At 47.4% G+C, this 72,089-nt stretch overlaps 1 pseudogene; it reads left to right on the top strand.

Annotated features, from left to right (window-relative positions):
* The first annotated feature begins 32,584 nt into the window (after positions 1 to 32,584).
* Positions 32,585 to 33,432, top strand: LOC141962655 (uncharacterized; annotated as a pseudogene).
* The last annotated feature ends 38,657 nt before the right edge of the window (positions 33,433 to 72,089 follow it).

The raw sequence follows: 72,089 nt of genomic DNA, 5'->3' as shown, positions 1-72,089 counted from the left end.
CTAGTTTAGAGAGCAGAGGGTGATCTATTCCACGTGTTCAAAGCGCAACTGGCCTGAGACTTTTATTCACCAGGAAAATGCAGGCGGGCTCGTCAGTATCTTTTCCTTAAGTTTTATGCCAGCGGTGGGATTAAACTTCAGTATCCAAAAAGCTGTAACACAAAAGAGGGCATCTACAAAATAACTATAGGCAATAAGTAATTTAATATTTTTTTTTGTCTCTTTGGAGTGACATCGGCATCAGCCTTCTCAGCTACAGGAGGCAGCTTCCTTTTCCGCCGTTTCAAGGGCGAGAAAAAAGGATGTTTCAGTGCTTCCTCCAGAGTAATGCGCTTGGCTGGGTCATACTCCAACATCTTCTGAAGGAGGTCGAAGAGGTTTCTGTGGTCTGAATTCTGACAGGTCATGAGTTCCTTCAGGAAGAAAACAACACAACACAGCATGGCGGTTTTTTAATATTGGAATAGTACTTAAAGCTCCTCTCCCTAAGTGCCTTTTCCCTCTGCCATCTTACCTTTAGGGGCTTACACCAACTTGGAACACATCTTCCAGCAAATCTGTGCTCATCCGAGTCCAGCCGGGCACGATGGAAATACTTGCGTTTCCTTAAACAGACAGACCGGAGCTTGTTATTCAAAGACTCGCTAGAAGTTTATCGGCACGTTTGTTCTCGGGAACTGATCTGGGACTGTTCCACAAAGGTGGCCAGCTTGTTAAGTACAGCCCAAGGTGCATCCGAGTTTATTAACCTTTTTAAAACATGTGCTATTAAGCCAAATCTGAAAATATTTAAGCTATAGCAGTCCAGGTGCAGAAGATGTAACTACCTGGTTTTCTCTATCATGTGCCTTGGCAAAGGTCCCAGTACTCGCTCCGCCAGTTGTTGTGTGTCGCTATTGGTCTGGAAGGAAAGCGAGAGAGACATTTTTGTATGTCGTGAAGAGGAAATTATCAAGAACCACACTTCATTCTTGACTGTACCCTGCAACTCATTTCAGATTAAGGAAAAAAGAGAGGCTCTAGTCATCTGTTCCCTGAAGGAAGTTACAGTGCACTGAAGTTTCTTTTCCCTTATTTGTCCCTCCCTTATCCTTTCTCCTCTTTGTTTGTAAGTTTCGGCCATACTGTCAAGATGACAGAATTCAGGTATTTGAGTAGTATTTGCCGATGGTGATAGAGGAAGGTCATCTGTTACTTGTGTGGCTTGTGCGTTACAAATGTTCACAGGGTGGACTTTCCGATCAAGCTGCTGCCACAATGTTTACTGGAAGCAACTTGTAGCACTCTTCTGCTGAGGAAGTTAGTTCCTTTGTGCCTGCAGCTTCTGTTCTCTTCACCTTGGCATTCCAGAGAAATGCAGCTTCGTTTCTGGCACAGACCATTCCCCTTAGTCCCCACCTCCCTGGAGCATAGCTGATGACCAAGCTGAGGAGCATTGCACATGCTGCATCCTTTGGAGTTTCAGTTACCTACCCGAAATACCGCGTATCCAAGGTAGTATTCTATGAGGATACATCCTATGCTCCAAACATCGCATGGCTGTGACCACCCCAGCGCTGTGAAAAGATGCAGAAGGTTCACACGTGTATCAGACTGCAAACACTTCCACAGCTCAAGCGCTCGAGACAGGCGACACAGCTGTGGCAGTTCCGTAGCAGGCAGAAAGTCCTACGCTCAAGAGCAGCCGAACAGATGTCTACTGACCTAGGATCACTTCAGGAGCTCTGTAAGGTCTTGTAGACACCAAATGGCTATGATCCTCGTCATCATACATTGCGTTCCCAAAGTCCGCAACTTTGATGTCCGTATTCTTGAGTCTCCGTTTGTCGCATTCCTGAAATGACACACAAGGGAGTGCAAGTGAGCAAGTAAACCCAGAGCAGAGCTGAGGGGGAGGTGGGGAAGAGGACAGCAACTTACCAGTTTGGGGTTATACTCTTCTGTGTAGTCAGAATTCACAAGTAAAATATTTTCTGGCTTCAGATCTGTATGTGTCAACTTGTTCAGGTGCAAAACTGCAAGGTAACACACACAGTTAGCAAATTCTGTGGAGAAAATGTGACAAATAAAGCAAAAAGGAAACCTACTTACAGTTCACAGATTTGCAGATCTGATAAGCCATCTGTCTGATGTGCTCCAGCGTAAATGGCAAGAAGCGATTCCCTTTAATAAAGTCATAGGTGCTGAGCCCCAGCAGCTCAAAAACAATGCAGACATGCCCTTGGTACTCAAACCATTCCAACATCTGGACACAGTGGCTGCAAGAGCAGGAAAATCCATCAATTGCAACAGAAGTGGTAGAGCGCCGAGATACATACGTCATACGGTGCAGAAAGCGGCGTCACAGAAATCTTAAAAGCCAAACCAAAGTACAGCCGCCCTTGTCTACTCACTGTGTGTTGTTGGGATCCCACTTTTTTAAGTCTTGTAGCACCTGTATTTCGAAATAAGCTGCTTCAGAGTACCGAGGATCTTTTTAATATTTTCACAGCTACGTGTCTGTCTGCCCTGAAAACACAAGGTTTTAACAGTGATTAGAACAAGGAGTGGTTTTAACCAAGACTATTGAGTAATTGTCACCATATACATTGTTGATAACAATGGCAACCTCATCAGAAAAGGGATTTTTAAAGTACATACAGACTGAATAGAATCAAGGTTCATCCCTGCCCAAAACCAACTAAACCTTTACCATTTGAAAACACACTCGATACCTTATATATCGGTATTATTCTTAAAGGCCCCGTTCACCTCCCCTTTGTATTTATGTACGCCGGGCTAATCCTGGAGGAGCTTCCACATCCCATGGCCTAACCCGACTGTTAGTCAAAAATGACAAGCCACCCTCAGTCATTTCAGTAGTGAAAATGTAACTGAGGTGTCAAATGCCTTCTAGAGCGACTGGAGCGACAATCCAGTTTCATACTATCTTGCACAGAGCAAAACCGCCATCAAGCACAAAATCCATCTGTGACCTGTAAGGTGCTCACTGCTGGAACCCAATGGCCCTGCATCGTCACAGATGATCCCTGAAGGTGAGCAAGATGACGGCCGAGACCTTACTCATTATACAGGCCTGGGGTGGTCCAGGCCCCAGGGCTGCCCCCTGGGGGGGTGCAGCTTCGCCCACATTCTCTAGGCCCCTCCCCACAACAGCCCCCGACCTCTACCAGGCTGGGGGGCACCTGCAGAGGACACACCCATCGCCTCGCCCACCACAGTCCTGCACACCCCTCACCTCCCGGTGCTGTACGAGCAGCAACCCAGGTTTGGGAACCGCGGCAGCCTTTCAGAAATACACAGAGCAGCAGATGAGGAAGTAAAGGTAAAACCTGACACAATCCGAAGGCGCCCACTTCGGGACCCACTCGGTGACAGTATCAGTAGGAAAAATTACACGTATTTAAGTCAAGACTTACGCTCTGCGATCAATGCATTCCACTACTCTTCCAAAACTACCTTCACCCAAAATGGCAATGACCTCATCTATAAAGAAAAAGAACTCAGTCACAAAAGTTGCATGTTCCTCAGCTATTAAGAAAACCAGGCAAACAAAAATAAAACCCACAAAAACACTAAGTACTATCACTGAAGCTCTTCTAGACTGTGCTGCTTCAAACTGTAAATATCTAGTTTGAGAGATGTTATTGGACAGCTCTCGAGGCACATTTACAGGGATCCCATTCTACTATGTTCATTAACTTCATTTAATATTGTTGGGGGGGGGGGGGGAAGGGAAAAAGAAAAATTTAAGTTCTACAGAAAAGAAAAACAATTCCCACCCCCAAACACAAAAGGTCAGGACAGAAAGAAAAGCCTTGCAAAGCCCCCTCACATCTTACACTAAAAGAACTTATCTATCTGAAAAGTTAATAAATTTTGAAGAATGTTCTATACATCTTCCATTTAGTATGTCTCCATGCTGACAGACCACGTGACCCCTCTCATCCTCCTTTAGGATCCTGGATCTTTTCCTTTGAGGACTCTTCTGGAACGGCAGCAAGATTGTCCAGCCAATCAATAAAACCAAGTGAATTCAGGTCAGAAAACAAAATTCATTCAGCGGGGAGATATTCAGGCATTCAGATACATGCCAGGCCACAATCAGCTGGCAGGCGCAATTTCAAATTCAGTCCCTGGAAATTCACAGGGCACATGCTTTATGTTACAGGAGGAAAACATGGCAAGGAACAGGTTTTCAGGTGAGATACGCAAAGCGGCAAGGCAACAAAAAATTACAATTGTTTTTCTTTTTAAAGATTGGTTCACTGAATCTTACTTCAGGATTTCAGTGACCGTATTTTTTTTGAAAGTGAAGGATTTAATCTCTCTCTCTCTCTCTCTCTCTCTATCTATCAATCAATCGTAAATAAAACCCCAACCTTGTGGCCAAACTAAAACACCCATCTTAAGAACTGGAGATTAAATCACTTTGTGGTATTATTGGGTAAGAACTGATGTTTTAAAAATCATAAATAGCATATACATCACCTCTAGGCTGTCTCTGCTGAAGATTAGAAATCCTATCTTCAGCTTTTTTAAGAGTTACATATATAACACAGATCAGAAAACCTGCCCTGCTAGGGGGCAGACATCACGCATACCTGACTCTACAGATTTTTCAGTGACACTTAAAACATCTTACTAGATAAATTTTTTAAAAAGTAAAAATCTGATATAAGCTCCTTGCTATAGCAGCGATACTGAGTCAAAAGCAAGTTTAAAAGCTTGTGCTTGGATTTTTGAGCAGGGCTGAAATAAATGCTGGTCGTAAGAAGAGCTTAGAAGGCATGAAAGCGATGCCTGTATTGCAAGTACTCCAACTGATGGTTATTATGCATTCATCTGCTCAACTATACCCAGTGAACAAATAGCAGAAGTACGTTCTGTGGTATCACAAGCATACCTACAAACTATACGTTCTCACTGACGGAAATAAAATCCTAGCAAAAATAACCATCTACTAATATTCACCGAAGGAATAAACTGTTAATGTCATTGACAGAATTCCCCAAACTCCCACACTCAATTACTACTGCCCAGATGAGCATCTATCTTCTTAAAAGAGAATAAACCGAGATTAAAATGGGTCACGCCACCTGTGGATGACGACGACAGGTAGGGTAAGGTGTCTCATATCTCCTTTTGTGACGACCCGTCCCGCTAAAACCTGATGATTTGCTACCGTCAGGCCCAGTACCACATCCTTGATCCTGCTTGTTCCTGGATGCTTCAACACAGCGTCGTTTAGGAGGATGGTCTCTTTCATTTACAGGTTTGGTTTCTGAACAGGTACTACAAAGAAAGGATCAAATAAACAATTACAATTCTAGCACCCCTACCGAGACAGCTTTTTGTGCTAAGCTGTAACACATCTCTCTCAAAATATCTCCAACGCAAAAGCGAATACATTGTCAGATGACCCTATGAGAACAATTAAATCTTGAAAGATATGCTTAGTGATATCAGAAGCCAAGAAGTTATTTACCTGTCAGGAAGCTGGGAAAGATCCTGTTTGCCGTGCTCGTTCTGCACACTACCTAAGGCTCTCTTACGAGCTCTGCCACGTCTGCGAGCTGGAGTCCCGAAGAACTCCGGAAGATGGTCAACATCAACTTTGAAAATAAAAATTTCTAACCCTCGTTCAAGAATGCCTGCCAAAAGATGGCGCTTTTTTTGTGAGACTCTGGATTGCTAAATCATTTTTTGCCCTTGGTGATGTAGCCTGTTAATTGTCTCTGTACTTGCCCGGACAAATTGTTAGAGGCTCTCGAAACACGTACCCAGTCAGCTTTAAATCAACAGAGGTTTCAAGGACCGCAGACGACTGACAAAGACACCTTTGGAAACCACCGGCATGAAGAACGTTTCCAACGAGATGAATGCCTTTTTTATTTTTGGATGTTTCGCAGTACCGTCTGCTAGCTCGTAGTCGTGCTTTAAAGTCTGGACAGAACATAAATGCCCACTGTAAAAGAAACAAACTAAACACAGCTCTTCCAGTAAGCGTACAGATCAGCCTTCTGTACCCACAGAACAAAGAAAAAAAAACCAAACAAAACCCTCCCTTGCAACCCTTGCTTCCTTCCTCTGCTGCTCACTGCTACCTCACGCACGGCAGTTTCAAGTCGTGGCCACCCCTCTTGGCGCCCGGTGCCTGGCACAGCCCTTCAGCCACCACCTCAGAAGGAGCTTTCATGTTCAATTTTCAGTCCCTCGTGGAGTGCCGCCATTTTCTTCACCACACAGGCAGTCCCTCGTGGAGTAGAGCTCACCGAGCCGAGCAGTCCTGAGCTGAGCTGAGCTGAGCCGCCCATGTCAGTTTGGCTTTTAGGTGTTGAATGTCCCACAGCTGCGCAGGGCTGACACTCCCCCAGGGTTGGGGCAAAAAACACCCTTTCCTAGGATGAAGGTCTATAGTAAGCGATCTCAGCTTTTCCAAAGCATATTTTTTTATAAATGACCGAGATTAACAGAGAAAAGCCACATGCCAGTACCTAAATGGAGGTGTGATTTGAAGCCACTTTCTGACAGCTGCCAGTACCTGCAACAGACAGCTACCTGCATTCAAGCACAGGATCAAACTTTATTTACCGTAGTAGTAGTTTCAAATAACAGCCTTTGGAAGGCTGACGATAAACCGCAGTTCTGTGGAAATCAACAGCTTTAGAGGCCACTCTGTTCTGCGTGTGCTGCCCTCCCTGGGCAGCCCCCAGGTTTGGCGAGGCCTCAGGCAGGCGCCGGCGGACCCGCCCGCCGCCAGCCGCGGCCCGGCCCCTCACCCCGGCTACTGCCTGCCGAGGCGGCGGGGCACCAGGACGAGCACCGGGGCGCCAGGAGGAGCACCGGGGCGCTGTGCACCCGCCGGTTAAGCCTCCCAAGGGACGGGCGTGCTCTCCGCAACCCAGCGGCCCTCGGCTCCCACCTGACCAGCGATGGCTCGGAGCTACCGCTCCTTTTCTGCCGATGTGAGGTACTTGCTCCGACAGCCTACGCGCACGGCACGCCGGCTCCGCTCGCTCGCCCTGTTGCTGCAGGGTGCGGCCCGGCTCCTCCACCGGCGAGGGACCCACCCAGGACGCCCGCCATCCCCGCGGCCGCCAACTCGGCCTTCCCGCGCCTCCCAGAGGCAGGAGGGAGAGTCTGCGGCCGGCACGACTCCGACTGCGGCGGCTGCTGGGAGTAAACCGTACCGCGCAGCCCTCTGTCAGCGGGGCGGCATTCGCCTCTGGAATATTCTTCACTCTGCTCTTCCAGCCAGCGAATTCCCGGGTCTTATTCCTTCGTGGTTTTGCCCCCTCTACAGATAGCTGCATGCTGCTGCCCGGCACACAGCTGGTTCGCCGGCCTCTCCGCTGCCTCCGTGCTTTGGGCCACCTGCCCTCACGCTCCCTCATGAACCTCAGGGAGCTCGTTTCTGCCCTCAGTGACTTTGCATCCCCCTCTCTGGCTGAAAGCTGGGACAATGTGGGGCTGCTGGTGGAACCAAGCCCTCCCCACACTGTGAACACTCTCCTCCTCACTAACGGTCTCACCGAGGAGGTGATGGAAGAGGCAGTGCACAAGGCGGCAGACCTTATTCTTCCTTACCACCCTCCTGCATTCACACCACTCAAGCGAGTAACGTGGAAGACCTGGAAGGAACGGCTGGTGCTCCGAGCCCTGGAGCACAGAATCAGAATTTTCTCTCCGCATACGGCACATGATGCCATGCCTCCTGGAGCCAGTAACTGGCTAACAAAGGGACTTGTTGAGATTCCGTTTAAAAAAAGTTAAAATGGTTCATCGTTATATGCTATTTTATGTGGGGACCTTCCCTCATTTTCCTTTCTTCCAGCTTTTACAAGTATGAATTGAGGACTTCTTTTTCTTTTTCCTTTTTTGCCCCCAATATGATTCTCTTAATTACCCTAAATGTATTTTAGGGAATTTATCTTGGTGAGGAATACCAGGTACGAACGCTAGAGGACATTTCCAGATGCATGACTGTGGTACTGGATGTAGTCGGAACCGGTGCAGCATTGGTTACAAAGTTTAGACCACTGACTTTAAATCGCCACCATTGATTTATAAAGTGCAAGATCTCACTGTTTGCAAAGGACTTAAGGTATCTGAAATTCTTTTAGACTTTTGTCCTGTGTTGTGCCTAATAGAGACAAGTCAGGGAGAATGGATTCAAGTGCAAAATTTGCATCTTTGTGTTGCACCTCTTTAGGATATGCGCTGAATCAGTATTAGAATACTTACCCGGCCTTATAAAACAGCAATCTTATAAAACCCGTTAAAAACCCTTATAAACCCCATGAGTCTTTCAGGCTGACAGATGTGTGTCTTCCTCCAACAAATTTACACTGGCCCTAGAATGGAGGTGGTAGTTACTGTGAAACGATAGCAATACTGACGTGAGGCCTGAACAGAGGGAAAGAAAGGACTTTTAACTGTGGCCCCTTGTGTCCTGCAGAATCGCCAGTGACGAAGCTGCTCTCTGTGCTGGGTCTGGCAGCAGCATCCTGAAGGGAGTGGAAGCTGACCTCTATCTCACAGATAAAAGATCATGTTGCTGTTGACTGGCTCTTGAAAGATTTGGCCAGAAAGATTTACCCGTTATAACTGAGGAACAGTTGGTTATTGGAAGGACAGAATAACAACATTAGAGATCACGTGGATCAGAGGGCTGTGTGGCACAGCCACACAGGTGATTGGAATGAAAACATCGCTATACGTGCATTATTTCAACACAAAATCAGTTGTCGCAACCTGCTGTGTGTTTCTCCTTTGGCAAGACACACGGTATTTCCTCAGTTTCCTACAGGATTCCCTAATGGAAAATGGAATATAGCGTAGTCTACAGAATCTTCCAAAGGAGCCCCACAGCGTATCTGACCAAAGGGACACTTAGTGCGTTATCCTCTTTCCCGACAGCGCGACAGCTACTCCCTACAGGTTGCTCAACAGGCGCAGCCGGCCTTGCGTTCTCTAGGACTTCATTCGAGCAAGTTCTTTGGTGAGGCATGTCCTGTCTCCCCCTTCCAGGCAGCCCTGCAGAGCTGACCCTAGACAAGCCCTGCCAAGGCTTCCCAGTGGCCATCCCCCATTACAGCAGCCCACGTGACAGCCAGACGGCCCACTTCCAAACCACTCTGCGCGCTCTTAGTTACTGCCCGATGTGGCAGAATCTACCACGACTCGGAGAGGGCGAGGAATTTCTGTGGTTTTATCTCACTTGATAACGGGGGGTATCAGCTCAAAGTCCTTCAGGGGGCACTGGAGTAGGACTGTTCCATGTTCTCCTACTGAGCAGAGGGTGTTGCATTCCCCTAGTACTAGGGGAAGGTAGGTACTAGGTCTTTTGGTATTCTGATGACAGCTGAAGACAACAACTAAATTGTTGTCCTTTCTTGCTCTTAGGAGGCCTAGTTTAGAGAGCAGAGGGTGATCTATTCCACGTGTTCAAAGCGCAACTGGCCTGAGACTTTTATTCACCAGGAAAATGCAGGCGGGCTCGTCAGTATCTTTTCCTTAAGTTTTATGCCAGCGGTGGGATTAAACTTCAGTATCCAAAAAGCTGTAACACAAAAGAGGGCATCTACAAAATAACTATAGGCAATAAGTAATTTAATATTTTTTTTGTCTCTTTGGAGTGACATCGGCATCAGCCTTCTCAGCTACAGGAGGCAGCTTCCTTTTCTGCCGTTTCAAGGGCGAGAAAAAAGGATGTTTCAGTGCTTCCTCCAGAGTAATGCGCTTGGCTGGGTCATACTCCAACATCTTCTGAAGGAGGTCGAAGAGGTTTCTGTGGTCCGAATTCTGACAGGTCATGAGTTCCTTCAGGAAGAAAACAACACAACACAGCATGGCGGTTTTTTAATATTGGAATAGTACTTAAAGCTCCTCTCCCTAAGTGCCTTTTCCCTCTGCCATCTTACCTTTAGGGGCTTACACCAACTTGGAACACATCTTCCAGCAAATCTGTGCTCATCCGAGTCCAGCCGGGCACGATGGAAATACTTGCGTTTCCTTAAACAGACAGACCGGGGCTTGTTATTCAAAGACTCGCTAGAAGTTTATCGGCACGTTTGTTCTCGGGAACTGATCTGGGACTGTTCCACAAAGGTGGCCAGCTTGTTAAGTACAGCCCAAGGTGCATCCGAGTTTATTAACCTTTTTAAAACATGTGCTATTAAGCCAAATCTGAAAATATTTAAACTATAGCAGTCCAGGTGCAGAAGATGTAACTACCTGGTTTTCTCTATCATGTGCCTTGGCAAAGGCCCCAGTACTCGCTCCATCATCGCCAGTTGTTGTGTGTCGCTATTGGTCTGGAAGGAAAGCGAGAGAGACATTTTTGTATGTCGTGAAGAGGAAATTATCAAGAACCACACTTCATTCTTGACTGTACCCTGCAACTCATTTCAGATTAAGGAAAAAAGAGAGGCTCTAGTCATCTGTTCCCTGAAGGAAGTTACAGTGCAATGAAGTTTCTTTTCCCTTATTTGTCCCTCCCTTATCCTTTCTCCTCTTTGTTTGTAAGTTTCGGCCATACTGTCAAGATGACAGAATTCAGGTATTTGAGTAGTATTTGCCGATGGTGATAGAGGAAGCTCATCTGTTACTGGTGTGGCTTGTGCGTTACAAATGTTCACAGGGTGGACTTTCCGATCAAGCTGCTGCCACAATGTTTACTGGAAGCAACTTGTAGCACTCTTCTGCTGAGGAAGTTAGTTCCTTTGTGCCTGCAGCTTCTGTTCTCTTCACCTTGGCATTCCAGAGAAATGCAGCTTCGTTTCTGGCACAGACCATTCCCCTTAGTCCCCACCTCCCTGGAGCATAGCTGATGACCAAGCTGAGGAGCATTGTACATGCTGCATCCTTTGGAGTTTCACAGTTACCTACCTGAAATACCGCGTATCCAAGGTAGTATTCTATGACGATACATCCTATGCTCCAAACATCGCATGGCTGTGACCACCCCAGCGCTGTGAAAAGATGCAGAAGTTTCACACGTGTATCAGACTGCAAACACTTCCACAGCTCAAGCGCTCGAGACAGGCGACACAGCTGTGGCAGTTCCGTAGCAGGCAGAAAGTCCTACGCTCAAGAGCAGCCGAACAGATGTCTACTGACCTAGGATCACTTCAGGAGCTCTGTAAGGTCTTGTAGACACCAAACGGCTATGATCCTCGTCATCATACATTGCGTTCCCAAAGTCCGCAACTCTGATGTCCGTATTCTTTAGTGTCCGTTCGTCGCATTCCTGAAACGACACACAAGGGAGTGCAAGTGAGCAAGTAAACCCAGAGCAGAGCTGAGGGGGAGGTGGGGAAGAGGACAGCAACTTACCAGTTTGGGGTTATACTCTTCTGTGTAGTCAGAATTCACAAGTAAAATATTTTCTGGCTTCAGATCTGTATGTGTCAACTTGTTCAGGTGCAAAACTGCAAGGTAACACACACAGTTAGCAAATTCTGTGGAGAAAATGTGACAAATAAAGCAAAAAGGAAACCTACTTACAGTTCACAGATTTGCAGATCTGATAAGCCATCTGTCTGATGTGCTCCAGCGTAAATGGCAAGAAGCGATTCCCTTTAATAAAGTCATAGGTGCTGAGCCCCAGCAGCTCAAAAACAATGCAGACATGCCCTTGGTACTCAAACCATTCCAACATCTGGACACAGTGGCTGCAAGAGCAGGAAAATCCATCAATTGCAACAGAAGTGGTAGAGCGCCGAGATACATACGTCATACGGTGCAGAAAGCGGCGTCACAGAAATCTTAAAAGCCAAAACAAAGTACAGCCGCCCTTGTCTACTCACTGTGTGTTGTTGGGATCCCACTTTTTTAAGTCTTGTAGCACCTGTATTTCGTCATAAACTGCTTCACAGTACCGACGATCGTTTTTTAGTATTTTCACAGCTACGTGTCTGTCTGCCCTGAAAACACAAGGTTTTAACAGTGATTAGAACAAGGAGTGGTTTTAACCAAGACTATTCCGTAATTGTCACCATATACATTGTTGATAACAATGGCAACCTCATCAGAAAAGGGATTTTTAAAGTACATACAGACTGAATAGAGTCAAGGTTCATCCCTGCCCAAAACCAACTAAACCTTTACAATTTGAAAACACACTCAATACCTTATATATCGGTACTATTCTTAAAGGCCCCGTTCACCTCCCCTTTGTATTTATGTACGCCGGGCTAATCCTGGAGGAGCTTCCACATCCCATGGCCTAACCCGACTGTTAGTCAAAAATGACAAGCCACCCTCAGTCATTTCGGTAGTGAAAATGTAACTGAGGTGTCAAATGCCTTCTAGAGCGACTGGAGCGACAATCCAGTTTCATACTATCTTGCACAGAGCAAAACCGCCATCAAGCACAAAATCCATCTGTGACCTGTAAGGTGCTCACTGCTGGAACCCAATGGCCCTGCATCGTCACAGATGATCCCTGAAGGTGAGCAAGATGACGGCCGAGACCTTACTCATTATACAGGCCTGGGGTGGTCCAGGCCCCAGGGCTGCCCCCTGGGGGGGTGCAGCTTCGCCCACATTCTCTAGGCCCCTCCCCACAACAGCCCCCGACCTCTACCAGGCTGGGGGGCACCTGCAGAGGACACACCCATCGCCTCGCCCACCACAGTCCTGCACACCCCTCACCTCCCGGTGCTGTACGAGCAGCAACCCAGGTTTGGGAACCGCGGCAGCCTTTCAGAAATACACAGAGCAGCAGATGAGGAAGTAAAGGTAAAACCTGACACAATCCGAAGGCGCCCACTTCGGGACCCACTCGGTGACAGTATCAGTAGGAAAAATTACACGTATTTAAGTCAAGACTTACGCTCTGCGATCAATGCATTCCACTTCTCTTCCAAAACTACCTTCACCCAAAATGGCAATGACCTCATCTATAAAGAAAAAGAACTCAGTCACAAAAGTTGCATGTTCCTCAGCTATTAAGAAAACCAGGCAAACAAAAATAAAACCCACAAAAACACTAAGTACTATCACTGAAGCTCTTCTAGACTGTGCTGCTTCAAACTGTAAATATCTAGTTTGAGAGATGTTATTGGACAGCTCTCGAGGCACATTTACAGGGATCCCCTTCTACTATGTTCATTAACTTCATTTAATATTGTTGGGGGGGGGGGAAGGGAAAAAGAAAAATTTAAGTTCTATAGAAAAGAAAAACAATTCCCACCCCCAAACACAAAAGGTCAGGACAGAAAGAAAAGCCTTGCAAAGCCCCCTCACATCTTACACTAAAAGAACTTATCTATCTGAAAAGTTAATAAATTTTGAAGAATGTTCTATACATCTTCCATTTAGTATGTCTCCACTCCGACAGACCACGTGACCCTCCTCATCCTCCTCTAGGATCCTGGATCTTTTCCTTCGAGGACTCTTCTGGAACGGCAGCAAGATTGTCCAGCCAATCAATAAACCCAAGTGAATTCAGGTCAGAAAACAAAATTCATTCAGCGGGGAGATATTCAGGCATTCAGATACATGCCAGGCCACAATCAGCTGGCAGGCGCAATTTCAAATGCAGTCCCTGGAAATTCACAGGGCACATACTTTATGTTACAGGAGGAAAACATGGCAAGGAACAGATTTTCAGGTGAGATACGCAAAGCGGCAAGGCAACAAAAAATTACAATTGTTTTTCTTTTTAAAGATTGGTTCACTGAATCTTACTTCAGGATTTCAGTGACCGTATTTTTTTTGAAAGTGAAGGATTTAATCTCTCTCTCTCTCTCTCTCTCTCTCTCTCTATCTATCAATCAATCGTAAATAAAACCCCAACCTTGTGGCCAAACTAAAACACCCATCTTAAGAACTGGAGATTAAATCACTTGTGTGATTATTGGGTAAGAACTGATGTTTTAAAAATCATAAATAGCATATACATCACCTCTAGGCTGTCTCTGCTGAAGATTAGAAATCCTATCTTCAGCTTTTTTAAGAGTTACATATATAACACAGATCAGAAAACCTGCCCTGCTAGGGGGCAGACATCACGCATACCTGACTCTACAGATTTTTCAGTGACACTTAAAACATCTTACTAGATAAATTTTTTAAAAAGTAAAAATCTGATATAAGCTCCTTGCTATAGCAGCGATACTGAGTCAAAAGCAAGTTTAAAAGCTTGTGCTTGGATTTTTGAGCAGGGCTGAAATAAATGCTGGTCGTAAGAAGAGCTTAGAAGGCATGAAAGCGATGCCTGTATTGCAAGTACTCCAACTGATGGTTATTATGCATTCATCTGCTCAACTATACCCAGTGAACAAATAGCAGAAGTACGTTCTGTGGTATCACAAGCATACCTACAAACTATACGTTCTCACTGACGGAAATAAAATCCTAGCAAAAATAACCATCTACTAATATTCACCAAAGGAATAAACTGTTAATGTCATTGACAGAATTCCCCAAACTCCCACACTCAATTACTACTGCCCAGATGAGCATCTATCTTCTTAAAAGAGAATAAACCGAGATTAAAATGGGTCACACCACCTGTGGATGACGACGACAGGTAGGGTAAGGTGTCTCATATCTCCTTTTGTGACGACCCGTCCCGCTAAAACCTGATGATTTGCTACCGTCAGGCCCAGTACCACATCCTTGATCCTGCTTGTTCCTGGATGCTTCAACACAGCGTCGTTTAGGAGGATGGTCTCTTTCATTTACAGGTTTGGTTTCTGAACAGGTACTACAAAGAAAGGATCAAATAAACAATTACAATTCTAGCACCCCTACCGAGACAGCTTTTTGTGCTAAGCTGTAACACATCTCTCTCAAAATATCTCCAACGCAAAAGCGAATACATTGTCAGATGACCCTATGAGAACAATTAAATCTTGAAAGATATGCTTAGTGATATCAGAAGCCAAGAAGTTATTTACCTGTCAGGAAGCTGGGAAAGATCCTGTTTGCCGTGCTCGTTCTGCACACTACCTAAGGCTCTCTTACGAGCTCTGCCACGTCTGCGAGCTGGAGTCCCGAAGAACTCCGGAAGACGGTCAACATCAACTTTGAAAATAAAAATTTCTAACCCTCGTTCAAGAATGCCTGCCAGAAGATGGTGCTTTTTTTGTGAGACTCTGGATTGCTAAATCATTTTTTGCCCTTGGTGATGTAGCCTGTTAATTGTCTCTGTACTTGCCTGGACAAATTGTTAGAGGCTCTCGAAACACGTACCCAGTCAGCTTTAAATCAACAGAGGTTTCAAGGACCGCAGACGACTGACAAAGACACCTTTGGAAACCACCGGCATGAAGAACGTTTCCAACGAGATGAATGCCTTTTTTATTTTTGGATGTTTCGCAGTACCGTCTGCTAGCTCGTAGTCGTGCTTTAAAGTCTGGACAGAACATAAATGCCCACTGTAAAAGAAACAAACTAAACACAGCTCTTCCAGTAAGCGTACAGATCAGCCTTCTGTACCCACAGAACAAAGAAAAAAAAACCAAACAAAACCCTCCCTTGCAACCCTTGCTTCCTTCCTCTGCTGCTCACTGCTACCTCACGCACAGCAGTTTCAAGTCGTGGCCACCCCTCTTGGCGCCCGGTGCCTGGCACAGCCCTTCAGCCACCACCTCAGAAGGAGCTTTCATGTTCAATTTTCAGTCCCTCGTGGAGTGCTGCAATTTTCTTCACCACACAGGCAGCCCCTCGTGGAGTGCCGCCATTTTCTTCACCACACAGGCAGCCCCTCGTGGAGTGCGGCCATTTTCTTCACCACACAGGCAGCCCCTCGTGGAGTGCCGCCATTTTCTTCACCACACAGGCAGCCCCTCGTGGAGTGCCGCCATTTTCTTCACCACACAGGCAGTCCCTCGTGGAGTAGAGCTCACCGAGCCGAGCAGTCCTGAGCTGAGCTGAGCTGAGCCGCCCATGTCAGTTTGGCTTTTAGGTGTTGAATGTCCCACAGCTGCGCAGGGCTGACACTCCCCCAGGGTTGGGGCAAAAAACACCCTTTCCTAGGATGAAGGTCTATAGTAAGCGATCTCAGCTTTTCCAAAGCATATATTTTATAAATGACCGAGATTAACAGAGAAAAGCCACATGCCAGTACCTAAATGGAGGTGTGATTTGGAGCCACCTTCTGACAGCTGCCAGTACCTGCAACAGACAGCTACCTGCATTCAAGCACAGGATCAAACTTCCTTTATCGTAGTAGTAGTTTCAAATAACAGCCTTTGGAAGGCTGACGATAAACCGCAGTTCTGTGGAAATCAACAGCTTTAGAGGCCACTCTGTTCTGCGTGTGCTGCCCTCCCTGGGCAGCCCCCTGGTTTGGCGAGGCCTCAGGCAGGCGCCGGCGGACCCGCCCGCCGCCAGCCGCGGCCCGGCCCCTCACCCCGGCTACTGCCTGCCGAGGCGGCGGGGCGCCAGGACGAGCACCGGGGCGCCAGGAGGAGCACCGGGGCGCTGTGCACCCGCCGGTTAAGCCTCCCAAGGGACGGGCGTGCTCTCCGCAACCCAGCGGCCCTCGGCTCCCACCTGACCAGCGATGGCTCGGAGCTACCGCTCCTTTTCTGCCGATGTGAGGTACTTGCTCCGACAGCCTACGCGCACGGCACGCCGGCTCCGCTCGCTCGCCCCGTTGCTGCAGGGTGCGGCCCGGCTCCTCCACCGGCGAGCGACCCACCCAGGACGCCCGCCATCCCCGCGGCCGCCAGCTCGGCCTTCCCGCGCCTCCCAGAGACAGGAGGGAGACTCTGCGGCCGGCACGACTCCGACTGCGGCGGCTGCTGGGAGTAAACCGTACCGTGCAGCCCTCTGTCAGCAGGGCGGCATTCGCCTCTGGAATATGAGGTCATGAGTTCCTTCAGGAAGAAAACAACACAACACAGCATGGCGGTTATTTAAAAATTGGAATAGTACTTAAAGCTCCTCTCCCTAAGTGCCTTTTCCCTCTGCCATCTTACCTTTAGGGGCTTACACCAACTTGGGACACTTAGTCCAACATATCTGTGTTTATCTGAGTTCAGCCGGGCACGATGGAAATACTTGCGTTTCCTTAAACAGACAGACCGGGGCTTGTTATTCAAAGACTCGCTAGAAGTTTATCGGCACGTTTGTTCTCGGCAACTGATCTGGGACTGTTCCACAAAGGTGGCCAGCTTGTTAAGTACAGCCCAAGGTGCATCCGAGTTTATTAACCTTTTTAAAACATGTGCTATTAAGCCAAATCTGAAAATATTTAAACTATAGCAGTCCAGGTGCAGAAGATGTAACTACCTGGTTTTCTCTATCATGTGCCTTGGCAAAGGCCCCAGTACTCGCTCCATCATCGCCAGTTGTTGTGTGTCGCTATTGGTCTGGAAGGAAAGCGAGAGAGACATTTTTGTATGTCGTGAAGAGGAAATTATCAAGAACCACACTTCATTCTTGACTGTACCCTGCAACTCATTTCAGATTAAGGAAAAAAGAGAGGCTCTAGTCATCTGTTCCCTGAAGGAAGTTACAGTGCAATGAAGTTTCTTTTCCCTTATTTGTCCCTCCCTTATCCTTTCTCCTCTTTGTTTGTAAGTTTCGGCCATACTGTCAAGATGACAGAATTCAGGTATTTGAGTAGTATTTGCCGATGGTGATAGAGGAAGCTCATCTGTTACTGGTGTGGCTTGTGCGTTACAAATGTTCACAGGGTGGACTTTCCGATCAAGCTGCTGCCACAATGTTTACTGGAAGCAACTTGTAGCACTCTTCTGCTGAGGAAGTTAGTTCCTTTGTGCCTGCAGCTTCTGTTCTCTTCACCTTGGCATTCCAGAGAAATGCAGCTTCGTTTCTGGCACAGACCATTCCCCTTAGTCCCCATCTCCCTGGAGCATAGCTGATGACCAAGCTGAGGAGCATTGTACATGCTGCATCCTTTGGAGTTTCACAGTTACCTACCTGAAATACCGCGTATCCAAGGTAGTATTCTATGACGATACATCCTATGCTCCAAACATCGCATGGCTGTGACCACCCCAGCGCTGTGAAAAGATGCAGAAGTTTCACACGTGTATCAGACTGCAAACACTTCCACAGCTCAAGCGCTCGAGACAGGCGACACAGCTGTGGCAATTCCGTAGCAGGCAGAAAGTCCTACGCTCAAGAGCAGCCGAACAGATGTCTACTGACCTAGGATCACTTCAGGAGCTCTGTAAGGTCTTGTAGACACCAAACGGCTATGATCCTCGTCATCATACATTGCGTTCCCAAAGTCCGCAACTCTGATGTCCGTATTCTTTAGTGTCCGTTCGTCGCATTCCTGAAACGACACACAAGGGAGTGCAAGTGAGCAAGTAAACCCAGAGCAGAGCTGAGGGGGAGGTGGGGAAGAGGACAGCAACTTACCAGTTTGGGGTTATACTCTTCTGTGTAGTCAGAATTCACAAGTAAAATATTTTCTGGCTTCAGATCTGTATGTGTCAACTTGTTCAGGTGCAAAACTGCAAGGTAACACACACAGTTAGCAAATTCTGTGGAGAAAATGTGACAAATAAAGCAAAAAGGAAACCTACTTACAGTTCACAGATTTGCAGATCTGATAAGCCATCTGTCTGATGTGCTCCAGCGTAAATGGCAAGAAGCGATTCCCTTTAATAAAGTCATAGGTGCTGAGCCCCAGCAGCTCAAAAACAATGCAGACATGCCCTTGGTACTCAAACCATTCCAACATCTGGACACAGTGGCTGCAAGAGCAGGAAAATCCATCAATTGCAACAGAAGTGGTAGAGCGCCGAGATACATACGTCATACGGTGCAGAAAGCGGCGTCACAGAAATCTTAAAAGCCAAAACAAAGTACAGCCGCCCTTGTCTACTCACTGTGTGTTGTTGGGATCCCACTTTTTTAAGTCTTGTAGCACCTGTATTTCGTCATAAACTGCTTCACAGTACCGACGATCGTTTTTTAGTATTTTCACAGCTACGTGTCTGTCTGCCCTGAAAACACAAGGTTTTAACAGTGATTAGAACAAGGAGTGGTTTTAACCAAGACTATTCCGTAATTGTCACCATATACATTGTTGATAACAATGGCAACCTCATCAGAAAAGGGATTTTTAAAGTACATACAGACTGAATAGAGTCAAGGTTCATCCCTGCCCAAAACCAACTAAACCTTTACAATTTGAAAACACACTCAATACCTTATATATCGGTACTATTCTTAAAGGCCCCGTTCACCTCCCCTTTGTATTTATGTACGCCGGGCTAATCCTGGAGGAGCTTCCACATCCCATGGCCTAACCCGACTGTTAGTCAAAAATGACAAGCCACCCTCAGTCATTTCGGTAGTGAAAATGTAACTGAGGTGTCAAATGCCTTCTAGAGCGACTGGAGCGACAATCCAGTTTCATACTATCTTGCACAGAGCAAAACCGCCATCAAGCACAAAATCCATCTGTGACCTGTAAGGTGCTCACTGCTGGAACCCAATGGCCCTGCATCGTCACAGATGATCCCTGAAGGTGAGCAAGATGACGGCCGAGACCTTACTCATTATACAGGCCTGGGGTGGTCCAGGCCCCAGGGCTGCCCCCTGGGGGGGTGCAGCTTCGCCCACATTCTCTAGGCCCCTCCCCACAACAGCCCCCGACCTCTACCAGGCTGGGGGGCACCTGCAGAGGACACACCCATCGCCTCGCCCACCACAGTCCTGCACACCCCTCACCTCCCGGTGCTGTACGAGCAGCAACCCAGGTTTGGGAACCGCGGCAGCCTTTCAGAAATACACAGAGCAGCAGATGAGGAAGTAAAGGTAAAACCTGACACAATCCGAAGGCGCCCACTTCGGGACCCACTCGGTGACAGTATCAGTAGGAAAAATTACACGTATTTAAGTCAAGACTTACGCTCTGCGATCAATGCATTCCACTTCTCTTCCAAAACTACCTTCACCCAAAATGGCAATGACCTCATCTATAAAGAAAAAGAACTCAGTCACAAAAGTTGCATGTTCCTCAGCTATTAAGAAAACCAGGCAAACAAAAATAAAACCCACAAAAACACTAAGTACTATCACTGAAGCTCTTCTAGACTGTGCTGCTTCAAACTGTAAATATCTAGTTTGAGAGATGTTATTGGACAGCTCTCGAGGCACATTTACAGGGATCCCCTTCTACTATGTTCATTAACTTCATTTAATATTGTTGGGGGGGGGGGAAGGGAAAAAGAAAAATTTAAGTTCTATAGAAAAGAAAAACAATTCCCACCCCCAAACACAAAAGGTCAGGACAGAAAGAAAAGCCTTGCAAAGCCCCCTCACATCTTACACTAAAAGAACTTATCTATCTGAAAAGTTAATAAATTTTGAAGAATGTTCTATACATCTTCCATTTAGTATGTCTCCACTCCGACAGACCACGTGACCCTCCTCATCCTCCTCTAGGATCCTGGATCTTTTCCTTCGAGGACTCTTCTGGAACGGCAGCAAGATTGTCCAGCCAATCAATAAACCCAAGTGAATTCAGGTCAGAAAACAAAATTCATTCAGCGGGGAGATATTCAGGCATTCAGATACATGCCAGGCCACAATCAGCTGGCAGGCGCAATTTCAAATGCAGTCCCTGGAAATTCACAGGGCACATACTTTATGTTACAGGAGGAAAACATGGCAAGGAACAGATTTTCAGGTGAGATACGCAAAGCGGCAAGGCAACAAAAAATTACAATTGTTTTTCTTTTTAAAGATTGGTTCACTGAATCTTACTTCAGGATTTCAGTGACCGTATTTTTTTTGAAAGTGAAGGATTTAATCTCTCTCTCTCTCTCTCTCTCTCTATCTATCAATCAATCGTAAATAAAACCCCAACCTTGTGGCCAAACTAAAACACCCATCTTAAGAACTGGAGATTAAATCACTTGTGTGATTATTGGGTAAGAACTGATGTTTTAAAAATCATAAATAGCATATACATCACCTCTAGGCTGTCTCTGCTGAAGATTAGAAATCCTATCTTCAGCTTTTTTAAGAGTTACATATATAACACAGATCAGAAAACCTGCCCTGCTAGGGGGCAGACATCACGCATACCTGACTCTACAGATTTTTCAGTGACACTTAAAACATCTTACTAGATAAATTTTTTAAAAAGTAAAAATCTGATATAAGCTCCTTGCTATAGCAGCGATACTGAGTCAAAAGCAAGTTTAAAAGCTTGTGCTTGGATTTTTGAGCAGGGCTGAAATAAATGCTGGTCGTAAGAAGAGCTTAGAAGGCATGAAAGCGATGCCTGTATTGCAAGTACTCCAACTGATGGTTATTATGCATTCATCTGCTCAACTATACCCAGTGAACAAATAGCAGAAGTACGTTCTGTGGTATCACAAGCATACCTACAAACTATACGTTCTCACTGACGGAAATAAAATCCTAGCAAAAATAACCATCTACTAATATTCACCGAAGGAATAAACTGTTAATGTCATTGACAGAATTCCCCAAACTCCCACACTCAATTACTACTGCCCAGATGAGCATCTATCTTCTTAAAAGAGAATAAACCGAGATTAAAATGGGTCACACCACCTGTGGATGACGACGACAGGTAGGGTAAGGTGTCTCATATCTCCTTTTGTGACGACCCGTCCCGCTAAAACCTGATGATTTGCTACCGTCAGGCCCAGTACCACATCCTTGATCCTGCTTGTTCCTGGATGCTTCAACACAGCGTCGTTTAGGAGGATGGTCTCTTTCATTTACAGGTTTGGTTTCTGAACAGGTACTACAGACAAAGGATCAAATAAACAATTACAATTCTAGCACCCCTACCGAGACAGCTTTTTGTGCTAAGCTGTAACACATCTCTCTCAAAATATCTCCAACGCAAAAGCGAATACATTGTCAGATGACCCTATGAGAACAATTAAATCTTGAAAGATATGCTTAGTGATATCAGAAGCCAAGAAGTTATTTACCTGTCAGGAAGCTGGGAAAGATCCTGTTTGCCGTGCTCGTTCTGCACACTACCTAAGGCTCTCTTACGAGCTCTGCCACGTCTGCGAGCTGGAGTCCCGAAGAACTCCGGAAGACGGTCAACATCAACTTTGAAAATAAAAATTTCTAACCCTCGTTCAAGAATGCCTGCCAGAAGATGGCGCTTTTTTTGTGAGACTCTGGATTGCTAAATCATTTTTTGCCCTTGGTGATGTAGCCTGTTAATTGTCTCTGTACTTGCCTGGACAAATTGTTAGAGGCTCTCGAAACACGTACCCAGTCAGCTTTAAATCAACAGAGGTTTCAAGGACCGCAGACGACTGACAAAGACACCTTTGGAAACCACCGGCATGAAGAACGTTTCCAACGAGATGAATGCCTTTTTTATTTTTGGATGTTTCGCAGTACCGTCTGCTAGCTCGTAGTCGTGCTTTAAAGTCTGGACAGAACATAAATGCCCACTGTAAAAGAAACAAACTAAACACAGCTCTTCCAGTAAGCGTACAGATCAGCCTTCTGTACCCACAGAACAAAGAAAAAAAAACCAAACAAAACCCTCCCTTGCAACCCTTGCTTCCTTCCTCTGCTGCTCACTGCTACCTCACGCACAGCAGTTTCAAGTCGTGGCCACCCCTCTTGGCGCCCGGTGCCTGGCACAGCCCTTCAGCCACCACCTCAGAAGGAGCTTTCATGTTCAATTTTCAGTCCCTCGTGGAGTGCTGCAATTTTCTTCACCACACAGGCAGCCCCTCGTGGAGTGCCGCCATTTTCTTCACCACACAGGCAGCCCCTCGTGGAGTGCGGCCATTTTCTTCACCACACAGGCAGCCCCTCGTGGAGTGCCGCCATTTTCTTCACCACACAGGCAGCCCCTCGTGGAGTGCCGCCATTTTCTTCACCACACAGGCAGTCCCTCGTGGAGTAGAGCTCACCGAGCCGAGCAGTCCTGAGCTGAGCTGAGCTGAGCCGCCCATGTCAGTTTGGCTTTTAGGTGTTGAATGTCCCACAGCTGCGCAGGGCTGACACTCCCCCAGGGTTGGGGCAAAAAACACCCTTTCCTAGGATGAAGGTCTATAGTAAGCGATCTCAGCTTTTCCAAAGCATATATTTTATAAATGACCGAGATTAACAGAGAAAAGCCACATGCCAGTACCTAAATGGAGGTGTGATTTGGAGCCACCTTCTGACAGCTGCCAGTACCTGCAACAGACAGCTACCTGCATTCAAGCACAGGATCAAACTTCCTTTATCGTAGTAGTAGTTTCAAATAACAGCCTTTGGAAGGCTGACGATAAACCGCAGTTCTGTGGAAATCAACAGCTTTAGAGGCCACTCTGTTCTGCGTGTGCTGCCCTCCCTGGGCAGCCCCCTGGTTTGGCGAGGCCTCAGGCAGGCGCCGGCGGACCCGCCCGCCGCCAGCCGCGGCCCGGCCCCTCACCCCGGCTACTGCCTGCCGAGGCGTCGGGGCGCCAGGACGAGCACCGGGGCGCCAGGAGGAGCACCGGGGCGCTGTGCACCCGCCGGTTAAGCCTCCCAAGGGACGGGCGTGCTCTCCGCAACCCAGCGGCCCTCGGCTCCCACCTGACCAGCGATGGCTCGGAGCTACCGCTCCTTTTCTGCCGATGTGAGGTACTTGCTCCGACAGCCTACGCGCACGGCACGCCGGCTCCGCTCGCTCGCCCCGTTGCTGCAGGGTGCGGCCCGGCTCCTCCACCGGCGAGCGACCCACCCAGGACGCCCGCCATCCCCGCAGCCGCCAGCTCGGCCTTCCCGCGCCTCCCAGAGACAGGAGGGAGACTCTGCGGCCGGCACGACTCCGACTGCGGCGGCTGCTGGGAGTAAACCGTACCGTGCAGCCCTCTGTCAGCAGGGCGGCATTCGCCTCTGGAATATGAGGTCATGAGTTCCTTCAGGAAGAAAACAACACAACACAGCATGGCGGTTATTTAAAAATTGGAATAGTACTTAAAGCTCCTCTCCCTAAGTGCCTTTTCCCTCTGCCATCTTACCTTTAGGGGCTTACACCAACTTGCGACACTTAGTCCAACATATCTGTGTTTATCTGAGTTCAGCCGGGCACGATGGAAATACTTGCGTTTCCTTAAACAGACAGACCGGGGCTTGTTATTCAAAGACTCGCTAGAAGTTTATCGGCACGTTTGTTCTCGGGAACTGATCTGGGACTGTTCCACAAAGGTGGCCAGCTTGTTAAGTACAGCCCAAGGTGCATCCGAGTTTATTAACCTTTTTAAAACATGTGCTATTAAGCCAAATCTGAAAATATTTAAACTATAGCAGTCCAGGTGCAGAAGATGTAACTACCTGGTTTTCTCTATCATGTGCCTTGGCAAAGGCCCTAGTACTCGCTCCATCATCGCCAGTTGTTGTGTGTCGCTATTGGTCTGGAAGGAAAGCGAGAGAGACATTTTTGTATGTCGTGAAGAGGAAATTATCAAGAACCACACTTCATTCTTGACTGTACCCTGCAACTCATTTCAGATTAAGGAAAAAAGAGAGGCTCTAGTCATCTGTTCCCTGAAGGAAGTTACAGTGCAATGAAGTTTCTTTTCCCTTATTTGTCCCTCCCTTATCCTTTCTCCTCTTTGTTTGTAAGTTTCGGCCATACTGTCAAGATGACAGAATTCAGGTATTTGAGTAGTATTTGCCGATGGTGATAGAGGAAGCTCATCTGTTACTGGTGTGGCTTGTGCGTTACAAATGTTCACAGGGTGGACTTTCCGATCAAGCTGCTGCCACAATGTTTACTGGAAGCAACTTGTAGCACTCTTCTGCTGAGGAAGTTAGTTCCTTTGTGCCTGCAGCTTCTGTTCTCTTCACCTTGGCATTCCAGAGAAATGCAGCTTCGTTTCTGGCACAGACCATTCCCCTTAGTCCCCACCTCCCTGGAGCATAGCTGATGACCAAGCTGAGGAGCATTGCACATGCTGCATCCTTTGGAGTTTCAGTTACCTACCCGAAATACCGCGTATCCAAGGTAGTATTCTATGAGGATACATCCTATGCTCCAAACATCGCATGGCTGTGACCACCCCAGCGCTGTGAAAAGATGCAGAAGGTTCACACGTGTATCAGACTGCAAACACTTCCACAGCTCAAGCGCTCGAGACAGGCGACACAGCTGTGGCAGTTCCGTAGCAGGCAGAAAGTCCTACGCTCAAGAGCAGCCGAACAGATGTCTACTGACCTAGGATCACTTCAGGAGCTCTGTAAGGTCTTGTAGACACCAAACGGCTATGATCCTCGTCATCATACATTGCGTTCCCAAAGTCCGCAACTTTGATGTCCGTATTCTTGAGTCTCCGTTCGTCGCATTCCTGAAACGACACACAAGGGAGTGCAAGTGAGCAAGTAAACCCAGAGCAGAGCTGAGGGGGAGGTGGGGAAGAGGACAGCAACTTACCAGTTTGGGGTTATACTCTTCTGTGTAGTCAGAATTCACAAGTAAAATATTTTCTGGCTTCAGATCTGTATGTGTCAACTTGTTCAGGTGCAAAACTGCAAGGTAACACACACAGTTAGCAAATTCTGTGGAGAAAATGTGACAAATAAAGCAAAAAGGAAACCTACTTACAGTTCACAGATTTGCAGATCTGATAAGCCATCTGTCTGATGTGCTCCAGCGTAAATGGCAAGAAGCGATTCCCTTTAATAAAGTCATAGGTGCTGAGCCCCAGCAGCTCAAAAACAATGCAGACATGCCCTTGGTACTCAAACCATTCCAACATCTGGACACAGTGGCTGCAAGAGCAGGAAAATCCATCAATTGCAACAGAAGTGGTAGAGCGCCGAGATACATACATACGGTGCAGAAAGCGGCGTCACAGAAATCTTAAAAGCCAAAACAAAGTACAGCCGCCCTTGTCTACTCACTGTGTGTTGTTTGGATCCCACTTTTTTAAGTCTTGTAGCACCTGTATTTCGAAATAAGCTGCTTCAGAGTACCGAGGATCATTTTTTAATATTTTCACAGCTACGTGTCTGTCTGCCCTGAAAAGACAAGGTTTTAACAGTGATTAGAACAAGGAGTGGTTTTAACCAAGACTATTCCGTAATTGTCACCATATACATTGTTGATAACAATGGCAACCTCATCAGAAAAGGGATTTTTAAAGTACATACAGACTGAATAGAATCAAGGTTCATCCCTGCCCAAAACCAACTAAACCTTTACCATTTGAAAACCCACTCGATACCTTATATATCGGTATTATTCTTAAAGGCCCCGTTCACCTCCCCTTTGTATTTATGTACGCCGGGCTAATCCTGGAGGAGCTTCCACATCCCATGGCCTAACCCGACTGTTAGTCAAAAATGACAAGCCACCCTCAGTCATTTCGGTAGTGAAAATGTAACTGAGGTGTCAAATGCCTTCTAGAGCGACTGGAGCGACAATCCAGTTTCATACTATCTTGCACAGAGCAAAACCGCCATCAAGCACAAAATCCATCTGTGACCTGTAAGGTGCTCACTGCTGGAACCCAATGGCCCTGCATCGTCACAGATGATCCCTGAAGGTGAGCAAGATGACGGCCGAGACCTTACTCATTATACAGGCCTGGGGTGGTCCAGGCCCCAGGGCTGCCCCCTGGGGGGGTGCAGCTTCGCCCACATTCTCTAGGCCCCTCCCCACAACAGCCCCCGACCTCTACCAGGCTGGGGGGCACCTGCAGAGGACACACCCATCGCCTCGCCCACCACAGTCCTGCACACCCCTCACCTCCCGGTGCTGTACGAGCAGCAACCCAGGTTTGGGAACCGCGGCAGCCTTTCAGAAATACACAGAGCAGCAGATGAGGAAGTAAAGGTAAAACCTGACACAATCCGAAGGCGCCCACTTCGGGACCCACTCGGTGACAGTATCAGTAAGAAAAATTACACGTATTTAAGTCAAGACTTACGCTCTGCGATCAATGCATTCCACTTCTCTTCCAAAACTACCTTCACCCAAAATGGCAATGACCTCATCTATAAAGAAAAAGAACTCAGTCACAAAAGTTGCATGTTCCTCAGCTATTAAGAAAACCAGGCAAACAAAAATAAAACCCACAAAAACACTAAGTACTATCACTGAAGCTCTTCTAGACTGTGCTGCTTCAAACTGTAAATATCTAGTTTGAGAGATGTTATTGGACAGCTCTCGAGGCACATTTACAGGGATCCCCTTCTACTATGTTCATTAACTTCATTTACTATTGTTGGGGGGGGAAGGGGGGGGGGAAGGGAAAAAGAAAAGAAAAATTTAAGTTCTACAGAAAAGAAAAACAATTCCCACCCCCGAACTCAAAAGGTCAGGACAGAAAGAAAAGCCTTGCAAAGCCCCCTCACATCTTACACTAAAAGAACTTATCTATCTGAAAAGTTAATAAATTTTGAAGAATGTTCTATACATCTTCCACTTAGTACGTCTCCACGCCGACAGACCACGTGACCCTCCTCATCCTCCTCTAGGATCCTGGATCTTTTCCTTCGAGGACTCTTCTGGAACGGCAGCAAGATTGTCCAGCCAATCAATAAAACCAAGTGAATTCAGGTCAGAAAACAAAATTCATTCAGTGGGGAGATATTCAGGCATTCAGATACATGCCAGGCCACAATCAGCTGGCAGGCGCAATTTCAAATGCAGTCCCTGGAAATTCACAGGGCACATGCTTTATGTTACAGGAGGAAAACATGGCAAGGAACAGATTTTCAGGTGAGATACGCAAAGCGGCAAGGCAACAAAAAATTACAATTGTTTTTCTTTTTAAAGATTGGTTCACTGAATCTTACTTCAGGATTTCAGTGACCGTATTTTTTTTGAAAGTGAAGGATTTAATCTCTCTCTCTCTCTCTCTCTCTCTCTCTCTCTCAATCAATCGTAAATAAAACCCCAACCTTGTGGCCAAACTAAAACACCCATCTTAAGAACTGGAGATTAAATCACTTTGTGGTATTATTGGGTAAGAACTGATGTTTTAAAAATCATAAATAGCATATACATCACCTCTAGGCTGTCTCTGCTGAAGATTAGAAATCCTATCTTCAGCTTTTTTAAGAGTTACATATATAACACAGATCAGAAAACCTGCCCTGCTAGGGGGCAGACATCACGCATACCTGACTCTACAGATTTTTCAGTGACACTTAAAACATCTTACTAGATAAATTTTTTAAAAAGTAAAAATCTGATATAAGCTCCTTGCTATAGCAGCGATACTGAGTCAAAAGCAAGTTTAAAAGCTTGTGCTTGGATTTTTGAGCAGGGCTGAAATAAATGCTGGTCGTAAGAAGAGCTTAGAAGGCATGAAAGCGATGCCTGTATTGCAAGTACTCCAACTGATGGTTATTATGCATTCATCTGCTCAACTATACCCAGTGAACAAATAGCAGAAGTACGTTCTGTGGTATCACAAGCATACCTACAAACTATACGTTCTCACTGACGGAAATAAAATCCTAGCAAAAATAACCATCTACTAATATTCACCGAAGGAATAAACTGTTAATGTCATTGACAGAATTCCCCAAACTCCCACACTCAATTACTACTGCCCAGATGAGCATCTATCTTCTTAAAAGAGAATAAACCGAGATTAAAATGGGTCACGCCACCTGTGGATGACGACGACAGGTAGGGTAAGGTGTCTCATATCTCCTTTTGTGACGACCCGTCCCGCTAAAACCTGATGATTTGCTACCGTCAGGCCCAGTACCACATCCTTGATCCTGCTTGTTCCTGGATGCTTCAACACAGCGTCGTTTAGGAGGATGGTCTCTTTCATTTACAGGTTTGGTTTCTGGACAGGTACTACAAACAAAGGATCAAATAAACAATTACAATTCTAGCACCCCTACCGAGACAGCTTTTTGTGCTAAGCTGTAACACATCTCTCTCAAAATATCTCCAACGCAAAAGCGAATACATTGTCAGATGACCCAATGAGAACAATTAAATCTTGAAAGATATGCTTAGTGATATCAGAAGCCAAGAAGTTATTTATCTGTCAGGAAGCTGGGAAAGATCCTGTTTGCCGTGCTCGTTCTGCACACTACCTAAGGCTCTCTTACGAGCTCTGCCACGTCTGCGAGCTGGAGTCCCGAATAACTCCGGAAGGACGGTCAACATCAACTTTGAAAATAAAAATTTCTAACCCTCGTTCAAGAATGCCTGCCAGAAGATGGCGCTTTTTTTGTGAGACTCTGGATTGCTAAATCATTTTTTGCCCTTGGTGATGTAGCCTGTTAATTGTCTCTGTACTTGCCTGGAAAAATTGTTAGAGGCTCTCGAAACACGTACCCAGTCAGCTTTAAATCAACAGAGGTTTCAAGGACCGCAGACGACTGACAAAGACACCTTTGGAAACCACCGGCATGAAGAACGTTTCCAACGAGATGAATGCCTTTTTTATTTTTGGATGTTTCGCAGTACCGTCTGCTAGCTCGTAGTCGTGCTTTAAAGTCTGGACAGAACATAAATGCCCGCTGTAAAAGAAACAAACTAAACACAGCTCTTCCAGTAAGCGTACAGATCAGCCTTCTGTACCCACAGAACAAAGAAAAAAAACCCAAACAAAACCCTCCCTTGCAACCCTTGCTTCCTTCCTCTGCTGCTCACTGCTACCTCACGCACGGCAGTTTCAAGTCGTGGCCACCCCTCTTGGCGCCCGGTGCCTGGCACAGCCCTTCAGCCACCACCTCAGAAGGAGCTTTCATGTTCAATTTTCAGTCCCTCGTGGAGTGCGGCCATTTTCTTCACCACACAGGCAGCCCCTCGTGGAGTGCCGCCATTTTCTTCACCACACAGGCAGTCCCTCGTGGAGTGCCGCCATTTTCTTCACCACACAGGCAGCCCCTCGTGGAGTGCCGCCATTTTCTTCACCACACAGGCAGCCCCTCGTGGAGTGCCGCCATTTTCTGCACCACACAGGCAGCCCCTCGTGGAGTGCCGCCATTTTCTTCACCACACAGGCAGCCCCTCGTGGAGTGCCGCCATTTTCTTCACCACACAGGCAGCCCCTCGTGGAGTGCCGCCATTTTCTTCACCACACAGGCAGTCCCTCGTGGAGTAGAGCTCACCGAGCCGAGCAGTCCTGAGCTGAGCTGAGCTGAGCCGCCCATGTCAGTTTGGCTTTTAGGTGTTGAATGTCCCACAGCTGCGCAGGGCTGACACTCCCCCAGGGTTGGGGCAAAAAACACCCTTTCCTAGGATGAAGGTCTATAGTAAGCGATCTCAGCTTTTCCAAAGCATATTTTTTAATAAATGACCGAGATTAACAGAGAAAAGCCACATGCCAGTACCTAAATGGAGGTGTGATTTGGAGCCACCTTCTGACAGCTGCCAGTACCTGCAACAGACAGCTACCTGCATTCAAGCACAGGATCAAACTTCCTTTATCGTAGTAGTAGTTTCAAATAACAGCCTTTGGAAGGCTGACGATAAACCGCAGTTCTGTGGAAATCAACAGCTTTAGAGGCCACTCTGTTCTGCGTGTGCTGCCCTCCCTGGGCAGCCCCCTGGTTTGGCGAGGCCTCAGGCAGGCGCCGGCGGACCCGCCCGCCGCCAGCCGCGGCCCGGCCCCTCACCCCGGCTACTGCCTGCCGAGGCGGCGGGGCACCAGGACGAGCACCGGGGCGCCAGGAGGAGCACCGGGGCGCTGTGCACCCGCCGGTTAAGCCTCCCAAGGGACGGGCGTGCTCTCCGCAACCCAGCGGCCCTCGGCTCCCACCTGACCAGCGATGGCTCGGAGCTACCGCTCCTTTTCTGCCGATGTGAGGTACTTGCTCCGACAGCCTCTTCACTTGTCACTCCGGCTCCGCTCGCTTTCTGGTCAATTCCTGATGCTAAGGCAAACTGACGACACAACTTCCAGATGATCATCTCCTAGATATTTAGCTCAAAGAAGAAAAGATAAATAACTCTAACTCTAAATTTCTAACCCTCATTCAAGAATGTCTGACTGAAGATAGCGTTTTTTTGTGAGACTCTGGATTTTTAAGGGACTGTTTTGAGTCTAGTCTGTCTCACATTGCTGCTTTGCAACTACCATATCCTGGCCTCAGCATCCTGTTTCTGTGAAGTAGTACGCCTTGAAGGAGACAAATAGTCCCGGACAAAACCACGACATCCGCCCAAGGCTGGAACAGCAGCAGCCTTGGTAGTGCCCACCAAGCTACGCTTGTGTGCGAGCAGGGTAGGTGGTGCGAGAGAGCAGGTGGCAAGAAGAGGCTGAAGGCATCGTAGGTTAACTCCTGCCAGCATGACCACCGTAAATACTTGGGCATGCCCGCACGGAGGACCACAGGGCGGCACATATTGCAACAAGCCCCATGGAAATGGGCGGACTAAATCATGGGGACCGGGACTATAAAAGAATGGACTGTATACTCCTCTCAAAAGATTATTGTTGCCTGTTGCTCGATGCTTGATAACGTATGCCTGAGACTTTGGCGGAGCAAGGAGGACGGACCATCATCATCGGCACCGAGACCAAGCTGACAGAACATCGCTGGATCCCCGGTCATGGTGGTGGTAATTAGCTGCATTGCTATTGTTCTCTTCCATAGGGATTCTGACTTTTTCCTTTCTTTTCCTCTCTGTCCTATCGTTCTTATCAGTTGTTATAGAAGATACAGTTCATAAGGTTGTACAGCATCTGACCTCTTTTGTGTCTTAATCTCGCTCTTGGGATCGTTTAAGAACCCTCCCCGATATCAGATCAGAACATTTTAAATTGGCGTCACAGACAGCATCCCTTGAGATGAGAGTGCTGTACTACCTTGCTGTGTTGGATGCAAACCTCTCAGGACGAAATAGCCCCCTTTGTGTTACATTAAGGTGTGACCTCCTGAGAGTGAATGGTGGAGACTGGACAGTGATATTGCATTTGTGCTTGGGTAAGGTGTGGCCTCCTGAGAGTGAAAAGGGGAAGCTTGTGTACCAAGGTGTGGCCCTCTCAGGACAAAAACCCCTTTGAGTTGCTTCTGTGTGAGATTCAGATCTGGTCTCCTGGTAGAGAATAGGGGAAATTTGACATTAAGGTGTGACCGTCTCAGGACAATAAACCCCTTTGAACTAGGAAAAGGAAAAAGAATGACCACCCAGAAGGCAACCAATGCTTGAGATGATGTGCCCTCAGGGGCTGAAGGAATAGATAAATTATATGATCTTCTGGAGGCGCACTGATCCCATCCCTCAGTCCAGCAGCGAGACTGGGTGAAAAACCACTGGTTTCAACCACAGATGTTGTGGATCAGATAAGGGTATTGCTGAAGGAAGCTAAGGTTAAGAAGGGAAAAGAAAAAGCTATAATTTGTGCTAGGAGCGAGCCTGGCAGCTGCGGTGGAAGAGAGAAAGAAGTCTAGTCAAGCTGATGCTGTAATAGACTCTCTGCAGATAGTCATACAGACCCTGCAGAACCAGTGGCGAGACACCAAATAATTGCTAGAAGAAGAAAGGAATCAAAATATAATATTGAAAAATGAGTTGTGAGAACACCTTTTGGTGGAGATAGATACACTGGCAGAGGCAGAAGTGAAGCTTTTGGAGAAGGGGATACGGCAAATCTATCCCCAAGGAGATTTGCAGAAGGCAAAAGAAACTGTATAGAGTCTCCCCCATATGTATCCACTGATTAAAACAGAGTAGATGTACAAGGACGATAGTGATAACCGTCCTCATGTCATTACCAACGAAGTCCCGTTTACAGCAATCGAACTGGCAAAACGGAAAAAAGATTTTGCAAGGACTGCAAAAGAATCAGAGACAGAGTATGTGTGGAGAGTGTCTCTGTCACGAGGGGACAGAATTTTGTTGTCAGAGAAAGAAGCAGAAGGATATTGGGGTCCAGGTGTGTTTCTAACTACTGTCGAATGCTGAGCCCCGTGGTCATTGACTCAGAGAGTTGCATACTGGGCCGGAGGGCTGAACCCCTTAGAGAGGGGAGAGCCCCTTGCCATAACGGACACAGTGGATCAGTTAGTGGGAAGTGTGCAGAAGGCAGCCTGTCTCCAGATGATGTATGATCAGGAGCTCAAGCCCAACCAAGGCTCCCCGATGATGATGCCTGTGGACCCAGAGAGGATGACTCCCCTGATACAAGGACTCCCTGACTACCTGAAACCCACTGGCATTCAATTGCAAGGGAAGATTCAAAACACTCCTAATGGAGAAAGAACAATGGCCGCTCTGGAGGGGATAGTGACCCCTGACCATCGACTGCCAGGAGGAAAGTATGAACATAGGGAGACGTAGCCCAGGAATTGATTAACTTTAGGAGAAAATATGATGGATCGTCCCAAAGAACTGAAACCAGGGTCATACGGGCTGCAGAGCAAATTAGTGGACAACAATCATCCATGAGGAAGGGACAAGACTTGGAATCTCCTCGCGGTCAGAGTTCTGGGAGAGAGGCACCTAACTCGACAAGGCCTGTGCTTCAGAAAGGCATTCCCCAGGACCTGATGGACGGACTCCTGACCCAAAAATTAGAATGACTTGTGCAGAACTGGCGAATGTCGCTGTACAAGGTCTCCAGGACCTTGAGGAGGATGACAAGGTCAGTCACCTCCTGCCTAGCCTGGAGGACAGCTTGCAGGTGGCAAACCTCCACCCCCCACAATCTATCCCATTTCCCAGGACAACCTGTCTTGGTCAAACTCCTCACAGTGGACAAAGTGCCACTGGTGTTGGACACACCCTTTAATAAATACACCTGGAAGGCAAAAGATGTCTGTGGAAAAACTCATAAGATTCACACTAGATGGATTGTTCCCTCTTTCTAACCAGAGAAGCAAATTTGTTCTTTTGTTTCACTTTCAGGAGGAAGCAGGCGACACAGACGCACCCACAGAAGAAGTGAAGCAGACGCAGATCTTAGTGTAATTTGGTTAGGATGTGTATGCTATTTATTACAGTATTCTGTCCATTTACCTATGAGAATGAAGGGAAACCAATTCCCCCATCTTCCCGCAACCCATATGACCCCTTTGAGGATAACGATTTTGTTTTGTTATCAAGAACTGTAAGCCAAACCTTTAATCTAAATCACTGTCGGGTCTGTGGAGGATAGCCAAGCCTATCAAGCTGGCCGTGGGTCTCTGCACCCCTCACCCCAGCATAAATTGTAAGCAATTATAGCAAAACTAGTAATATACCACCTGGGATGATAGTGGAACATGGCCAATTCAATTTCCTACTATGGAAAGCAGGTGTCAATGGACACTCACACATAAATTGGTTAACAAAGTCATGTTTCTAATTGTTGTTTGGAAATAGACGATGCAGGTGAAGTAGTCCTTCAACTGACCACAGACATTAGGAAACTGGCCCATGTCCCTGTTCAAACATGGAATGGCTGGAGTGGTGATTTATGGTCTTGGTTACCCGGAGCACCATGGGTAAAGCGGCATTTATTTTATCTTATACGTGCATTTGCTGCCTTGATGGTTTTGCCCTGTATTATTCCTTGCTTTGTTCAGTTAATCCAACATGCAATTTACATCTACTGCCTCACCTGATGGTGTAAAACAGATTTGTGTTGTTCGCCAATCAAAGTCTGCCACTGTATCAATCATTTAAACCTTTATATATATATATATATATATATATAATTTTGCTCTTAGGATCGTTTAAGAACCCTCCCTGATATCAGATCGGGACACCCCTCTTGCTTGCCAAGGCTCAGTGCCATCCTGGGGAGGCCTCACTCTCCCTTTCTGACCTTTTCCTTTGCTATCTGCTCATTGACTCACACTAAACACATTCAAACGCTTCCTCTGATGGAAGAAGCAAGGACACTCTGGGCAAAACCCAGCTCAGAAATGATCAAAGAGTCATCCATCCTCCCAAGGTCAAGCAAACCAAAGTTTAAATGCTCTTCTTTTGCACGCATACTGTTGCATCAGTTTATGCTGGGAAAGATGGCAGCAAAGTCTGTGTTTCTGCCAGTAGCAACTTGCAGTAAATCAAAGCAAAACAGGCACAGATACCACAGGTTACTAAACTCTTCATCTGACTTTGTTTTAGCTTGAGGCAGGTGATGTGTCTGACTCTAAAGCATCTTGAATTTCCTCGTGGGGGAAAATATCAAATCACTCTTAGTGATAACCAGTGGACATTTTCACCTCCTAAAGTTTTTTTACAGTGGTTCTTAAGAATTGTTTTTGTTGAAATGTGGTGGAAAATGGGCAAAAGAGACTTTTCCAGCCTCTCCCCTGGACTGCATGCTGTTAAGCAAAATGGGCAGGAAAGAGCCTTCAGTGTAATGTAGCCTTAAGAGCTGAGGATACTGAGGGATGAACATAAAAAGCAGAAGTCCCTCCACAGCAAGTACACACTAAGCTGGTTGACTCCGAGAGAAGAGAGGCAACAGTAAGCTGGATTCACTTTTATCTGAAGCATCATCTTCCAAGAGACCAGAAGAAGTGCAAACTATGATCCCACCTTGCAACACAACAGGGGCCTCTCTAAATTCTGGCTTTGCTCAATGATTCAGTTTAATCTGAGCAGTGAAAACCCACAGGGAAGCAAGAAAGGAGGGAGGGAGGGAGGGAGGGGTTAAGAACCAGGCTGTAATTTATCCTGCAAAACAGAACGCGGAAGGCTGGGGGAGAAGGTTCTGGCTGTATGGCACAACAGCAAAGCAGGCGTGTCAGTGTACTGCAGTGTTTGAGTTACTATCCTGATGAGAGGAAGCTTGCACCTGAAGGGAAGCTGCTGTCTGAAAAACACAACCTGTCTGGAACAGAGTCACTGAGTTCATAACATCAATATCGAGTCAGCACCTATGGATTGTTTCCAAAGCTCATTATTTCAGAGAACTGCTGTATATGTGAGTGAAACTCATTACCTGGGAGGCTTGTGATATTTTCTAGTTGCTGACAAAATGTGGGCATTGCTTGGCTACCTTAATTAATGCACGATTACAAACTGAAATGTATTATTTGTATTTAGAAAAGTATTTTGTTGCTGGAGCTGCAGCCACTGAAATCCATCTTTCAGGGAATCCATCAAAGGCCAAGCAGCCTCATCCAACATGGCAATTAAAAATATTTTTCCCTGTTGAAGCAAAGAACTTAACCTCAGTGCTCTAGCAAGAGACCAGGACCAGGTTTGAAACTGCTACAGCAATACTGCACCTTACCCAGAGTCTGCTCCATGGTTGTGGTCCTCCACACTGCAGGGCCCCATTTTACTGGTAAAATGACACCAGCTTCCCCTATGACTTTCAAACAACCTCATGAGTAACACTTTATATATGCCAATCTCTTTTCTGCAACAGCCTGTATAATCTATCACATCCTTTATATGAAGCCAGTCTAAATATTTTACTGTAGGTACCAACAGCAACACTTTAGGGTGCCCTTGGGAGTCACAGGGATATCTTGGAGGTAAAGCTGAATTTGTGCGTGGATTATCCAGAACTGTCCTATTGTGGCCCGTATCCTTGCACTCCTGAGCAGTAACCACTGGTGAGTGGTGAGGATGAAAACATTTCAGATATCAAGCTGTTTTTTTGGTGGTTTTTTTTTTTTTCAGCTTTTTGCTATGAACAGACCCAACATATGCCCCCAGCCACAGAGCCCCAAGGAAGCTGTAACAGGACAGATGAGCAGAAAATGGAAAAGAGATAGGAAGAGGTGATGAATTTGCCCAAGGGCACTCACCAACCTGGCAGCAAAGTTGAGTAGAGCAGAAGTGTCATCAGCCAGAGGGCTGAGTTAGCATCACTAAAGGTGAGATGTATTGGTCCTAATTTGGTTATCTGAACCCATGTTGAGCTAGGCTATCTGTACAGGCAATGGAGAGAATCAGGCAGCTCAGAAAGCAATTAATCTCCTCTTAGTACAGGTACTTTAGGTAGGCCAGATGGTTCACTTGATGCTTCTGGGTAGAATAAAGCTGAAATTTCCTCCCAACACCTTAAATCAGCAGTGTAATCAAAGCTGAATCAAATCGAAATCTTGACCTTCTGGAATAAACAAGGAATGCAGTTTGAAAAATGTGCCTTGCTTTGAAAACAACATTTTAACTTTTTGGAAAGGTCACATAGCTGCACCTGCAACTCTGCCAGAGGGAGGTGAGCAGGTTGGCAAAACCAGCCTTGTGATTTGGGTTTGTGTCACAGTTTTAATTCTGAGTTAGTGAAGTGCTAAGGCTTGGACAACTGGCCCAAGCCAGAGTTGACCTATAGATGTATCCTGTACATTTTATAACTGAAAACCATTGTGCCAGTAGGTATTGTACCAAGTTATAACAACCCACTTATGCTGATGTAAAAAGTGCTAAAGCATTGAAGTACTGCAGCCTGAACAACAGGCCCCAAGCTGAAGCTGCTAACTTAGTGTGTAGTCATTAATAAAGTATGTAAACTCACTAGTGAGAGGCGCAGCTTAGACAAAATATAGTCGGTAGTGAGGAGAGAATGTTTCCAACTTTCCTTTCTCAGCCTTGTTCAAGGCTGAGAACCCAGGTATTTGGCCTTGTTAGAAACTCCCTTGTTTTCCCCCCCGAGCCCTGGCCAGGCTTTGAGTGGAATCCAACAGGAGGATGAAACCAGAAATTTTCCACTCAAAACAAAGGTGCCAGCTCTTCTGGCCTGTCGATCCCTGGTATATAAGGCTGGGCCCGTTTGCAGCGACTTTGGCAGCCTCACCTACGGGTGGACGCACCGCGTAGGATTTCCCACTTGCCGGGACAGGCTCTGCAAACCCTCGCTGTGACCGGGGCTCCCCAGCGACTGCGGATCCGGATGATGATAATATATGCAAGCGGTGATGTATTTTTCTTCATCCCCATGATTTAATGCATTACCCTGTCTTTTGCTGTTTGCTGCTTTAAGACCACTATCCTGCTTTTTCTTACTGCATGTTTTCTGTATTACACTGTTATCACTAGTAAAATACGCCTGCTCTTTTCGCTTTGGTATCTGAGTTTAATTGGTATCCTTAATCAGCAAAACAGTTAGGAATTTTTCAGTGAATGGTTTGAGAAATAGCTTCAAAAGAGCACAAGTAATTGGCAGGACTGGAGAAACAGGAAAGGCTTTTTTATTTTTTTTCTGATGTCTTCTCCAAATTTTTTGATTTGAACATTTTTCACTGGAAATAGAAATTTTACTTTGTGCTCAAGCGTTTGAATAAAAAAAGAAAGGTTTTTCTAATTTTCCTGCTGAATGCAGTACACTACATTAAATGATTTTACTTTTGCTGATGTTCTGTATTTGTGCGGAATAGCACAAATAGAGCAAGAGAGCAAATAGTGCAGCAATAGAGCACTGTCTCGGACAATGATGATAACAACAACCATGCATCAACAATAATCACAAAAACAGGTCAAAGATTTATTTTCCCTTCAGCTATCCTATAATTATTCCGTTCAGTTTGCCAGAAGTATCTCCTTTTCCTTGAGAAATTTCAACTTCTCATGAAAGCATTAGGAGTTTTTAGTTTGGAGTTTTGTTTGTGTTGGATTTTAAATTTTTTTTTTTAAACCTGTCAGGATTTAGGAGAAAACTAAAATAAAAAAGATCAAAGTTCTTTGTTCAATGACAATGTCCAACTGCAAATCACAAATAGCCCATGGAAGTGAGGTCTAGTGATTAAAGAAGAGGAATCGAAGTCAGGGTAATCATGTTAAGCTAGTGTGTGTCTTTGAATCCTATAGTGTTTAAAAAGGCATGGAGGCTAATTGTTACAGATTGCCATTGATTTGTTGTTGATTTAAGTGGATGATTTTGGATCTTATGATGAGAAATAATCATAATTAAATAACTGAATACAATTTTATAAGAATATTAGTTTTATAAAACTCAGAGAATCATTGTATATTAAGTAACTATGGAACACTGTGCAAACCATGCAACCAGCTATGCTGCTATGAGCTCATCTGTAAAGTCTCAGACCAAGACCATCTGGGCCACATAGTTCAATAATTATTAATCTTGAAATAATACTTTATTGTTTTGCATGTCAAAAGGTAGAAGCTTAGGTAAGATTAATAGAAATTAGAGAAAATGAACTGTAACAACCTGCCTATGTCTGCCAAGTTATGGAGAAACTCGGTAAAAGGTAATTCTGACAGGGGAAGATGGCGACCACCAACCCATGTACCCCCAACTCTTATTACAGCCCAGACTCGTTTCAGGACCTCAGTGCGCATGACCGAGAAGAGGCTGGATATTAAAATGATTTACAGGAATTAACATGGTTATGTATGAGCACTTGATTAATAGGTATTATTGTATTCTATATAATGAGCATGTTATATGAATTAGGTGTGTGTTGGTGGTGAGACGGCTGCCCTGCACACCTGGCTGTTAATAAAGGAGGGTCTGTTACCTACATCCCATCGGTGTCGATAAGTTCTTTTATCCCATTTTGGTGACAAAAGGGTGTACAAGAGACACAGCTCTCTTTATGCTGGTCTCAACTTCTCACCAAGAATCAGGTAACAGCAAGAACACTGTAATAAACAATCTCTTTTCCAGTCTTGTCTTACAAAAGCTTCTGTCGGTCAGACGTGATTTTCTCCCTGTTCTGCTGAAGGCGATAGCTTGACTAGGGACAGAAACAAGGCTGTGCAGAGCAGGTGTGTTTTAAATGTGAGCACAGCCCATCTATGAACCCAAGAAGCAGCCACAGAAGGTAATGTTGGTAATAGCAAAGTTTAAAACACATTTACCTGTCCTGAAGCTCCTTCTTCTCCAGGTCCCCCTTGACTTGTAAGTGCATCACTTCCCAAGTCTTCTGGCTTGTTTCCTGGGGCGCTTGCTGCTGTGCCTGCTGCCGTGCTTGCTGACAGGTCTACCCAGACTGATGGGTTCCCAGAGCTGCACGCCGGAGTTCAGGCAGGAGTAGTTTACAAGTGCAGATCCAGAAAGCCTCATCTGCTCTGCCTTCAGCTTGGACAAATCTCTGCAGAAGGATCAAGAAAGAGATCATACTCACACCATCTTTAATCAGCTGACTCTCTTTTGAAGCATATTAATCATGCAGCAGTAAAAGCTGGGAGGAAAGACGACATCTTTGCTGGGGACAAATCATTCATCTGACACTTTGGGATCGGGACACATCTGGATAGTTGGGCAATGGGTCTATTTGATAGTTTGAGGAGCAAGGCAATTTTCTCCTCAGAGATAAGAAGAAATGTATGGAACAGCCAAAAGGCTTCAAGTATTAACTAGCAGGTCAGGGCATACCCTGCACATTAAGGGAAGCTTACAGTCAAGTAGGACAAATGGCTGACAGTAACTCACAGTTTGAATGCATGACAGGAGAAACCTTCTGGGGGTGAGTCCCCCAGATTCAGCTCTAGTGGGACTGAAAGGCGAAACCCCCCGTGCTCAGCAGTGCCCTGGCTGCTCCCTGACAGAACAGGGAACTCCCACACACCAAGAAAAAACTCCAAACCTCTGCAACTCACTGCAGCAACCAACCCTCACCCACAGCCCAAGAGCTGCCCCAGCCTCTCCTGCTCCCTGTGGAGGTCGACCTAGGGGACAGACCCAAGGAAAGTGGGTATAAATCAAGGGGGAGCCCGGGAGAGAGCAGTGAAGCAAAAAAGATGGACGCAGGTGGCTGCCTCCTGGAACCCTCGCCGGCGGGATCAGCGCAGGAACCCAGACCGGTGATCTGTATTTCCCCATTCCCTCTATCTCCCTCTTTTCCTTTTCCATTAAGAAATGCAAGGCATATTGTATCGCTTGCCACAACTTGCTATATACTTAGCCAACTATCATGCGTTCAATTAGTACATTGTGGGTAGTTAATAAATGCTTGGACTTAGAGACTTGTTGTCCGCTCCAATTGGGGATTTGCAAATCTGAATCACTTGTCCCCCTTGTCTGAGTGGGACGTGACAGTGGGCCCTACCAAAACCTCCCATATACCCCACTCCTACACATTTCTGTAGGTCCTACACAAACCCCCCATATTCCCCACCCCCTCACATTCTTGCAGGTCCTAACAAAACTCCCCTATACTCCCCATCTCTGTAAACATTCCTGTAAGTCCTACCCAAACACCCCTGTGTCCCCCCCACTCCACATTCCTATAGGTCCTCCCCAAGCCCCTCTGTCCCCCCATACCTCAAGGACAAGTCAGGTGGAGACAGTGACAAGGAGGGGCAAGACCTAGTAGGGGTCATATCCTGTGGTGGGGTTTTTTTTTTACAGTATATCATGACATCATGGACAGCAGTGGCCTCACGCTCCTCCGCCACTTCTCCCTTGCGAGTGTTGTCATCCGTGGTGACGTCATGGCCGTGCTGGGGCTCTGCGGAGGGAGGGCTTTGCTCCTGGGGGTGGGAGGGGTGGGCACCACTGATGTCATGCGGGGGGGCTGTGATGTCACGTGCCCCCCTCCCCCACTTTGCTTTCCCTCCCCCTGCCCAGACACAGTGGGGGCCCCTCTGGGCCTGGGGACACCTAGGTGAGGGGGGGACGGAGGATGAGGGGGGCATATTGGGGGGCTGGGGAGTAGAATAAGGGCTCGCGGGGGGGCACGGGGCAGGACAGGGATTTTGGGAGGGCACACTGGGGGTCTGGAGGGGGGCACAGGGCAGGACAGGGATGGAAGTTAGGAGCTGGCAGTTGGGGTTACGGGTTGGGGATAGGGGTTAGGGGTTGGTGGTAAGAGTTAGGGGTTAGGGGACACGGTTAGGAGATTGGGGTTAAGTGTGGGGGGTTAGGAGGATGGAGTTAAGGGTTGGGATTAGGAGTAGAGAATGGGGTTAGGGTTTAGAGTAAAGGGCTGGTGTTAGGGGATAAAGGACAAGGGTTAGGAGACAAGGGATAGGGGCTTTAGGAATAGGGGGTCAGGAATAGAGGTTAGGCACAGGGGAAAAGGATTAGGGTTTAGGAATAGCGGTTAGGAATAGGGTATGGATAAGGAATAGGGGATAAGGGTTAGGAATAGGGGATAAAAAGGGTCAGGAGGTTGGTGATAATGGTTGGGGGTTGGGGAAGGGCTTATGGGATAGGGGTTGGGCTAAGGAGTGAGGGTTAGAAGGTAGGGGTTAGGGGTAGGAGGTTGGGGTAAGGGGTCGGAAGCTAGGGGATTAGGGTTAGAGATAGGGATTATGGGTTGGCTTTATGGGTCGGGGTTAGGCGTTAGCATTAGGGGTTGGGGTGAAGGGATAGGGTTAGGGTTCAGGGGTCAAAGGTGTTGGCATTAGGCGTTATGTGTGAGGGGTTTGGGTTGGGGGGAGGAGGTAGGGGTAGGGGCAAGGGGACTGGGGCTAGGGATAGGAGGATAGGGGTAAGGAGGTTGGGGGGTTGGGGGTAGGGGTCAGAGTTAGGCATTGGCATTAGACGTTATGTGTGAGGGATTAGGTGGTAGGTTTAGGGCTTGGGGGTTAGGGGGTATGGGTTTGGAGGAGGAGGTAGGGGCTTGGGATAAGGAAGGGGCTTGGGGTTAGAAGGTAGGGGTGGGGGGGTTGGGGCTGGGGGTAGGGGCTGGGGGCTAGAGGTTATGAGCTGGCGTTAGGGGGCAGGGGTTCAGGGTTAGGGGTGAGGATTAGGGTCAGGGGTTGAGTGTTGGGGTAGTGGTTGAGGGGTAGGAGTGAGGAGTTAGGCGTTGGCGTTAGTCATTAGAGGTGAGGTGTTGGGATGAGGGGGTTGGGATTAGTGTTATGGGTTCAGGGTTAGGGAGAAAAGGATAGCAGCTGGCGGTAGGGGTTAGGGGTCGGGTTTAGGGGATAGGGTAGGGGTTAGAGTTAGGGCTACGGGGTAGCGGTTGAGGGGTAGGGGTTGTGGGGTATGGAGTAGGGGTTAGAGTGTAGGGGTTAGGAGTTGGGGGTTAGGGGGTAGAGGTCAGGGTTTGGAGGGTAGGGGCTGGGGTTACTGGTTGAGGGTTAGGTGTTTTGGTCAGGGCTTAAGGGATAGGGGTTAGGGGTTGGGTGTTAGGGGTAGGGGGTTAGGATTATCTGCCTGGTCCAGCAAGTTGTGACCTATGACACATGTTGCTGCCATTTCACACCCTTCAGGCCAGCCCATAGAGCTTGCTTGAAGAATTCAGAAGCATATTGTTTCCTACCATGTCTTGCAGGAGCTTGTTTATTTCCACTTCATGCTCAGTTTGTCGCAGTTTGAGGGAATTGTTATATTGCGTCTCTGTCTGCAAGAGCTGCTGTGCCAGGTTTTCCCATTCCTGCCTCATTAGAGATCGCTCTGCTTCCAGCTCACACTGAAGGCACTTCACTTCCCCTGCAAACAGGACAAACGGCAAGATTCAGAGTCTACACAAACAATGGTTCTGACTTCCCTGACCTTAAGACATCTGAACTTCAGTGCAGGAGAGATCTGCCTCCATGTCCTTTGCTCCTCAGAAGCACTGCGGACACAGAGCCATTTTTATACCATCTTCCCTAGGCAGGAAGATCACCAGAAACAGGAGGCTCTCACCTTGTATCACCTCCTTGGCTTGTGTGATGGTGTGAAGTTGGATTTCAAGCTGACTCCTGGTGATCTCCAACTGAGATAAGTGCTGCTGAGCTTCAAACAGGCTGGATTCCAGCATCTCCTTCGTTGACCTGTGAGTTGTGAATACAGAGAGAAATGCATTTGTTGCTCCTGATGCCCACTGAAAGTTATTCCAGCAAGAAGTCATTCAAGATTCCTACCCCGAGTATGGAAAATGGGTTGCAAGGACACTTGTATACAGAAATCATCTTTCTGCCATTTAAAATAGCAATGCAGGCCCCTCCGGGGGAATGCCCAGGCTTTGCTAATGACCTAGCATCACGCAGAAAGCCCAGCTGAATTTGATCTCAATGGCTAAATCTGAAATTGCTGTTGGCTCATACACAGGTAGCTGCGCCCAAAGTCTGGGCCAACAAGCAAAAGCCCGGTCTTTGCTCACAGGCCTCAGCTCATCAGCACTTCCAAGCTGCTCTGCAGGGGGACAGAACAAGAGTATTTCCCTGGATGACTCATGACTTTTTGAATGCTGTTCACAGTGCAGCTATAGGTAAGTAACTTTCCAGACTCCTTGTATTTAAAAGGGGCTCAAGAAATACATCAGATGATATAGTAAGATCTCCCGCTTGCAGCAGCATTTGCAAGAAATCTGGACTAGATTCTGTCTGAACAAGGACCACCTGAAAGGAGACACGGGCAGCCTTCAGTTTCAACTGTTGAAAGTTCAAGAGAAAAACTTGCTGCTTTTCTCTAAGTGTTGCTATCTAAGTAGGCAGTAGCCCAAGTGACTTGTTGCCCTTTAAAATGGAAGCTGTAGTACTGCAGAGCCAAATTCTTACAGCCAGACTTCAACCACCTGCTGCGTATGACATGCAGGGTTCTGGAACCAGGAGCTGAAGCCACCTCCCTGATCTAACACAGCGCCCTGTGTGCCAGGTTCCTTCAACACACAGCACTGCCTCACTAGCACGGGGGTGCCATAAAAACTACAGCAGTAGAATTTCACTACTTGGATGGACAATGGAGGGTGTATCTTTAAGAAGGAGAACAAGCACATAGTTCTAATTATGCCAATCTCTGGCAGTCCAAAGTAAATATGCTCCATTTTAGGATAAATAGAAGTCAGTCTCTAAAACAGAACAGAAAAGATAGAGTCCAAAACTGTGACAACAAAAGGCTCTTGAGAGCAACATCTGGCAAGAACAGTTGCTGAATTTTTTATCTGTTGTCAAAGGTTCTTCATAACTAATGTATCTTTTTAAAAAAATAACGTATACCTTTTCAAAAAATTTTTTTAAAGGAGCTGAACATTTAATAGTTTAGTAACAGCCCAATAACTGACCCAACATAACTCAGCTGGATCAAAGAAGAGAAGCTGGAGCTCAGAAGAAGCAGCAGCAATCAAGAAACACACTGAGTCAAAACGGGTGCTTGTCAGCCATCCTAAGGATGTACTCTGGAGTAATAAAGTGTAAAAGTCAAGAAACATGAGAAACAATGTCTAAAACATCATTTGTACAGTGCTGCAAGTTCAGGAGTCTTCTAAAAAACACCTACAAGGAGGACAAACAACTCTGTTAGGTTTTTTTTTTTCTGAGAAGCAGAACTTGTCACATATGATCTTAGAAAGGCAGAAGGATAGAATCTTGATCCTTCCGTGTGTAACTTCTCCACGACATCTGTCTCTAAAGAGCACATGGTAAGGAGTACAGGACACGGACATCAGTGATGGGCAAGAATTCTCAAGGATGTGAGGATTCCAAAGAGGTTTCCCAGCTGCTGGTGTAACCAGCCCTGGGTCCTGCGCCACAGGTAACAAGAGTAAGCTTCCAACCAGAAGAGCCTCAAGATCTGCAGCACCAGGCTCTGGCTCCACCCTGGATGGCAGCATCCTACTCACAATGTCTGTATGGAACAGCCATTAACAAACTACCTGGTAAGGAAAGATCTATGTTCAAATGCACAGAACAAGAAACCAAAACCAGAGAGAAACTTCAGTTTCAGTAAACGTCTGCATGGTTTAATTATTACTCAAGTTGGAGCAAAGCTGCCTTGCTTTGGACTTCACACAGGAATGTGCAAGGGGGCATAAACCTGAGCCCGAGGCCCAGGAGATGTTTGCTAGTTTTAGCTGTCAGGAAAACAACATTAAAATCATAGTATACTTTTTTTCATTTTACTCAAGATTCTTTCATTTCTGCCCATGGAAGGTGAAAACATTTGAAAAGCACATAGGATGCAATTAGTCCTCGTGTAATGATTGCCACCTTTATAATTACAGCCATTATATAATGTCCTGCCTAGGGTTTCCTTGTGGAATGGCTGGAAAACAACGGGCACATTATGAGCGATCCAGACTGAGTGGCTTCACTGTAACAATAGGCTGTAGCTGTTGTGAAGAACACCTGCAAGGCCAAGGGGCTGAGAAACTGTGTGCGTAGCAAAAAGATAAGGAAGCTGGACTGTGGAAAACAAGATGTTTGCCTGGCAGGAGAACTGCTCTTGGACACCACACCGGGACCAACCATAGAGGGCAAAAGGGCACGTGGACAAGTAGCTTTAGCCTATGAGCAATCAAGTAGCTGGGCATGTACTTTATGGTAGTTTATAAATTGCTGTGTATCCTTTAATGAAGTGGCATTAACTTGATCACATTGGTCGTATAAGTTATGTCCAGAATTTCCGCGTCAGCATTTCCTCCCTGCCTTCACCTGGCCTCTGCCAGCTGCTCTGAAAGGCCTCGTCTGTCCCGCTGCAGGGCTGCCAGTTGCACCTCTAGGGCAGGCTTCTCAAGCTCCAGGAACTCCTTCTCTTTGGACACAGTGCCCAGTGCATGCCCCTGGCGAGAGGACTCTTGGTGCAGCTGCTCCAGACCGCTGCGAGCTGATTGTTGCTGGCGGTAAACATGACAGCAGGACAAAAGACAGTTAGAGCCCTTTCTCTGGAGCTCCGTGCAGAGCCAGCCATTTCCACTTCTGCATCAGCTGGAGGAGAAAGAGCTCTGTACTGCAGGCTGAAAGAGCATTTGCTCCAAAAGTCTTTTGACAAATCTGCTTTGTTAAATACACCTTGCACTTACCAGGGCATATGTAAGCATGATTAGATTAACGCTCTACTCCCCACTGTATTAAAATTAAAGGACTAATTTTTAATCTCAACTACAACAGCATAAATCCAGAGGCAATCTATTGACTTCAACAGATTCAGCTTTACACTGGGAAGCTGAGGGCAAAATGCAGCCCGGCAGGTGCTGTGCAGTTCACGGCTGCCAGAGCTTTTTCAATCCCCACTGGAGACCACTGCAGTGAATACAACTCATTCTGCTCCTCAGGAGAGGAGAAATAAGACTGGGAAGAAAAGCAAAGTGCTTTATACAATGACATGTCTCTTTTTAACAGCTACCTTCTGTCCTCACCCTTCCTCTGCCCACTTTAAATCAAAGAAACTGCTCCAAGCAGCTTTCAGAAACAGATGAATGGCTTCTGCACTTGACCATATGCTACATGATCTTCAGCTTACGATTCTGGAAACAAAGCAGTGGTCCTTCAAAAAAGCCCCAGAGTAACCCAGCTAACAAAAGCCCAACACTAGTGCAGATATCCTACCCGTGTTATGCTCAGAGCTAGTGGTGCTAAAGCCCTCCCATCCCTCAGTGAAGCTCCAGCTCCACCCGCCGAGCACGTACGGCCGGACTCTTCCCATACCTGGATATCCAAGAATCCCAGGGGGCGGATGGTCCCTCTGCAGGGCTTTATGCTGAATTCTCTTGGCCTGAGGTGACGCTGGGCTCCCTTTCTCTGGAGTAGGTGAGTGTTGTCTGTCATCTGAGCAAAACTGCTGACACTGGGCTCTCCAAGGCCGTCCCCAGGAATGCGAAGGTTGAAGGTCAGGAGCACCAAGGAGGTGTTAGTGAGGCGACATGACAAGGTGTGAGGAAAGCCTAGGAAAATGACACAAATATGAATTTATGCACCAACTGTACCATGATTCCTGGTGTGAATAGCCTGTTGTGATAAAACTGGGCTTGGAGTTTAGCTCTTTTCAATCTGAAGTACAGCTAACTGGGAAGCTACACAAGGAATTAATTGTCACTTAAGTTCTCTTTTACACTGATCACAGAAAATGCTTCCTTGGAAATGCCCACTCTTGGCGATGCTGAACACCAGAAGTTTCTCTCTCTCTAACTGTGAGGAGCTCTCTCACCTGCCCCCAAACCTGCACCAATTAGTTCTCACTTACAAGTGTCCATCCAGACAGACCATTTATTCTGAAAATTCAACGCCCTGTTGACTCTGCGAACACTCTCACAGTTTTCAGTATATAAAAGCAGGGTATTGTCATCGAGGAGAAGCTACAGTAAAAGGAAGGAAGGATGAAACTGGGAACGACAGCATGATGCAAAGCACTAACACAGTTTCTCTAGGCAGGACCCTTAAGGCATCTCCTGTCTGGGGCTACCAGACTGAGCACATGACAACTCAGCACTGCACTGGAGGCAAACCTGATGCTTGCTCAGAAGTCAACAGGAGCCATGTTCCACCTCACCTAACAAATGGGACACGGCTTCCACACTGCACACTGCCCTGCACAGGTTGACATCACTTGAGCTGTGATACTCGCCTTCCCTCATGGAAAACCAGTGACACAGCAACACCTGGTGGGGTGTTCTGCAGAGACAGGACATCAGCCCACAGCCTGCTCTGGCCTGGACATCTGGCTCGGCTGGCTAGCTCTGCGAGAAGGAGACATCTCCCGTGGCCTGCTCACCAAGCATTGTCGCGGTAGAGATGGTCAAGCGACAATCAATAATCAAGTTAGAAGCAAAAGAAGTGGAAGTTTTATTGTTATCTACATACTTTATATATCTTTTACAACTACTGCAAGCTCTAACATAATTGGCTAAACCCATAGCAACGGTACACCCATAGCAACAGTACATGATTGGATAGCTCTCTTAAAGTTTTACTGCTGAACATAATTCACGCAGTTCCTTATCTGTGCTCAACAGTTTCATGTTTCTTGCAGCAGATGTTCACTGTCCTTGCTCCTTATCTGTGGTATGCCCTCCTGTATGCAGGCTTCTCACGGATACGGGACGATCTGGCCAAGGTCGAATTCCATCTGCTCTGTCAGGCGTCCAGCAGACCCACTGCCTACCCCGACAAAGCATCGTTTGAATACAGATGGGGAAGAAAACCAACTGCAGCCACAGTGGGGGGTTTCTCCATGTCCAACAACAGTCACCACTGCCCACTTCCAACAGTTACTCCAGCAGGGAGGCAGGAGGGGTACAACAAGGACAAACACAGACTTCACAGTCCCAAATGAGACCAAAGTCACCAGATGCAGGTCAAAAGTCAGCAGTACAGTTAAAACAAGCAAAAATGCAATAGCTGCCTTCAGCTGAAAAGCCCTTATTAATGAAATTACATTAGGGAGGATGAATCTCCTATTACCTATCTACATCTCTGTCTGGTGTGTTTCTTGTTGTTTTATTCAAAAGGAAATAAAGAAGTAGCAGAGTGGTGATGGAGGGAGGCGAGATGCGGCTCAGGAAAGGTAATGAATCTTCTTAAAAAGACTCATGAACAGCATGAAAACACAGAGGCATTCTGGGCACAGAATGATAATGGCCCCTCAATCAATCCACAATTGATTTCACATTTAAACTGTAGATCATTTCAGTAAAAAGCCTTTTGTGAGACTGAGATGGAGAACCAGAAGCTGCATTTCAACAGAGACGCTCTGGATGCTCAGCCACCGGCTCTGTCAGCAGAGCTGGGCCTGTGGCAGGGAAGGAGGAGCCCATGGTCTGAGGACAGCAGTGCCTGATTCAGAGCTACTGCTTGGGCATGTTACCTGGTGGGTGACAACGAGGGGCCCTCACAGCGTTAACATCTGGCACTAAAGTTCAGGTGGGTAAATGGCATCCTTGCCTTGCAACAGGAACATTTACCCAGAGCAGCTACAGGCTAGTACGTGGCTTAAACTCCCTTCTGCTGCAGTCCTATCCCCTGGGCCCTCTGGGACAAGGACTTTCACAGTCATTCTGCTGCCAAGGATTGGGAGATTGGTTCTGAACAGACTACAAGGTCACCAGAAAATACTGACTTTCTATCCCTTTGGTCCTATTTGATCTCATGATGGCATAAGACTGCCTAAGCAACCAGCAGCCCTGGCTTTAACCTCCCGAAGGCTGCTATGGAGGAACACAAGTGACAGATGATCTTATGTTAAAGTGCTCTGTTTTGGTAATTCACAGAGCTCTCAACCTGTGGACCAAGCCCAGGGCATACTCACCGAAGGAGACATCACCGAAGTGGAGGGCAGGGACGTCAAAATGAAAAGTCGGTCCAATGACACAGCCCCTGCAAGGACAAAGACAGGCAGAGATGTTGGCTCGGTTAGAGAGAATGGCAAAGCGCTCAGCTTTCCTTACTGCTCGGGTGGGTAAAAGCTGCTCTCAGAACCACGGTGGGTTTCAAATCAACCTGCCATCCCCATGCTCAGAACAGTACCCATGGGGACAGCAGGCAGCCAAAGCAAAGTGGTCAGCACCCGACAGCTGCTGCTGAGGCTCAGGGCACCATGGCAGGTTGTGCCCCCATGCTGCTGCTGGCCCCATGAAGGTCCCTGAACAAGTGATGGCTCTGTGCCTCGGTTTCCCCACCCATGATGTGATGGACAGAGGTGTCCATACAAAAGGGGACTCACTGTAACTAGCCTTCCCAGCCACGGGTTCCCTGCTTTGGAATTTCTTAGCTGGGACTGGTGTTTCCATGGAGTATATGAACACCTTTCTCAGAAGACCTGATCCACACAATCATTACACATGCAGGACTTTGAGGCATGAATCCAGGGGAGCCCCAAACATCCATTGAGAAGAGCAGCAACACTTCTACACAGAGGACAGTTGAATCTTGGAGGGAAGTATCAGCTTGTCACCAGTGCACCAGCTGACACATCCAAGAGCAACACATCTTAAACCACCAAACACGGGTGTCTGGACCCACCTCACCACCTTGCCCATCCCTCAACTCAGCAGACAGGCTCCAAACACCAAAACTCACTCACATCCACTGAAATCAGTACTCAAAGCTGCACAACAAACATTAATTGACTTCATGGTTGATGACAATCAATGCCAGCTCTGCCTCAGTTAAAAATCAAGGGCCACAGTGAACAGTGCCTTCTCATTTGATTCACAGGACTGCCACTGTCATTATCCACATGTTCTGCACATGAACAGACCCCAGCAGCCCACAGGAGGGACCTGCGTCCATCCCTGCTGTCCCATTTCCAGCATCCCTTTCCAAGCACCAAGGAAACAAGCATCCAGCGCCTCGTAAGGTTGGTTTCCAAGTAACGAGTAATCACCTATGGTCTTGGCACCTTCTGACTGCATAGTCAAAGAGTACTCAAAAACTGACTTTCAGGAGTTTCCATGCAACACTACTTCTCGATTCTTGCAGTTGAATCAGCTCCTAAGTATGAGCCTGGTACCAAATCCCTGCTGATGGTGAAGTTCCCTCTCCAGGGACCTCAGATAACCAGACTTGACCTCCCAAGCCCTGACAGCTTACTCTAGATGGAGCAAAGGGAGCAGACATGCAATCCATCACAGCATTTGCCAGGAGACGATGGAAAACTACCTCCAAACCAGCCACGACTGGGGATGACACCAGGAAACTGCCAAGGATAAGCCTTGTCAGGCAAGTGGGGAAATGACTGCCACTTCTGCTGAGTGCACCGAATCTGTGCTCTGGGAAGTTAAAGTGGAATGACTGGCCAGAAGGCTCAGGCAAAGAGCCAACCCAGAGCTGGTAACAGTACAGCTTGCAAGAGAAGGAGGGAAAAGGCAGTGGTTTTGACAACAACTGTGTTTTACAGTAGCATTAAGTAATGCATGTGTGAAGGGAGATCAGGGTCCTGGCAGAGCAGGAAGGATAGCACAAGGCGGGAGAGGAACTGCTTGAACTCTCATCCCCGTTCCTTCCTTTGCAGCCCAGTGTCCCACCAGACAGCTTGCCTCTGTTCAAAAAAACCAGAAGCTTTTCTCCACGGAGGATGAAATCCAGTGCATAAAACCTTCCAAAGAGGGACGCTCAGCTGGACCTGGTGGGTGGACATTTCAAGGGCATTTGAAAACAAACAGCTTAATCTGTGGGGCTGGAAAATGACAGAAGGGATGGAGCGGGATCCTTGAAAAGCAAGACAGAGCTTAAGGAGGCAGATGCCATCTCAGGGAGGAGACAACTAAAATGGGAGTTGTTGCTGAGGGACTGCTGCATGGGAGCAGGCAGATGTGCCGGGGTGCCATCAAATGGGCTGCATAGGAGCCAGCATCCAGGGAGGAGGAGTACAAGGATGGGGAAGAAATAGGTTAAAAAGGACCAGAAATCCTCTTTCACTGAGACAGAAGGTCTGCACTGAGCCCAGGGGGGTGCTGGCCAAACAGGGCAGAGTGGCCACAGGGAAGGGGAGGGCATGCTGGGCACCCGGAGCCAGGGCATCACTGGGGAAAAAAGGACCACTTCATTTGGCTGTGGGGAAGCCAAAACACAACCGCCCCTCTGACAGTTCCTTCCTTCCTTGCCCAGGAGCAAGGCCACTGCGGGGCAGAGGCAGCGGGCACTGTCCAAGGAGTACTGTATTCTACCTGTGGTAAGTGCAGCCTTACCAGTAAAACCTGCCCTTGCTCAAGGAGAAGGCTGCTCATGCAATAACACCCCATGACCAATTTGGGGGAGGGACAGAGGAGAATAAATTATTTGATTGTGAAATGTTCCCTTTTGATTCCCAAAAAAGCAGCGTTTCCCCTCCAAACACAAAGCCAACATAATTCTTTCTCTACTGAGCTCAACAGACCTACTCACCACTCCTCTCCTGCAAAGTAATAACCTTTCTGTTCTTTTTTATCTATTTCCCTCACTTTATTGGCAAAATCGACCGCAATCTCCTTCCATTGCTTTACTGCCTTTGTCTAGTGCCTCCCAGCAGCAGCAGCCCAGGAGGCTGGTTGCTGAGGAGGCACAGCCAGCCCCACAGCTGCAGAGCACCCAGCACCAGCTTTCCTGCCTACACCATGTCATCCCACCAGCCCCCGTGGTTAAAGACCAGCTGGGACAAGTTTGCATGCTGCTGTGGTCCTGAGAAGTGAGCTTTGCCTCTCCTATCACCAGCTTTTTTCCCCCCTTCTCCCTTTTGCTTGGTGAGGATTATCTCTTGCTGTGGCACCAGCCCACAGGATGATGCCCGAGCCCCTGTGACAGCAGCTGCCGACAGGCGCCCGAGCCCCTGTGACAGCAGCTGCCGACAGGCGCCCGAGCCCCTGTGACAGCAGCTGCCGACAGGCGCCCGAGCCCCTGTGACAGCAGCTGCCGACAGGCGCCCGAGCCCCTGTGACAGCAGCTGCCCCATCAGTACTTCTCTGTCTGCAGAGAGGAGGCACCACAGCGCTGGCTGCACAAGAGGACAGCTTGTACCAACCCATGAGCATGAGAGGTGATGCTGAGGCTGCTGCTACCCATTTGGGATGGATCATTAACAGAGGATTTTAAAAACACTGCCTCTGGCTGCAGCCACCCAGGCTGGTCCATCCCCAAAGCCCTGCTGGCCTTGCTGTGTGTTCAGGGGGGGTGGCCCAGACCAGCTACCACCCAAAGCTGATGCTATCCCGCTGTCTGTCGTGGCCCAAGGGGGAATGAGCTACCTGTAGGAAGGAGTTATTCCAGCTCCTGGGTACCCGGACTGGGCAGCAGGCATCTCCACACTTTTCTGTACAGCCTCCAGTTAAACTGTTTTCCAGCACAGGTAGTCAATTAAAGCCCTGGGGCCCTCACACAGACACGTGTTGGAACCTGCTGCTGCCAAATTCTGTGCAAACAGCGTCCTGCAAAGTCACAGAGCCACCCGCCCCAACCATGAAGGCAAAGCTGCTTCCCAGAGGAACCCAAGACTTTGAGAGTTAAACTGGCTATTGAGAGCACAGGAGGCATGGTCACAGGTGGCAGCAGGTCGAGGGAGCTGATCCTGCCCCTCTACTCCACTCTGGTGAGACCCCCCTGCAGTGCTGTGTCCAGCTCTGGGGTCCTCAGCACACAGAGCAGGGCCAGAGCAGGCCACAAGAATGATCAGAGGGATGGAACACCTTTCCTGTGAGGACAGGCCCGGAGAGTTAGGGTTGTTCAGTCTGGAGAAGAGAAGGCTCCTTACTGTGGCCTTTCAGTACTTCAGGGGGGCTTGTAAGAAAGATTTTGACTGGCTTTTTAGTAGGGCCTGTCATGATAGGACAAGGGGTAATGGTTTCAAACTTAAAGAAGGACGATTCAGACTAGATATAAAGGAAAAAATTTTTTACAGTGAGGGTGGTGAGACACTGGCACAGGTTGCCCAGAGTGGTGGTAGGTGCCCCATCCCTGGAAACATTCAAGATCAGGCTGGAGAGGGCTCTGAACAACCTGATCGAGCTGATGACGTCCCTGTGCATTGCAGAGAGGTTGGACTAAATGACCTTTAAAGGTCCCTTCCAACACAAACTATTCTACAATTCTACGATTTCCTCTCACAGACAATTACACTTCATTTGCTGCTGCAACTGCAAGGTTCAGACTGGAGTCAAGGTTAAAAAGCCTTGGCTCTTAGCATGAGGATGCTAGGATCCAAGCCAAGACTAAGACCTTAGACAACACCTTTTTTTCTCTGTTTCACCCTAAAATGAGGTAGGTGGGAGATGATTACCCAGAGACAGCTACAGATGTGCCCACCAAGCTCCTATAACCCTCCTCACCTGATAGTCAAGGTCACAGGCTCAGGGGATCCATTCACACTGAACCTGAATTCTTCTGTGATCTCCCCCAGTATGGTGGAACTGAAGGAGATCCGGATGACTTGGAGCCCGTCCGGCAAAATGATGCCCTCCTGGGGGAGGAAGATGAAGCAGGAGCCCAGAGCTGTAGCTGGAGGGACCAAGTTGAAGACAGCATCGATGGCTCCTCTGTTAAACAGGATCACCTGTAGCAGCAAGAAAGCAAAAGGGAAATACATAAGGAATCTTCCTTTCTTACAGAAGGCTGATTTGTTTTCTGATTAACCAATTAATGTCTGTAAAAAGCAGAAGATGCTGTATGCTGCTGCTTGGCAGAAGCCAAAGAAAATGCAACAGAACAAATTCTGCCTTTGGATTTTTCATGCAAAGCAGTGACAGCTTCATAGAAACAGTCACTCGGGGTTTATTCCACTGACACAGAGCAGCCCACTTCGACTTGCAGTGCAGAGGAGCTGCTCAGTGTCACCAAGTTGATTCAGACCTGTCCCTAAGAGCAACGAAGGGCACTTGCAGCTTTACTAGTGAATCATCACATAACTGATTCTGCTCCCGAGAAGTCCGATCTTGCCGAGGGCAGAATACGTTGCAGCCAACAAGTTTACTGCATGTAGAAGACGCCTCAGGGCAGCACTATCACCAACTTCAGCACTCCCCAACTCTCCTACAGTATGTAATTTACGATTCTTATTTTTGCTTTAATGGGATACTTTCTTAGTCTTTGCTCAAACAGATGTGTCAGGAAAGGATGAGCGTGTGGTGCACAGCAGCTCCACCTACTCCAAAGAATTTATCTTTCCTAAATATTCACAGACACCACCTAAGACTTTACCATTATCAGAATAAACTGCAAATTTAGAACTAAACCATATTTTGTTGAACACTCAAGAGATCTACTGCCTCGAACAAATGACAAAATCCTGCAGCACTTGTTGAGATTCAGCTCTTCTCACGTTGGGCGAGCAATGCTCACAGCTGCTGCGAGTACCAGCACGCTGTCAGTCACCAACAAACCACCCAAAGCAAAGCAGTAAAGTTTCTGATTGCTGCAGGGTCAAATCCTGCCATTTCCATGGAATTAACTATCTGCTTTGGATTTCTTTTCCCTAATTTCTGTCCTTGTAAAGCCTGGTAGAAAAATTGAGACAAAAGCATTTTTTAATTTTGCAGTTGCTGTTAAAGATATTCATTGTATTCAAGCTTTGCAAGGGTAACCTGAAAACTACTCTCTCCTCTCATGTCTTTTACACCTCAGTTACAAATTGCACCCAGGGATCCTGTGCTGAGCTGAGGTTTACCTCCAGTCTAGCTGCTCAGCACAGCACTAGCAGTATCATCTACTTAGTCACATTTTCTCAAGTAATGAAAATAATAAAATGATAATCAATAAAATATCACCATTAAAAATGCATAGAGAGTACAATATTTGGGTAAGAAAACACCTTAATGTGTCCTTCCCTGCCCAGTCAAGCTTTTGAAAGTATTGCTTCCTTTTCTACCTCTTTCAGCTGCCCTATCTCATTTTTTTGCAGAAGACTTGACACCTTTGGCAGGGGGAGGCAAATACGTAGAAAGTTCCTTTGCTTCCCTTCAAGAAACGCTTTGCTCTTCATAGAGATGCAGCGAATCTGAAGAGTGGTGAAAGACTGGTCAGCAAGGGAAAGCACTCCCAGTTCTGCTGCCAGACCCAGCTCTGAGCCAGAGGCTGGACAGATTTCCTCCAGCTCCCAGGAACTGGCAGCATCCACTTACCAGAAAACTGGCTGCAATGGCCTGGAGTTCAAACACAGTACATTTGTTCCAGCTGCTTTTTAACAGCCCGAGTATAAAGATGCATTCCATCCAGGGCTGAAACAAAACCCTCTGAATATTTATCTTTTTGTCCCAGTGTTGCTTTCATGTGTCAAAGGGGTATTTTTTCACATGAAGCCTCCCAGCTGATTTCCAAGGAAGGTTGCAAAGAGCAGGGATTAAGACTTCACAAACAACATAGGCACCTTTCAGATCCCATCAGAAGTATCCAGATTCTGAGAAAGCCCCCAAATTTGGCTAGTATGTCAAACAGTCCTTCCTGACAATGACCCGAGTTGCCAGAAATCCCACAGGTCCATGAGGCTCACTGCTGCCCTGGGAGCCATCAAGATCCCCCCAGCCCCTCAGAATCCTGACTGCTCACCTCATAGCTGTGGTCTAATCCAACAAAAACCTTCCCGATGTCCAGCTGCTCAGAGCTGAAGCGGAGCCGAGGCCCTATGCCTTCCCCTTGGATGTGCAGGGGCAGCCTGGTCTCGCGGCCTGGAGAGAGATTTCCTCTTCAGTACAGTAATTGCCTCTGTTATCCCGGACTGTCCAGGCTGCCTCGGTGCTACTCCCTGACTCTGGGCTGGATGGGAACAGCTCTAGGTGCTCCAGGAGGAGATACAGGACTCTTCCCTGCCCTCAGGAGATATGCCTTGGGGCTGGCTTCTAATTTCCAACCAACCCCTTGGCGAAGCTCCCTGCTAACGGCGCTGTGCACGTCTGAGAGCTGCCTAGAGCAGGCAGAGCATCTCAGCACTGCCCGTGCTTGACACACAGCTCCGTGCCTGGGGCTCCAGGGCTCACCTCCTGCAGTGGCACCTAAATAAGACAGAGCTTTATGATCTCCACAGAGCAGCACTTGCCTGTGCCCACTATGATACCGAGAGCTCAGATTTGTAAAGACACCTTACCTGAAGCACGCTGAACAGTTATGGAAAACCTCACTGCTGAGGTCAGAGAAGCCATGAACATACTGCTAATACACACAGCCCTTGCTGCAAAGGGAACCAAGACTGCAAGGCTTATAGCTAAACTCTAAGATGCTCATTTTCTTCCGTAAGCCTGCTAAGATGACAGGGTGGGATCGTTCAGTCCAAAGGCTCCTCTGAACCACTGCAGCAGCCTCAAGTGCCTGAACCCTAGCTCCAGTTTGGGCTTGGGTCTCCCTGACATCCCATCCTACTCTGCACAGAAAGTGAGTCACACAAGGGAAAAAAGAAAGGCCCAGAAGTTGTAGCTAACCTTCAGCGTAGCTTTTGTGCAAAAATATTCCTCTCTCCTTTTGTGTAATGCTCACCATTCATTAAAGATTAGGGACTGAAGGTTGATTTTTTTTATCTGATGCATAGTTATTCCAGAATGTCCAAAACTACTTCCTATTGCAAAGAGCAGCCCAGGTGGGACAACACCGTGACTAGATCACAGCTTGAAAAAACTCTCCTGGGAACAGCCCTTTCAGTGATTGCCGACTTTCTGATCTTGCAACTATGGAATGAGGATCTTTGATTATGTCCAAGCCAGAAAGGAAGAGTGAGGGAGCTTTTGTTGAATTCAACATTTTTTAAATGGATCCAGACAAAGCCCAGCTGTCAGCAGAGATGACATGTAGGTTGCACAGCTCAGGCATTAATTGGAGGGCTGTGTATTTCTACTTCACAGACACCATAAAAGAGACAGTATTGGGTGCTACCTGTTAAAAGATCACTCCACCTTGCATCACATGTGTCTTAATTTTCATTAAAAACTCTAGGTCTAAACAACCAAAGCTCTTAGGAAATGGCAAAGATTTCCAAGTGACCAGCTTTTGTCCATGATCATGCTGAGACACACATCACATGGCCACTGCAGTCAAAAAACCAGTGGCGGTTCTTCCCCTTCTGCAGTAGGCCCTCATTCGCTCCAGAAAGTCTCTGGAAACCATCCTTTCTTCTGCCCCTACGCTGAACTTAAAACTTTAGGAAATCCCAGAAATGTTGCTTTTCCTCCTTCCAGGTGAACCGCAGAGTGGGCTTTTCCCAAAGGAGGAGGAACAGACTAAACTGCAGGCAGCATTCAGGAGAGCTGAGAGGGAAAAAGAGAGAGTTTTTGCCGGGAGCTGGGGCTTCCAGGAGCATCCAGCCTTTGCTCAAGGCTTGGCTACAGCTGGGCTGTGGCCCTGGGATGCTCCCACCATAACACATCCCCAAGCACGCAGGCCAAGGGCATGGAGGGGCTACAGCCTCCTTGTCCTCAGTCCCAAACCCACCTCTGGTGCTGTGGAGGGAGCACTGGGATCTCAGCAGGAATAACGTGGTGGCAGGTCACCGGGTGCACAGAGTGGCACTGCTGCCTCGCTTTCAAATAAATAGGGGTCTAGGTGGCCCAACAGCTTTGCTGCCGAAGTCCTTAACTTCTGCTGCTTTCCGACACTCAGTTGCTTGTTCACAGAATGTCCCTGTCCCTTATGACTGGTTTTGAACGTGATTCTCATCTGACCACATCAGTAAACAGTGTTACATGATGCAGGACAGTTCTGTCACAAGCTAAGGGACTAATTATCACGTGAGATTCTGCTTCTCCCTGCAAGAGTGGCTTAAGAAAGGGTCTTGCAAGGTGGCTTAAGAAAGGGTCTTGCAAGGTGTAACCCAGTTCAGTTCTGTGTGCGGACAAACCTAAAACTGAATTTTAGGTGTGAGAGCCCCACACCATGTGCTTCCTTCCAGCACTCAAGAGCCACAGCTTTATTTCCATGAATAACGAAGAAAGTTCATTTTGAGATTCAATATTTGACGAGGGCAAATTTCAAGCCACTTCTTAACTGCCAGCTTTGCAAGTTGCAGAGTGCTGGTTAGTTCTGTAAATCACTGCATGCAGAAGCATCTTCTTGGCAATTCATGGAGGCACCTGCAAAAAAGTGGAGGCCAACAAAGCCCCTTTCCAGTGGGGCATGAGATCCAGCTGCACAACTCACAGGGCTGCACTGAGGCAAAGCTCCCAAGCATTCCCAGCAAGGGACACACACCCTCTGCAAACCATCCTCCAAAGGCGTTTGTGACTGGCATGCAAATGCATGAGGAAGGCAGTCACACTTCTTAGAGGAATCAAGAAGCAAAGTTAACTGACTCTCTAGTTAAAGATCACTGTTTTCTTCTTTAAACTCTTCCTGCACTCAGGGACCTTGACTCTGTGGCAATTTCCACCCTGATAATACAGCAGATCAGCTCTGGTTTGTAAGGGAGGGGGCTAGGTGCATCATTTAAATGACCTCCTTGAGGTTCTCTTCCAAGGAGCCAGTGGGGGAGTTAAGTTCTCCCAAGGGCCCATCAGGACCTTTTCAAGAGCAGGCTTCTCTTTCTAAAAACAGATCATTTGCTCATCTGTTTCCTATAACTCTCAGACCAGCTCAAGGGTTGCATGCATCTAGTTTTCCTATTTCAAACAACAAAAACACTCTCCTGGCACAACCCCTGCAGACTCCTGCAGCAAAATGACAGACACCTCCATCACCAGAGCAAAAATCCCAGAGCCAGGAGCACTGAGCAAGGAATCCCTCAGGAGCAACTTTTTAAATCAATCCTTTCCTTCCACAGCTCCAGCAGCTGCAGCTGGTGGGCAGGAAGACATTTTGTGAACACAAGCCCTGGGTAATGACTGTAGGTGGCATTTGCCAAGTAAACCCCGGACAATTACAGTATAAATAAAAAGCTGTTTCATGACATTTGTATCCCTCAGCATAGGGCAGTAAGGAAAGCGACAAAGCAGTTGGGTTAGTGACGTCAGCACACTCCAGAACAGGCGCCTGGCTGCTGGAGGACCATGGGCCTTGCACCTCTTCCTCTTAGATGGGGAAAAACCATCATGTTCCCTGGATGGAAGCCTGACAGCGCTCTTCCAGTCTTGAAAAACACCTTAAGCAGCACCACGCAGAGACAGAGAGGAAGGACGAGGTCACCCGAACCCTGCAGCCTGCTGCAGGCACTCCCTGCCCCGTGCTAGCACAGCAAAGCCATCACCTCTCCCAGGGCAGAGATGATGCAGCTCAGGTGGGCCAGAGATAACTGATCCCAGCAAAAGACGCAATGGCACTTCTGTAAGACAGGATGAGCATAAGGCCTGCCTAGCAAATTACTCAGACTCTGATTTCCAGGGAGGGTGCTCACCCCGCTGAGCACAGCAAGCCCTGTGCAGCGTACCCGGAGGCACCACAGACTCAGAGCCACAAGGTGACAATTCCCACGTGCTGGCCAGAGGTGTCCTTCTGCACACAGCCTGCACTCAGCAGGGCTCAGCCACCCAAGGTCTGGCAGTGTCGGGGTAGTGAGAGGGGATCCAGGGTCTGGCAGCACATTTGTAACTCAGCTCCTACCGCCTCAGGAGTCTGATGATGCATCCGTGTAGTAAAGACTCCTCCTGGAGGCAAATGGTCTACAGGGACTTGGTGCTCACCCACTGAATCTGTTTAGCTCTGTAGCTCTTTGGCCTCTACAGGCACCTGGCAGCAGAGCAAATGCTGGCAAACCCACGGCATGAAAACTTATCTCTTCACTGCCTTGGTTGTTCTGGGAACAGTGATCCAGGCTTGTAGCCACACATCCTGGCCTTGGACAGGAGACCACCTGGAAACCGCAGGAGCAGGGCGCACATGCCAGCACCCTGATGACCACTGACCCTTCCTACCAACTAGATGAGAACTGAGGGGCCTGCAAGACTACTCGTGCCTCCACTGTGGGTAACAGAAGCAGGAGAAAGGAGATGTACCTGAGATGTCGCAGTAGACCGTTTGTTGATAGACTCCGGCTTCTTGGGGTCTAAAGATCACGTTAACTTCAGCTGAAGAATTTGGCCAGATATCTCCCTCCTGAAACAGAAGGAGACAGCAAACCATTTATCTTCAAATGTCATTTCTTGTTTTCAGCCACAGCCCTGTAGCCTTTACTTAGAGCATCAGTGAAGAGCAGGGAACAAGCAACATCAACAAAATTTATGGGGGTTTGGAAGCAGCTGCAAAAAATCTTTCTAAGTCTGTTACCTTTACTGGGATGTGGTATAGGCATTTTGTTAAATTAGGGCTATAACAAAGCCACCAAACTGGCTCACACTCCAGTGAATCAAGTAGGATTTCTCCAGTGGTACCAGCCAGTTTAAGAAAAAGGTTCCTCTCACCTCCAAACCTTCCCGTATATCCCTGTAGCACTATGGCTACATGACGACTTTTACTCAGATGAGGAGAGATTCAACAAATCAAAGAGAATTTCCCATTCTTAGTTACAAAGGTGCTGCCTCTTATACCCTTCACCTGTACATGCACCTAAGTATTTAACGTACTGCAGTGAGTGGGGCACTCAGCACCAAGCAGAACGAGCCCTCCTGCCTGGGGATAAAAGAAGAACAGGCTCCTGCCCACTGGCGGCTGCTTCTGCCCCGAGCCGTGAGCAGCCAGCCAGCATGCAGGGTCCTCCAGCTGATGGATGATCTGGGAAAGGAGTTGAGAGACAGATGCATCCTGTTTCTCTCTGCAAGGTGCACATGTTCCTGTTTCCCTGAACACAGGCTCAGACAAGGAGAAATGGGATTTGCTTACAGCTCCACACCTCTTTCGACCAACAGGCTCTTTTCTGTGTCATGCTCTTGCTCAGGGATTTAAGTCTGGGCCATGCTACCAGTGTGTCTGCAACTCTCTGCTGCTTCCTTGGGGTCTTCTCTCTCTGCTTCTCGCCCAAAGGGTCCTGGCACTGGCGCTCAGTCCCAGGGAGCCTTGTCGCACAGTTTCGGAGATATGCCTGCTTTCTAAAGGCTCTCACTTCTTGCAAGTGAGGCACCACTTACATCCCCTGAACCCCTGGCATTACAAATGCTTCTTTGTGTGTTTGTTGACATAAACAGAGGCACCTCTGACAACTGTAATAACACTAAACAAAGGAAGGAAAATTTCAGCTTATAGAAGGAGATGAACAGAGTTCTTTTTCTATCCACAAAGCAAGGCTTTGATTCTGCATGATGCTGGGTATCCTCACTGTTTTGTCCAGAAGAGCCTTGAATTGAGTGGAGCCTCTGGCACTCCTGCAGCATAAATATTAAGTAACTATAATGCTTCCCATCGACTTAGCCCTTACAGCTCAAAGGACAGCCCCCACAAAATTTGAAGAGCTATGACATGGTGAGTTATTGGGCTGCAGCTGCAAATAATTCCCTAATGCACAGCCTGCTCAGAGTCAACAGAACAGAGGGAAAAAACTGTGAAATAACTCACAGAAAATACTGTGAGTTATTTCTCCCGGGAAATTAAAATGGGCTGTTGAAGAGGTTCCTTGCATTCCTGCTACACCACAGGGGAAAAAAGAACTGCTGCTTGAAAGGAAATGCTTCATTACCCACCCTTGCAGGCTACTGCTACACGCGTCCGAGCCTTGGGGCACCTCAGGAGCCAGTCACGTGCCTGGGCTACATGTTCTCTATAGGATGGCAGTCGAGTCGGAGCATGGAGAGCCACCATGGATGGTAACCAGGACAGATGTAAAACTATGCAGTGCTGTGAACATGGCATTGCAACACTTCTGGCTGAAACACTTCTGGCCTCAGACAGGCTGCAACTGGCAGATGGCATAAAATACAGACGGTGGATGTATGATGGTACAGCACAACCACTCCAGCTGTCCTACCCTGGCTTTGCTCCAGCATAAAGCATGGTGATACAGGAGTGGATGGCACACCAGGACTCACAGCTACACAAATGATATCTCTGCAAGAGCCCAACCATAAATACATGCAAATCCTATTTCTCCTCCCTCAGCCCCTAACTAATGAGAATCTGCTAGATCTCCACCAGTCTCCACCAGTCAGAAAAAGCTGGTCTTGAAAAGCCAGGCACCACCAACTGCTGGCCATATCACCTGCTTTGCTTTGCAGAACGGGAAGGCAATCCATGGAAGGAAATCACTGCTCAAAGCAGTCAAAGAAACAAGACAGAGCTGGCAACAGAAGTACTAAAATGACACTCAAAGTGCATCCTCTCAGCTCAGGGCACTTAGGAGAAAGGCAGTGCCAAAGCTAACATCTGCCTCTTTCCATAAATAACTGAACCCACAGGGAGCTGTGGGATGGACCATGGCATCCATTGGAGATGGTGCCTCCCACCAAAAAACAAAGTGCTCTGCAGTAGCCTCTTATCTGGATGGGGATCAGCTTGGTTCCCCAGCTGAGGTGCAGGTTTGCAGCAACAAACACCACTCTCACCTCCTGGCCCAATCTCTCCATCAACAACAGGAGCACCTTTGTAACCTGGACATCTTGACGACCACCTCCATCAGCTCAGAGTTCACATGTGACACTGAGGAGTCACTACCAGGCAAGGACAGGACAGTGATGACTTGTCAAGGTCAGCGTAACAGTAACAAGTCCTCGTCCTCCCTCTCCTCTGGTTGCCATTTCCAAGGAGTCAGCTCCCACAAGTCTGCAATGTGACTTAGAGACAAGCTGTGGTGGGGAGGATGCAGCAAACAGCAAGGACTTTGTCCCTTGGGAGCCACCTGGGCCTGTCACAGCTGCCTCTGCTGACACATCATGTGTAGATGCAAAAATAAACCAAATTTGAGATGTGCTCAGAAAGTCAGAGCTGCCTATCAGCTTGTTTCCCACAGGCTTGGACAACTGCTCAAAATGTTCTCATCCACATGGTAATTCCAAAATCACACTTCCTCTTTTCTGTGGTTATTTCCACCAGCGAGTTAACCCTATACAGACTGAAGTGACCTGCTGCAGCTTCTACAGATTGCAGCACCTGAAAATACTGGCAGCTAATGGTCCACTGACATAGCAAAGCTTCTGCACAAACCCTGCAAAGCCATCCCACCCAGAAAGCATTTCCAAGACTACTCTCCCTCCACCAGCTTCCTAACCCCTGCAAGCAATTATTTCCTCCAGTCACCTGTTACAAGGGTTTCATTATTTCTGTGGCGTGCTCCCACGCACCATGGGTGAGAGGTGGGAAGAAGAGAGCAGCCACTTTTGGCCAGAAGGCCTGAGGCAGCAAGGTCCCATCTCTGGGGGGCCTCTCCAGCAGATTTACATGGCAGTGTCAGAAGGGTGTCTGTCCAAGCTAAAAGTTACAGGGCTGTCACTGGAGAGAAGGCTGTGGAAGCCAGCAGCAGTGGAGTTTTAGATTCTACATTTAATAAAAAGTAGAAAATACTTACTACCATTTGATGTAAAGACACCCATACGCCAGGGGGAAAGACAGGCACAAGCAAAAGTGAATGTGAAACTGATTGTTCCATAAATAATGGAATTCATGGAAATCAAAAGGTTGATAACGTTGGACAAAACAGAAGGTGAGAGACTCAAGCGGTAGCCCACTTATATTCAGTCCTAGAGCAACCTGTGTAACATTAACACAGCCATTCAGGAAAGCTTTCCCCTCAAGACTTGAGGCCAGGCTACACCGTATGTCACTACATGGAGTGCCAGGACTCGGCGCTGCGGGCAGCCGGACTTCTGGACCTCACCTCAAAGCATTCAGGAGCTCAAGAGCAGGTTAAGCTACTTGTGGAGACACAGTCTGACTGTAAAGCAGCAGGATCCCTGAGATACACAAGGTACGCTTAATGCTCAGCTGATCAGCTCCCTCTCTCTACAGTTCCCATCACTCTGATACAATCTCTTGGTCACATCATGCTGCTGTCAACCACAGTGTGTGAAACTGAAGCTGTGCCAACATTGGTGGCTCTCAGCCTTATATGAGCTATAGGAGTAACTGAGAAGATGATCCCCTTCCTTGAAAAAAAAAAACCCAAAACCAACATTAGTTTCACCTATTTTAAAAGGAAGAAGCAGCTGAGATTATCCTAGGATTTACTCCAAGATGAAAAGGGATTTTGCACTGCTCGGACAGTGGGCATTCTTCATCTCAGACCATGCAAATACTCAGAACCAGGGATCTGGCTGATTGAAGGTATGGGGTTTTGCTTGCATAAACAGAAAAGGCAACAAAATTTCTGTACCTATGTGCCATGAAACTCAAAAAGTCGGTTTAAACCTGCCAGCCTTGTGTCCAGGCTCACAGATGACACTGGAAGGGAGATTGAGCCGTGGTATCTGTCCAGGTTATAAGAAGAGATTGGTATGTCTGTGATCAAACTTGGGTTGAATTTGGCCTCCTTTCCACAGAGGACCATTTCATTCCTCAGGTCAATATGTGAACTGAGAGTGCTCTAATGTCCTTTGTTAATCCCCACACGCTACGTGTAAGCTGTGCCCTTACTCATCATTATCAATAGCTCTCAACAGTGTAAGGACACTTATCAAGTGCCCTTAATTTATAGCCCTTGCAGCAGAGCTCAGTTTTAGGCAGCCCCTCGCTCTGCCAGGAGCCCACAGAGATGCTTTTTCCAACAAGCTCTCACAGCCTCACTAGAAACCTGGTGTTTTCTCTCAGCACATCAAGCCAGCTGATGCAGGGACCTGCCAAGTGACCTCAGCCAGGGAGGAGAAGGAAGGGAGGTTCTCAGCTATCACTTACCAGTGGCTCAAGGGTGAACACATCGTCGGAGAAAAGCATGGAGTTTCCTTGTGCCTTTCTAGAAGGGGCGGGAGAGAAGGGAAAGGTGTTCTCGGAGAGTGGGGTCCACCTTGCACTCCCTCAGACAACGATCCATCTTGCCCTCTTTCCGCCTCTGCAGCCTGCAGCCACGGGGAGAGACAAACCAAGCAGATAATTTAATGAGCAACATATCTGCAGAGACTCGTGAGAGCGCAGGGGCAGCAAAGCGCTTGGGGAGGATCAGCAGCAGCTCAGCGAGGGGCTGACCCCAAGCTGCGGGGTCCCACACGGGTCAGATTATCACTTGCTGGTCGCTGGCATGGCATGTAGTTTTACAAGCTCAGAAGAGGTTTCTGAAAGCCAGCAGCCCTCAAGAGCCTCCTGGCTCAAAGCCTCTGCCACAACTGATGGAGAATCCACCAGCCACCCCAACTGGCTTTTCCTACCACAGAGCCGCTTGGGGGAGGCAGATCAAGATGAAGGAGCACCCACTGCAGGGCTTCACGCAGGGGGAGACGCAGCTGGGCTTCAGCTGCAGGCTACTGGCATCACTTCTTTTTTCTTCCCCTTTGGACCTGTGGGGATAAGCAAGCTAAATGTGCTCTCTGTGCCCTATACCGCTTGGCACCAGAGCACTAGAAAGGCAAACTTATGAATTCACGCATTGCATCACTTTGGTGAAACCAATGGCTTTACGTGCATGGAAACAGAGGCCCTGAGAGGGGAAGGCACTTTGCCTGGCATCACCCACTAAAGAAGTCTGGACCAGCATCTCTGAATCCAAACCCTTACGTCTAGCCTTGAACCACCTTATCTTTTTCCTCTTTTTGGCCATCTCTGTAGGGCTTTGACTCAGTTCATGTCTCCCTTACTTGGCAGCTGTAGCAGAAATCATTCTAGAGTTTAAAGATCACAACCAAGAGATAAGGGAGCACTGCTACAGAGCAGTTGCTTCCTAGCTGGCACATCGCTGTCCCCTCTGCATGCTCCAGTCCCTGGCCATGAAGAACCAGCAGGTGACAACTCTGGGGGAGCGAGTGGAAGGCTTCATGTGTAGCAGAAGATCGAGGCAATGTAGTATAACCAGGATAGCAATCATCACCCAGCTAAATTCAAATACAGTTTGAAAGGAAATACGGTCATGGATGTTACTAGCTGTACACAGACAGAGCCTTGGGCAAAGGCTGGCACCAGCAACAAAAATACTTGCTTTGGCTCGCCCCCCCTGGAGTGCAGTGGGAAATGTTTCTCCATGGCTGACATACAGCGCTGCACGTGAGGAGAGCTTTTAGCCACCAATGAGCAACCCCCAACCCAACCTTCATCAGCAGACAATAATTCCACCATTACATCCCAGAAAGTCCTGCAGGAGGGAGACACAGCAAACCCCTGGATACACCACCTAAGGATCCAGGTCTTCCGGGGTCACAGCCCAGAGCAGGGTCCTGCACTGCCTCCTCTCATGGAAAAAGTCCTCCCTGCTCTGAGATCTCTAAAGCTTCTCTGACAGCAGGACAGTGGCCTTGGAGTATGACCATCCCTAAGATTGCAAGGAGGAAGAACAGAACGTCCTGGTCAGACTCAGGACACAAACTGGCACGAGATCAAATGTAATTGGAAAAGATCAGGTTGAAGTGAACTGTGGGGAAACCTGGTTGCTTCCAAGGGGAAAGAGGATCACTCAGGGTCCAGTCTGAGACAGGCAGGTGAGGAGAGAGCGGTAAAGGAATGGTCCAGGCAAGTGCCCAGAGAAGGCAATGAGGTTTTCTTTTAACACACTGAGCTTGCATGGAAGTCACACACTGTGTAATTAAAAATAGAGAACAGTGGAAAACTAGTTTTGGCCTTCGAGGCATTTCTGACCTAATTATGTTGAACTTTATTGGCTCAGAAGCCCTTAAAAAGTGCTCCAGTTTAAGGCAGTTTCCTGATCAGCTGTGAGCTAACTCCTATACACCTACATCCATGCAAGTCTGAAAAGTCCCACAAGGATCCCTTAATCACCCAAACTTTTAAGTGTCATTTCCAGTTCATCCTCCTGGGCTATAAATGTTTCTCTGCTGCCTGAAAGGGGAATTTCAAAGCTTCACCACAGAGACCCTTGGAAGAACCTGCCCCATCTCTCAGCACCATGAAGACACAGGCTGCTGCAGACCAAATGTGCTCTGTTCTGTGCTGCCCTGCCTTCCCTGCGGAACCCTTCACCTTCAAATTCTCCCCAGTCTCTGAGGAAGGGTAGAAATACCTCATTGTGCTGGAAATCGGGACAGTGCAAGGCAATTCAACATCCTACAGCAGGATGGCCTCAACTTGCTGGGCCAACGAAGCCCTTTACTCTGCACATTACTGGAGAAGGAGCCTGTCACTTTATCAAAGCTGGAGTGGAAGAAGCTGCAGTGAATATCGTAACAGTTATGCTACCTGCAGCTATGTTAAGTGCTGCTACTCAGTGCAGTCCCAGGGAATGCGTGCTGACACTTTCCTCACCTTCATGGACCCTTCATAGCCCAGGGGTCTCTGGATCTCAGTGGTTTGGGGCTCCCACAAATGCAAATTGGCTGAGGAAATCCAGTCACTGCAATCAACCTTTCCTCCCCAAAACACCATCCTCAGCTGGAGTATGGATGGGAGCTGGAATGGGAGGCACTGAGCTCCGTTACCCTAAAGCCCAGGGACATGCAACCTGATGTCATAGATGGTTTACTTGTCTTAAACCATTCAATGCACCAATACCCCTTGAGGCCATACGTTCGTTTTACCCCTGGGCATTGTATCTTGCTGAAATTAATCTTTCAAACGAACCTCAGCTTCTGATAATCCTCCTCTTCCTGAGTAGAAAAAGCCTTCCACTGGAAATAGACTTTGATTTCACTCCGATTGTGAATCACTACAGATCTGTGGTTTGACAGCGTTAGGTAAGTCTTCTCAACTGTCAGGGAGCTCCTGGCCAGCCCGATGTTGACATCTACAGCTGCTCCATAAAGGCTTGTGTGAATATCTTCACCTGGAAAAAAGCACAGGAGAGTCTTTGTTCATCTCACTTGCTGATGGAAGTACGAGGAACAAAGCAAACCACCAGTAACAGAAGAAACTGTTACAGCTTTTAGCTGTATTAGCAGTTCCACAGATTAGCAGATTCATCACATCCTGACAGCTGCCTGTGTACAGAATGAGGATGGCACCACTGTCAGCACCTTATTTCTGGGTGTGTTTGTAGAGATTTATCCCCAAGGCGACAGTATTTACAGTGAGATTTTTCCAATGTGCCCAGGTGGCCTTTGGGTTGCCATTCCACTCAAGTCACAGGGAATTCTGCATCCAAGTCATTCAGGTGACTCTGAGGAGTCCCACCTCAGTGAGGGCTTGCCCAGTGTTGTGTCTCTCTTGATCCCTTGTTGCTGACACCCAAAGATGCCTGGGGGCACGTGGGCAGGAAAGGGAAGTTCAGAGGAACAAGTGATAGCCCAGGGCAGGATGGGACACAGAAGAGAGCTTCACTGTGTTGCAGAAGCAGAGCCCTCACTTGCTGTGGGTTTGTGAAGATGTCTTAAAACAAGACTGGTGGGGCACGGCCCACCCCATCCTGCCCATTACAGCCCTGCAAGCCCATTTCCTCAGCCAGGACCCTGTTGCTTATGCCTGAGTCTGCAAATCTACACTGCGTCTTCCCACGCCATTCAACGACCAGAGCGAGGGCATCTTTGCTTTCCACCTCAGACCCCACTGAAGAGGAGAGTGTCCCCGGCTGTGCACATCAACTGACCAATGACTGGGGCCTTGCTGGAGTACCTGCCAACACATCACCCTCCCAAACAGACTCCCACCAAAGGCTCCCTCCTTTCCAGAGTTTTCAGACCTTCCTTCTTCCCAGCCAAGTAACTCCTGGGAGCCAGCTGAGCAACTTCAGTACCAAGCCCACTCTTCCTTGGAAAGAAAGGAAAAAAAAGCACAACGTGCACTCACCACGTACGACAGGCAGACAGAAAAATCCCTTTGCAAAGTTTTTAAATGCCTGATAGCCCAAGGAAAATCTAGAGAAGGCTCTTGTACAGCATCAGTTTGGCTTACACCTTAGGATAACATGGGAAACAAGACCTTCTTTAAAAACTCACAGAATAATGTCAGTTTCTAACCATCTGCCAGCACTAAACACAAATTAAAAAAAAAAATTACATTGGTTAGTGCACCACAGGGGAGCTTTGGATTCAAAAGGGGCTGCTGCTTAGGAAGTGGAAGATTTCCCCACCTCTTAGAACTTGTAAGCAGCTACCATAAATCTGCCTGGTGTGGAAGGAATGGAGAAGTGCATGAAGATGAACAGCTGCAGACTGGAGTGGCAGTGGCACACAGCGGTGGGCATCAGAAGCTCATGGTCTGTTGCCATGAATTTAGCTCAACAGTAACTTAACGCTACTCACAGAAATATCAGAGCCCCTGTAAACACTGGCACAAGACTAAGATTAAAACCAGAAAATGGTTTCTGTATTCCCACCCCGGTATCCTGCACAATACAGGGACGACTCAAGTGTGTAACGAGGTAGGGACTTTGCTCAGGCAAGTACTGAGCCTCCTCCATTCTGGCTGAAGTCAGTACAAATTGAGAACACTCAGCAACTTGTTTGAGTGATCTCAGGAATAGAAAATGCAGCACAACAAGGGCTAAACCTCAGTTAAACCCTGCTGCCTGTCCACATGCATCAGTGGATTTACAAAGGAGAAAAAAGAGAAAGGAAAAGGCTTTATCTAGAGACTACATCAATAGGATTTTCATTTCATTTTCAAACGAGTTCCTGGAACCCACTGATTGTAAAGCCAGCCTTGCAAGACAGATGACAAGACCCTTGGTCGAAAGGGGGTTCTTAGAGGAAAGAGAACAGAGCTCTACAAAGGTGGTTGTTTTCTCCCAAGCCTACACAAAACTGCAGATGACTATCACAGCAAGGCAGTGCTTTTCTCAGATGCTTTATCCTCATGGGTAGCTGAGATGTTCAGAGGTGCTGGCACATCTGCACTACAGTTACTTGTTCAGCCTCAAACAGCAATAAACAGCCAGGGCTGGGATTTCATGAGTTTCCTGCATGTGTACAGTGACCACTAACACACCGCCAAGCCCCTGCATGGGTGGCCTCATTACCAAAGTAAGCCTGTTCAGCCAAACCCAGCACCAATTCTACCTGAGGAAAGGGATTCAGCATCCCAACATGTTTACATTCCCAGCTGGAGTGTAAGCTGGGATTTTTCACACCCAGATCCATGTACATGGGGGAAATGGAGGAGTTGGGACACGTAAAGCAGTGAAGGTCAAATTTTCATTGTAAATCATTATGCTCTTAGCAGCAAAGACATTTTCTTCACATTCACCTGTAAAGTTTGTAGCAACACAACTACGACCACGTGGACAGTCTATCCAGGGGACAGCACCTGCACTCCTAACCAGAACAGTGTAAAGGAGGCACAATTCTAATCAACCAAATAGCAGGCAAAGGGAAGAGCTCCATGTCTGCTTAAGCAATGCTAGGGACAGATTTGACTCAAGTTCAGCAAAAATTAAAGCCATACAACACGCACCTGATCCTGTATCAGTCACACTGACAACAGTGGGATTCACTGAGAACTACTGCCACTTGTGAGCAAGTCAGTACAGACACACAGTAAAGCAAGGAAAACAACACCCTACACTGATTTTTTGCTCTTAGTGCTGCTGTTTCATAAGAAACAGTCTGTTGGTGGCTCTGAAAGAGCAACCCAGCTGCTTTTTGTATGCGAGTCGCAGGGAGTCTGACAGCGCAGGACAAAGCAGCCAGGGCTCGCCCCACCAGGCTGGGTAACACAGTCTGGGGCTCTGCACTACACCTGCAACAAGCAGCTTTTAAGACTGATTGATTAAATGCTTTGGTTTCACTTCAGCAATTAATCTCAGCAGCCTTTTACTTCTTTGTATGCTTCAAAGTTTGAGAAATAATCCCTTAGTTATTGCTCGCTCTCCTTCTCAGTCAGTGGTTTATTGAAAAATAACTGCAGCACTGTACTGACAGGCAGGAACAAATCCTGCCTTCATCTCCCAGGTAGCTGCACCATGTTCTGGGGAAGTTGCCCATCTCAGAGCCTGCAGATACTTTGGTCCCTGTGGCCTGTCCATGAAAATCACTTTTGCAAAGATTAACCATGGAGGGATCAGGTGTTTCAGTAAGAACAAGAACTCAGGTCTTCAAAGCAAGCTGTGAAGATCCCAGCCCTGGATTCTTCCCTTGGACTTTTCATTTCACCAGCCCTGACCTCTAGTGTAGTTAGCCCTGATCCAACCCAGAAAAAGATCTATCCCTCTGAAGTTTATCCTATAGGTTCCCTAAATGCAGACAAATGAGGCACCTTTTGTTGTTTGCTGAAATTTCGGTTGTTCTGTCAAGAAAGTGTTACCCAAACCAATGAGCTTCTCTGAATGAGCATAAACCATTCTCTCTGAGTATGTCATTGACTGAAAAATATTAAACAAAGCTGTGATAACTCAGAAGGCTACAAGGAACATTTGGAAGATATAGGAGCATTTCTATAACTTCCAGAAACTCAAGACAATAAAATGCTCATTGCTGGGCTA

Source organism: Athene noctua, chromosome 7 (genome assembly GCF_965140245.1).
Source record: "Athene noctua chromosome 7, bAthNoc1.hap1.1, whole genome shotgun sequence".
Taxonomy (NCBI): Eukaryota; Metazoa; Chordata; class Aves; order Strigiformes; family Strigidae; genus Athene; species Athene noctua.
The sequence above is the reverse complement of the archived record's forward strand: the minus strand, read 5'-3'. Positions and strand labels throughout refer to the sequence as shown.